This window comes from Coenobita brevimanus, chromosome 16 (assembly GCF_032717465.1).
Source record: "Coenobita brevimanus isolate Jiangsu-jjx chromosome 16, ASM3271746v2, whole genome shotgun sequence".
Taxonomy (NCBI): Eukaryota; Metazoa; Arthropoda; class Malacostraca; order Decapoda; family Coenobitidae; genus Coenobita; species Coenobita brevimanus.
Genome location: NC_136969.1, coordinates 21,061,273 through 21,133,361, shown reverse-complemented (window position 1 = coordinate 21,133,361; position 72,089 = coordinate 21,061,273).

The following is a 72,089-nucleotide window of genomic DNA, read 5'->3' as shown; positions in this document are numbered from 1 at the left end:
ATGATCACTGGGGTGACACAGTCTGGAGCCTCAGCCATGGCTCGTGTTACCGCAGCAGCCGAAGTCTGAGTAGCGTCATCGGAGCAACTATCCTTGACTCCTTGAATATTGCCTACTATTAAGTCAAATAGAGGCTCTGGCATGACAACTGCAAGTGTCGTACCAGTATAAAATGGAGATGCCACCTGGATACATGCCTCAGGGAACAATCTCACTGATCCATCAATAAGCTTTGCATGGATCTGTCGACCTGTATACTGCTCAGGCCGAACTAAACTCTGCTTGACAGAGCAACCTGAGGAACCATTATCTCTCAGGACCTTCACAGGAATGTCTCCCACAAACCCTTGCTGAACAAGGAAGGTACTGTCACCTGTGGGAGGGCCTGTGGAGGAAGCAGCTAGCCACTCATGAGGCTGCTGAATTGATGTGGCAAACATTGTGCCTTGAGAATTATAAGGAGATGGAACATTGGCCACCTGTGGAGGGGGGTTCACTGTCACTGTAGGACTAGTGAACTGTGGGGAAGTACCCACACTGGTAGGGACGTGACCACCAAGCTGCTGCTGAGAAATGAAGGCTGCATTCGCTTCCTGCCTCTTTTGAGCTGGTGGTGAAAAAGTTTGTCCCGAAGGTCGGTTGCGTGGCTGATACTGCTGCTGGTTAGGGTACTTGTTGTACCTCTTCCACTCAGGTTTCTGAGTGTTTTGCCCCTGGTCCTTCCACTGCGGTTTGGACCTTGGCCATTATTCTGAGAATGGCCTTGTTGCTGGGGTTCAATCTGAGACGGTTTCCCAGATTTATCAGGTTCTTTTCTGCTCCAGGTGTTTTGCTTACGAGCTTGATACCCGTATGCAGTAAAGAATGCGTCAGCCTTCTCTGCCATTTGGCTGGCATCTTTCACCTGGCAGATCTTAAGCTGTGCTATGAGCTCAGCAGGCCACGACCTCTCAAGCTGTGTACGCAGCATAAGGTCAATTATCCCCTCACGCGTGGAAGGAGTTTCATCTTTCTCCATCCACTCATTTAAGTAAGCTGTGAGACGATCAAGGAACTGAACAGCTGTCTCCTTGTCTTGGAGACGAGCTCGCATGAACTGAACTTTGGCGTCGTCTACTGTGAGACCATACGCCTTAATGAGTGCAGCTTTCATCATCTCATATGTGAGATTGTCTCCACGAATTCTGTGGAGAATATCGAGGGCAGGGCCCTCAAATAGGCTAAGAAACTGAAGCCGCTTAGCTGCCTCATCCAGTTGATATAAGTCTGCCATGTCCTCAAAACGAGCTATGTACGGCTCGATTCGCTCGCTTTCCTTGTATGAAGGAAGCTTGATGCGTGGGGTCGCCAGGACATGTGCAGGGAGAATGCTCGTGGAGCTTGGACCAACTGCACCAGACGTGTCTGAAGCCAAGGAATCTCGCTTGAGCTTCAGCACTTCAAGTTCATGTTCTCGTTCTTTGTCTCGTTGTTCACGCTCGTATTCGCGCTGTTCTCGCTGTTCTCGCTCGTGTTCGCGCTGTTCTCGCTCTTTTTCTAACTCGAGCTCGCGTTGTTTCTGCTCGTGTTCGCGCTGTTCTCGCTCGTATTCGCGCTGAATCCTACGCTCTTCACGAGCATCTTTCTCACGTTCTTGCTCGTAATTGAACCGTGAGAGAACGTAACTCTGTATTTTCTCTGGGTCTGTGAGACCCATATCTTTGGCTTCCTGTACAAATACAGCGGTAGCCATGGCGCTAATTTATTAAGCAACCCGAAATTGAGCACTGACTGCTTAGTGACGAATACTAATAAACACAAGTAAAGAATACAAACACAAGCTAGTGGTGACCAGTCTTATCCAGTTAACTGGCAAAGAATAAATAAAAAATGTAAATGACTGGGAAGACTCAATAATAAACACAATGGTACGGCGACTTCCCAGGAGCGAATAAAATTGTCTGGCGTTACCAAAAATAAACTAGAGTTAAGTATTCTATTGATTAATAAAGCAAAATTCACTTGCTAAATTAAGGGTAAACACCAGTAAGCTTGTGCCTATAAACTTTAATGATAAATACCTAAATATGAATGAGTGAGCACTATCTAGTGAATAGCTTTAGAGCTAGGAGTTAATATCCTGGAATGAGGTCGCCAATTGTCACGGGGTTTTTATAATATCACGGTAATTTTGGAATATATACGCTTAAATGTTATTTAAATTGATAATAATATTCAAGAATATTGAAGAGCAGAGACAATGATTGTCTTGCTACATCAAGCAACGATTACTTTACGCTGGCTTGTGCACGATTCTCTAAGAACGAGAATTTATAAACTTTCTCAACAGTACACAGCAGAGACTAATTACTCACGAATGCTGAATTAGTACTGTTAGCCTCTGGAGAAAGTTACATCACCCCTGACAATAAATAACTAATACTAATACTAATAACATCAGGTTCTTGCTGATGCATTAACTCCTGGCACAACGGATTTTAAGTTAATACAACAAGACTGGTCTAAGTACCAGCTATGAAAGCAACGTTTATGCAAGCTAGGAGCTATATGGAAAATAAGCTTAATTATGGAGAAATGAAACAAGATTTTACTTTACATTGAGCTCAAGGAAAAGAACTGTTAAATTTATTAATCACAAAAAATAAATTTAACGTTACAATTCAAATCAAATTAAATGAGACGCACTCACTCACTCACACAAAAGCTAAATACTTACGCCTAGGAAAAAACACCTTAACTAAACTCTTATGACTACAAAATACAAAAAGGAAATACTAGTCAATGAATGCTGCATATCACCCAAGCTGAACTAGGATGGAAGTACTGAAGAACTGTGGAGTTTGGGTACTAGCTGACCTCACACTGCTGGCACAGGACCTCTCTCCGTCGCAACAACAATTGGACTGGATTCAAATACATTGTATGGGCAGGACGCAAGGCGTGGCTAACGGTTGAGGGAAGCAGAGGCGAACGATAAAGAAACAATTGTATCGCTCAGTAGCGCACTTAGTGACGTGCATTAAATCGGTCACTTTTGAAAGTGACGAATGTTTTGAAAAGTATACTCCGAAAGGGAGGGAGAAACGGTTAGCTGAGCGATACACAGTGAGTTTTCCACTAATAGTTCGTGGCTTCTCACAAAAGGGAAATGTCGCGAATTGATTCGTGACACACTGGCCGTGTTGTTTCGGTACGGAGCGCCAATGTCGCACGTCTGCTACCTGCTACCTCAGTGTGTGTGTAGTAGTAGGGAAGGATAAAGGCTGTGGAGAAGGCTGAGTGGCTTCAAGAGAATCAGTTGGAGAAGATGTAGAGTATCTGGAGTTAATATATCTGGATTTAGGGTAGGAGTAACAGGAGTAGTAGAAACAGGTAGGGAACTTACAGTTGTTTTGCTAAAAGATCTGCCACTACGAAGATTTACATTATCACCACACACAGCGTTATTTGTGTTACCATCAGATTCAATAGGGGAGAGATCTACCTTTTTAAAAAGGGACATTAACAGAATAGGAAGTAAGCAAATGAAACTAAATGAACAAATGGATGAATGGATGAAAGAATAATTAAATAAATATATATATAATATAATATGTGAAGAAATGATTAATATACAATGAATATGAGTGAAAATGAATGTGTTATTTAGAGCTGAGCATGAGTATAATTGGGAGAAAATGGGATTAAGCAGGAGTGAACGAAAAATTCTGACTGAAAGAAAAAATGAGGGACCAAAATGCAATGAATGGATAAGAGTAGTGAAAATATCACAATCTATAGAGACAGCTTGGCTTCTCTGTAGAAAGGAATTGATTAATGTGATGGAATGAAGAATTGCATGAAAATGCAGATAGAAAATACTTGTAGTGAGATGTGATCCGTGCAAAGGCTGGAGGTTGAGTGAAAGCTCTCGTATCGCAGTGTCTCCTCGTGATTGGGTGGAAGTGTCCGTGACGTCACTGGGTGGCGGCTAAGCACTGGGCGGAACGAGAAGCTGATAGGAGTAAGAGACTGTGACATAGCTCGGCGTGAGTGGCCACGCTCCCTGGGTGACGTCAGTCTGTGTGGTGGGTGGGGAAAACGATGACGTAACGGCGTCGGGAGACGGTTGGGGGCCGCTTCCTGGAGTGGGGTCTGGGATGGAGTTTGTGGGGGCTGAAACTAACCCGTACAACAGGCCACACAGGAACACAGGCAGGCAAGGGCAGGTTGTAGGTTGATAGGAGCAGGAGGCTTACGTGGCTGTAGTGGTGTGGTGGTAAGTGGGGTGTTGGTGTGGAGGAAAATCCCAAAACTACATCAAAACTGCTAGGATGATTCCACACCAAGACTGCAAAAAGGCCTGGAGGCTGGAGCGGAGATAGACTGTGTCGTCGTGGGAAGAACAGCAGCATGGGAAAACAGACACAGCCAAGATTTCCCACAGAAGACGTAAAATCACTCTTATCCCACTCGCTTTCCACCAAATGTTAATGCTTGTTAATGCCCCTTGACGCCAGTCGTAGGTGAAGACAAAGTCTTGGTGAGTTTTCTGATGATATATTAAACACCATCTTAAATCTTATAGAGCAGCACCTGATACCACCTGTGTCCAACCCAGCCCGTCGCTAACTTTTTTTTTTTTTTTATGTGTCCGACTCTGGGCATAGGCTTCACAGCCTGCTCTCAAGGCCCAGTGGTCCTCCTACATACCATACACCTCTCTACATGCCACCACTTCGGCGCTAACACCCACCATCCATATTGAATACATGCTAGGGCTGTCTCATACAGGACTGGTGTATTGGTATTAGCGGGGGTACTTTTATGACATGTCGGCGGGTCTTCTGGTAGATCAGGAAAGTCTGCTTTTATGAAATTCAAATCCTTAAACTGTTCCCTGCTCCAGCCGGGATTCGAACCTGGATCCATCAGGACCACAGGCCGCCTCTCTACCGATTCAGCCACTGCCGGCTCTCCCCTCCTAGAGCGTTGGTGTGACCACAGAAGTCATGATTCATTCAGGCATAGACATAATAAGATAAGTGCTCACAGACATAACATTGGATGGTGACACCCTACTTGGATTCTACTTACAACTACTTACATACTATATTTACACAATACATAATATTTACAAATGGTTACAAACATGTGGAGAACCAGTTTGATAGGTCGTGTGAATGGAAAGACGGGTTGCAAGTTCATGCGTGTTTTGTAGACGAAAGGAGAGAGAGAGAGAGAGAGAAAGAGAGAGAGAGAGAAGGGGAAGAAGAACAGTACGAGGGTTAGGCTCCTTTTTTTTTTTTCGCCCTTCGTTTTCGACCGTGGTGGTATCGGGTAAGAGGTGACAGAAAACGGAGGATAACTTACACTTGTGTCAGGACGCGTGACTCCTGGTGGTGCAGGATTCCACACAGGACACTCACGCTTCTGCAGATGAATATCAAGGGACGCCGGGCTCCTGCCAGCTCGGGATTCCACTCAGGATCTCCTGAATGTGTTCAGAATCCTTTCAGGGCGTCTTTTCTGTCGAGAGTCCACGACGAGAGACACGCTTTCTCCCACCGAAGGCGTCGAAGATCTGTCTTTTGTTCTTCAGGTAGGGGGTTTCCCACCTCCACATCTCCTCGCGAGCATGTGACAGACGTCTGTTCATCACAATGGAAAGGATGAGACTGGTTCCGGGTTCCTGCCTTTTTAGAAGCGACGCGACGTCATCGATAGCTGGTTTTTGCTATTACGGTGAGGTGGGGGGACGCTACCACTTTGACAGCTGTCCCAGAGTGGTCTCCCCACCCTAACCCTACCTTCCTTTACTACATATTCTTTTTATCTGATTTTTGCAATCATTGTGTATACTCGTCAGTATGGACTGTGAACACTATTTTGCTTGTACAAATCTGACTGATTTTGGTTTTCCTGAAACCATACCATGGAGAGAAAAACTTTCTGAGAGAAGAAAGGGAGATCTTCCGAGTATCGTAGGCATGATCCAAGACATTGTACTTTTTCAGAAATTGTGGGAAACTTCGAAGATAACTCTGTGTAAGGAAAAAAAAAAAAAAAAAAAAAGTCTGAAAAAGAAATGATAAAATGGTTTATTCAGAGCATCAGCACTGAAGAAGGTACTGGAACTCAGAATACATCATCATCGTCATCATCATCATCAACATCATCATCCCCATCTAATCCTGTGTTGCCCCGTAAAGAGCGTAGGAGCCCGTGGCTAAGATAGTTGGACCTGTCATTTAAGATGAGAGTGACCAGCCTCACACATCCCTGAGTGGCATTACGTGAGCAATAAACCCCAATCATCCCTTGGGGTGGTTCAGGCTCAATCCGGTTGGAGCGCCATAATTACCCACTAAACCACGAGGTGCCCTAATTAGGTCATATGGTTACCACCCAGCGTAGTACATGGTTTCCTGGTGTACAGGAAACCATATGGTTTGTCACTCAGTGTAGAGTCACCCGTAGACAGAAGAAGGAAAGAATGGAGGAAATAATGACAAAAGCGGAAGAAAGGACAGAAAGATGGAAGTGCTGATCTCGAACAGTCGCCCGAGGGCAGCCTTGCATCGAGTGAGTAAACTCAGAATGCAAATGAGAAAAAGTAAAAGTAATGACAAGGACGATGGCGGATTATGAGAAACCTGTGCTTCAAACTAGTAAGCTGCAAATAATAATAATAATAATAATAATAATGTAAAATAAAATAAAGTGTGACCTTGAGACAAAGAACCTTCTTCTAGCCTAGTTGAGCATGGTGAAAATGACAAGACTCATTCCCTCCTGCACACTTTTCTTTCTCTTCCTCCATCTTTACTGCACTGTCCCTCCATCCACTATTATGTTTGTTAGGAATGTACAACTCCGGTCAGATTTTCGTGATAGAGTCAGCACTGCCAGCGTCAAAGCGTCTGAGGTTCAGAGTTCACGAATTTCGACTCGCGTGTCTCACACACACACACACACACACACACCTAAGGCATGGTAACAGACAGCGACGGAGCATCTCCCAATCTTATTAAAATTATGACCAATATTTCTATGAAATATGTAATCTATATCCATATATATATATGTAAAAGACTAGTGATTTTATTGTTACTTTACTTCCATGTCACATGAATTAATGTGGTTAGGCAACAAAGTATTACATTTACCCAGAATACATCATATACTTGTATAGTCATAGCTAGGAAACGCTGACAGGTAACATTTTACCATATGCCATGCCCTTGCAATTGACATTTTAGTTTCAAACTACATTTGTGTAGTAAACAGATGATGAAAATATAGCACACCTGTGTCTCGAGTGTAAGCTCTGAAACACACGGACGGTCGGATCTCCTTACATTTTGTCTAAGCTATAGGTTAGTCACATAAATGACGGATGCTACCACGAAGTGGATAAGCGTCTTATTTTAAATCATGATTGGTAAAGTAAAATCAATACATAGTTTTCTCTTAATAATATTATAATCGTAATAATAAACACTGAAGGAGATGAAAGACTCAGTTGCTCTGATATTTATTATTACCATACTTAATATCCAGTCCAACCATCATTTATTACAATCACTTTCTGTAGCCTCCGCGTCATTGATGCCACAAGCTTTTGCATCAGTTCGAGAATTTCGACTCGCGCGTCTGACACTGACAGAGAGGGAGAGAGGGAGGGAATCACCAGAGAAATGTTTTGTATCATACGGATTTGGGGGTTACCAGTCCCCGGGAAAATACGGTATGGACAGGAAAGTGCAAAACCTGTCGTTGAGGGGTAGCATCATCGCTCTCCGTGATAGTGGGCTGTCTTTATTTGCTATCGGTCAGCGACTTGATCTGGCACCAAGGACCGTTGCCAAATGGATTACGAGGTGGAACACCAGCGGAAACCTAAACGATCCGCGTACGTTCTTTAAGTTCTGTGCATACTTGGATTTGTTATAGTAAGAATATTCATAAGATATAGTGTTACTGAACAATTATTAATATTTTACCTATGCGGTTATGTTTTGTATATCGAACTTTTCATTATTATAGATAACCATATTCTACATATTGTATTCAGTTACATTTACAACCATCAACAATTGTCTTGTGACCTGCATTACTGGTTGGTGGTGGGGTAGTGCAGGGTATCAGGTGTTTAGTCCTGTCACTAATGGGGTTGGAGTAAAGGAGGGTCTGTGTTGAGCTGTTAAGCGTGCTATAATGGTTAAGTGTTGTTCTTGGTAACCTATGACTTACAGTTGCATTATAGTATAGTAGTAGTTCATGTTTACATGTTATCTGTGTTTAGTGCTTCTGAACCTGGCTGTAGCAAAGACGTGACCAAAACGCATTGCAGCTCTGGCTCCCTCTTTAGTCTTCTGATAATGTTATCATCACCACCCTCCCGTTCTCAGATGACCATGGTATATGATATGCAAAGGAGATAATTAGTTTTTCCACGCAACCTTTAACTACAAATCCATATCATTGTTTCACACATTAAGCATAGCTGGTGATTAAACTATCGATTACATTTAGGATCCATTAACATTACAAAAAGATCCGTATAATGCTGCATAACTGTGTGTTACGTGATTCCTCTGCCACTAATGTTAGCGAAATAGGAGCAAGCATTGATAAAACAGATAAAGAATGAGAAGAAAAGATATGATTGTTTAGAGTAATATAAACATCCCTGTTCACCACGTTCCTTTATCGGTAATATCAATATGGAAATTGTCCCAACTGGTTAACAATGTGTTGTCAAACTTTCATGGATTCTGTGGAGGTGACAGTGTTAGCGCGTGAAGTAGTAACATACTGTAGTTCTTCGTCCAGATTGATACAAGTAAGCGACCTGCATTATGGCAGTATCTCCACAATGAGTGGCTCCGACAAGGTGAGAGAGTGACGTTCGCCCCGTAAAACGATATTGAATATGCAGATCGTTCAGATTTCATGGAGTCGGACGGATGCACTAAAACATTACATACAGTAGTCCTTTGGAAAGACCCATGCAAACTATAATAGAAACGTTTGAGAATACCTCAGTAAATGCATCAAAACCTCGTTGGGTTTACAGTAAATTCCTTTTCTTAGAAAGAACAGAAACCCCAAGGAGAACGACACCATTAGAGGATGGGAACATCATTGCGGCAGCGGAAGCTAACCCCCTTACCAACGCAGCGGCAATAAGGCATGACTTGCAGTTAGAAGTGTCAGCCAGAACTCTGAGGAAAGGTTACATCGTGCTGGAATACACCATCACATGTATATATATATATATATATATATATATATATATATATATATATATATATATATATATATATATATATATACACGCCAGGAAACCACTTACTACTCTGGGTGATAACCATATAACCACATTTTGGCGCCTGGTGGTTTAGTGGGTAATTATTGTGCTCCAATCGGACTGAGCCGATGAAGGTTTATATCCAAGGGGAGGTTGGGGTCTATTGCTCACGTAATGCCACTCATGGATGAGTGAGGCTGGTCACTCTCATCTTAAATGTGAGGACCAAGTGCCTAGCCCCGGGCTCCTACGCTCCTCATGGGGCAACGTAGGATTGGATGATGAATGGATGGATGGATATATATATATATACTGTATATATATACATATATATACTGTATATAGATAGATAGATAGATAGATATAGATAGATAGATAGATAGATATATAGACAGATAGATAGATAGATATAAATATATATAGATATATATATATAGATAGATAGATAGATAGATAGATAGATATAGATAAATAGATAGATAGATGATATATATATATATATATATATATATATATATATATATATATATATATATATATATATATATATATATATATATATATATATATATATTTTGTTACGGAACAGCGAAAGATAATGTACACTTTAAGTGAGAATACTAATAATCACTACTGTCCCGTAAAGTTCCAGGTTCAAAACAAAAGAATTAGGTAAAATTACAAGTTAAAGTTTAATGCTCAAACTAACAACAAAACATTCAGGACTCATAAGGATAATGTAATGGCAAAAAACAGGTTAAATATATGGTTAACTGCAATAGCCTCTATTAACACAAAATTAGCATGAGTAAATTTATCTAAGTCAGCCCTGATAAAATGAAAATACACTGGGTAATGCTCAGTTAATGCAAGATAAATTATTACAGATACAAAATATTATCAAAAATGACTGACAAAAAGAATCTCTACATAAATCACAAAAAAAAACTCACTAGGCCTAAGACTTAACCCTATGCTACACAGCACAAGAAAAAATGCAACAGCAGTTATGCTCAAATTACAAAGCTGCTAGATGGTTGGAGACTTCCTGAGCACTCACAACAATAACTGTACAGGGGAGGACAGAGATGTGAACAAAATGAGGAGCAGATCTAAGTGGCAATAATGAAGAGACTGAGCTCATTATATAGGGGCCAGCAGAGCTTGATACAACTTGTAAGAAGGACGCACAAATGAAGCCATGGGGACAAAGAGCTGAAAATCCTGCTCTGAACAACAGAAAGAACGACTTACTCTACTATAACGGTAGAAGGGGGGGACTGAGGCAGAACACGCTCATGATCAAACATGCAGCATACTGTGCGTGAAAATTACACAAAGGATGATGAAATCATAGGCAATGTAACACCTCCCCACAAAGAAAAAGAAATTTACAAAGGAAATTTCTTATTTCTCTAAAATAATCTGTCTAATGTCTAGATGAGAAATCTGCAATAACATTTTCTTTCCCCTTGACATGTTGTATGTCTAATGAATACTCCTGAAGAAGTAGACTCCATCTTGTCAATCTCTGATTTTTATCTTTAAACTTACTAAGGAATTTCAGTGGGTTATGATCGGTATAAATGACTATGAGGTCAAAACCAGAACACAAATAAAATGAAAAATGCTGTAAACCCAAAATCAAGGCCAAAAGCTCGTTCTCAATAGTTGAGTAGTTCTTTTGAGGTGGAGTGAACTTCTTACTGTAATAAGATACAGGGTGTTCAATACCCTGATCATCCTCTTGCAGCAAAACAGCCCCAGCTCCTGTATCACTTGCATCAACAGCCATCTTAAAAGGTTTAGCAAAATTTGGAGTAGCGAGCACTGGCTGACTTAATAGGAGAGCTTTAAGTTTGTTGAAAGAGGATTCACAGTTATCGGTCCAGACAAATTTAACTCCCTTTTTCAGTAGGTCTGTAAGTGGTGATACAAGAATTGAAAAGTTAAGAACAAATCTCCTGTAATAACCTACCATTCCCAAAAATCTTTGTAGCTTTTTCCTACTTTTAGGTCTGGGAAGATCACTTATAACCTGAACCTTAGCTCCTGGCGGTGCAACATGTCCATCACCAATTACGTACCCAAGGTACTGAACTTTAGCTTGACCAAACTCACACTTTGATAAATTAGCTACAAGATTAGCCTGAACTAAACGCTCAAGAAATTTACTGGCATGGCATAGGTGATCTTTCCAGTTGTCACTGAAGATTAATACATCATCAGTATAAACAACACACCCTGCCAAACCCTCTGTTACAACATTCATGAGCTTCTGAAATGTGGCTGGTGCATTCTTCATACCATATGGCATTACAGAACATGCAAAAGTCTTTCCTAGTGTTACAAAACATGAGATCTCCCTAGCACGTTCAGTCATAGGTACTTGCCAGTATCCCTTTAACAAATCAAACTTACTTATGTACCTAGCCTTTCCGATCTTGTCTATGCAATCTTCCACACGAGGGAGAGGGTAAGTGTCTGTTTTGGTTATCTGATTAACACGTCTGTAGTCAATGCAAAGCCGCTGTGACCCACCTGGCTTAGGGACTAGAGTGACAGGAGAACTCCACTCGCTCTGACAGGGCTCAATCATCTTGTGGTCCAACAGGTAGCCAAGCTCCTTCTGGATGAGAGGAACTTTCACTGGGTTCACACGGTAAGGAGGCAGTTTAATTGGCTTTGCGTCTCCAACATCGACATCATGCATCAACACAGTGGTTCTTCCTGGAGTGGCACGGAACACTTGTGGGTACTCCTGCAGTAATGCCGAAAACTCCTGCCTTTCCTCGGGAGGTAGATGAGAAAGCTTAGTCTGGAGATCATTCATGATATCAGGATTCTTCCCCAAACTATCACTCAGGCTCATGCTGCATGGGAGAACTTCACTTGCAGACTCGGGTGGAACAGCTACATTGCAGACTGGGTTATTTTCGTCCCGCCTGTGATATAACTTTAGCATGTTGATGTGACATAGTTGCTTGCTCTTTCTACGATCTGGTGTGGCGATGACATAGTTGACATCACTGAGTTTTTTCTCCACGAAATAAGGGCCACTAAACTTGGCTTGAAGAGGTTGCCCATGAACCGGTAGCAGAATCAAAACCTGATCTCCTGGCTGAAAGTGGCGTAACCTGTACTTCTTATCATACCAAGTCTTCATCTTCTCCTGAGCAGCTCCTAAATTCTCTCTCGCCAGCTGTAAAGCAGTGGACAGCCGTTCTTTGAACTTCATCACATACTCCAGCAGGTTGACGTCATCTTCCTCCGACAGCCAGCATTCCTTGAGTAGCTTAAGGGGTCCTCTTACTTCATGGCCAAACAGTAGTTCAAAAGGTGAGAAGCCCAGTGATTCATTTGGAGATTCTCTTGCAGCAAACACAACGAATGGAAGACCTTTATCCCAGTCTTTCTGATGTTCCAAACAGTATTTCTTGAGCATCGATTTGAGTGTTTGATGATATCTCTCCAACGCTCCTTGGGTCTGGGGATGGTAAGCTGAAGACGTGATCTGGGTGATGCCCAACTCTTTCAGAGATTGCTTGAAAACGTTTGACATGAAATTACTTCCCCGGTCTGACTGTACCTCCTTGGGCAGACCAAACTTTGTGAAGAACCCTAGCATTTCCTAAACCACGTTCTTTGCTGAGATATTTCTAAGTGGAATGGCTTCAGGATAATGAGTAGCCATATCAATCAGGGTCAACACATAAGAAAATCCTGAAGAAGTCTTAGGAAGAGGGCCCACAATATCCACCAACACACGGGTGAAAGACGCCTCAAAAGGAGGAATGGGAACTAGAGGTGCAACCTTTTCGGTCTGATTACACTTCCCCACAACTTGACAGGTGTGACAAGACCTACTATACCAGGAAACATCCCTGAAGATACCTGGCCAGTAGAAGTGTTTCAAAATGCGTGCCACAGTCTTCCTAACTCCAAGGTGTCCTTGCAAACTGGAATCATGAGCCACTCTAATGATATCCTGCCTACAAACACGAGGGATGACAACTTGATGTACAACCTCCCATTCATAGTCAGCTGATGCTGTTGGGGGTCTCCACTTCCTCATAAGTACTCCTGACTTTACATAATAACAAGTAGAAGCACCGGCTGACTCTTCTTCACTGTAAGCAGAGTTAGCTAGACCTTTCAACTCAGGGTCAGCAACCTGCAACTCAACCAACTCTTGACGAGACAAATTATCAACACTACGGGGTACTGCCTCATCTGGCGAGTGGTCCAAATTAGCAAGAAAAGTGTCAGCTAGGATAACATCATCATCATCATTATCCTCTAAATCACCAGTAACTTTAGACTTAGCCCTAGTGACAGCACATGCAGGGAACACATCAGGGACATCACAATCCCGGGACACAGCCACCGGCTCACTAGACAACTGAGGAGCTGGACACACTTGACTTCCACCAATATCATTTCCAAGTAAGAAAGTTACACCTGACATTGGGAGTGTAACGGAACCATTAACAAAACCAGACTCTAAATTCACTCTGCACAGAGGGACAGAGGAGTAATTATTCCCTACACCTTGTAAGATTACAGTTTCATCAGAGGAATTAACAATAGAGCCTAGAACACTGGTCAGCATAAGGGATTGGCAAGCACCTGTATCACGATATATTTTAACTGATTTCCTGTCATTACTGTCCAGAGGACTGACAAAACCATCAGACAGGAAATTAGCACATGAACTCTTGAGAGTGTCACCCACGTTACTGCTCGAAAGAGGAGCTCCATCCTGAGAATTTAAGTTGCCCCTCAAAGCAGGTTCAGTTAACTCAGTTAAAGAATTCTGGGAACTCTCAAGAGTGGACACTAGACCAATTGACTGAACATTTAAAGACTCCTTTTTGTTCACATCACGCTGTCTCCTGAAACATTTCTCCGTAGTATGGCCAAGCTTACTACAATAAGTACATTTATTTGTCTGAAATCTAGAGGTGAAGCTGGTATTTACTTCCTGAGAAACATCATCTTTATTCTCTTTCCTGTTACCTGTACTCTGAGTAGAGGCAACGTACTTACTCTCAGCTTTCCCTTTTTCTCTAGAATATCTCTTGTGAGTGAGATCATATTCATCAGCTAAAACTGCAACATCAGACAAATTATCTATTCTTTTCTCATCAAGATATAGGCTTACATCTTTATAAATACACCTCTTGAAGTCCTCCAGCAAAATCATCTGCTTAAATTTACCAAAATCAGAATCCACATTCTTAAAATTTAACCACTGCTCTAACAGATCTTCTTTGATTTTTGCATACTCAACATGGGATTGCTTATCTTGCTTATAAGTTGTCCTAAATTTTATCCTATAGGCTTCAGGAACAAGCTCATAGGCCTTAAGAATCAAGCTCTTAACTACATCATAATTATCAGATTGATCCTGAGGCAAAGATGCATAAGTTACTTGAGCTTTACCGGTAAGAACAGTTTGAAGGAGTACTGGCCAATACTTTTTGGGCCAATTAAAACCTGTAGCTACCCTCTCAAACAACTGAAAATACTTTGTTAAATCAGATTCATTAAAAGGAGGGACAAGTTTAACATTTTTAGCCACATCAAAATCATCAGAGCTAGATGATCCAGTTCCACCTTGTTTCATGCGATACTCATGGTCTGCCTGAATCCTAGCAAGTTCAACTTGTGCGTGTATCTGTGCCTCCTGAATACGAGCCTCCACCTCCTTAGCACGAGCCTCCTGCAGGGCTAGCTGTAACTTAGCTAATTCAATCTGCGTTTGCTCATTTGGAGGACTTACATTAAACAAGCTTTCTTTAATCATGTCAACAATTTGATCTTTAGAATGATGAGAGCGAACAGCAATTCCCAATTGTTGAGCAACAAGCTTAAGTTCATTCTTTGTTCTGTTTTCTACATCACACACTGTTTGCACATTTGACAAAAAATCTTTGGCTTCATCAAGTGTAGTAATAGTAGACATCATGAATAAGTAACAGTCACAAAATATCAAGCAATATCCTTATGATAATATCCTGAATATCCTGATATGAGGTGGCCAAATCTATGTTACGGAACAGCGAAAGATAATGTACACTTTAAGTGAGAATACTAATAATCACTACTGTCCCGTAAAGTTCCAGGTTCAAAACAAAAGAATTATGTAAAATTACAAGTTAAAGTTTAATGCTCAAACTAACAACAAAACATTCAGGACTCATTAGGATAATGTAATGGCAAATAAACAGGTTAAATATATGGTTAACTGCAATAGCCTTTATTAACACAAAATTAGCATGAGTAAATTTATCTAAGTCAGCCCTGATAAAATGAAAATACACTGGGTAATGCTCAGTTAATGCAAGATAAATTATTACAGATACAAAATATTATCAAAAATGACTGACAAAAAGAACCTTTACATAAATCACAAAAAAAACTCACTAGGCCTAAGACTTAACCCTATGCTACACAGCACAAGAAAAAAAATGCAACAACAGTTATACTCAAATTACAAAGCTGCTAGATGGTTGGAGACTTCCTGAGCACTCACAACAATAACTGTACAGGGGAGGACAGAGATGTGAACAAAATGAGGAGCAGATCTAAGTGGCAATAATGCAGAGACTGAGCTCATTATATAGGGGCCAGCAGAGCTTGATACAACTTGTAAGAAGGACGCGCAAATGAAGCCATGGGGACAAAGAGCTGAAAATCCTGCTTTGAACAACAGAAAGAACGACTTACTCTACTATAACGGTAGAAGGGGGGGACTGAGGCAGAACACGCTCGTGATCAAACATGCAGCATACTGTGCGTTAAAATTACACAAAGGATGATGAAATCATAGGCTATGTAACAATATATATATATATATATATATATATATATATATATATATATATATATATATATATATATAGATAGATAGATATGGTTAGATAGATAGATAGATAGATATTTAGATATATATTTATATCTATCTATCTATATATATATATAAATATATATAGATATATAGATATATACAGATATATATATATATATATATATATATATATATATATATATATATATATATATATATATATATATATATATATATAGCGGGGAGGGAATCTGTCAGAATCTCCTAAAATTGTGCACTTGGTGACAAGTTTTCTAAATTTGGCATGGTGGTAGATATGACCTAGGAGATTTAAAAAACCATCACATACAAAGTGATACTGCCCCCTTGTGGCCGGTATGCCCAAAATCCAATATGGCCGCCATGAAAAAAGAGAAACGCCATATCACAATCACTACTTATTCTAAATTCATGTGTAATACCTCTTTTTCAATATTTTTGATGATAAAAAATGTTTCTGGTGTTGTTTCTGTTTTAAAGTGCATTTTTAGGGTCTAATCATACTTAATCATAGGTGACAGTCAAACCTAAGCAACAGAATACGCCATCGGACAGGTTCCTATTAGGTGGTGTTTGTTCAGCCTCCTTGACATTTACACAAAGAAGTGCAGCGAAGACCAGCTCTTTTGCACTTGCAGTTTCCGCTACAGGCAACTGTACACCCACAATGCAGCAGCAGAGAACATGCTTGGCTCACAACTGGCAGGTCGGTCCAGTGTGGGACCCACTCTCTGGTTCTGGCATTCCATGTCCAGCCCCAGTCGCCAGGAGATGGAATTTCTGGTGTTCTGAGGAGGGCCTGCTTCCAGATAAATGCAGCACAAAGAAGTGCTCACTTCGCATGCTGGAGGAAGGCATGCTGGGTTGGTGGGATGGAATCTAGGTCCTTTAAACCACTTGTGAACATTTGCCTCCTTGCTTCATCCAGTGAAGCTGTGTCACTGTTTTTGCTGTACATGATTACAACCCAGCACTCCAGGTGTTGCATGTGCTGAGAATCAGGTTTGAGACATGCTGGGTCTTGGAGTATAGCTACAAAGGTCTCAGTGACTTGGGGAAAGCTTTTCCAAGCATTCCATGCAGTCTTCTTGCCAATGCCATACAGAGCTGATACAATGTCACAGCCTATCATAGCATGAAAGACTGGAAGTGCTTTAGTGTGTTGAGGCCCTAGCATCTGTACAATTGAATGGACTGGAATGTCTTTATATGCTTTGCCATGGCCAAACCCAATCCACAGCTCAGATAGGCCCAACTCCTGGAAGAAGTTGATGGCTAGCAACACAACATCGCTTTCCCCAGTCCTGAGATAGGCCTTGGTGTGACCTTGCTGTGCGGCATGATGCAGGTGCAACATCATCCGCGTGTCAGCCTCCTCCTGCTGACATGGAGACAAGCTGCTGAGGTCAACCTGCTTGTTGGTCAAGACAAGTTCTCCCCTTGTGGTTAACAGGTGGAACTGTGGATAAGGTGTTGTGGTGCATTTCTGCAGCTCCCAACTCACAAACTGGAAGAAGTCATTCTTGTTATGGCTGTCTTGTAGGAAATTCTGCCACTGAGCACCCTTGGGCAGAGGAACCGTGGGTGAGACTCTGGTTCTCTGGCCTTGACCCCGCTTGCCACGGGTCTGGGACTTGAGACTTGACTCTTTGTAGGTGTCCCACACTGCATCCACTCTGGTTGTACTGTTTGTCATCTGGCTGTGCAAGTAGGGCAACAACTGCATTTGAGTGTACTCTCCAAAGAGTCTAGCACGTTGAGGTTTCACAAAGTGAACCACTGCTGCCATATCCAGCACTACCACGGTAGCCTCCTTTGCTGCAAGAGAGCGACCAGCATCAGGCATACCTGGAAGGCAACGAAGGATGTCTGATTTAGTCCCTGACCTAAGTGTACCCTGATCTGATAGGGATGGAGGCTCACTGTTGTTCTCATGCCTGAAGAAGACATCTATATCAGCATCAGATCGGGCTTGGAGAGACATGAACAGCTTTGTGACCAGTGCAGAGTTCGCCTTAGCAGACCCGATCTTATCAGCCCCTTTCTTCAAATCTACAGGGGGTCTGTTTGAGAATGTGAACATGTTTGGTCTCTTGATGACATCAGACAAAGGTTTTACGCGTTTCTCAATGCGCTTCACTACAAACTGTGCAAACATGGCTTTGCCAATGTTTGTTGCATCACTCAATGATTTGGCTACTTCAGGGTCCATTACCTCACCAGTGTCTAAGGTGATTAACTCTGGACCAGTCTCTGTGAAGGGGTCAATGATCACACCCTCACTGACAAGTTTTAGCAGGGACTTCAGATGGTTCAGAAACTGCTTCTGGTCGGTAGCAGCTGACTCGGGGTGTTCAATACTCAGCTTATTATCTTCAGTGAAAGAGCAACTGGTTTCAGACTCCTCAGTAGCCCTGAGAACTTCGGGCTTTGACACCTCTATCACTTCCTTCTCCTCCTGCTGCCCATACAGGCCCTTTGCTCCTTCGTCCTCTTTCAAGAACTTTATTGAGTGCTCCTGGCTTTGGTCTAAAGCCATCAGAGAGAACCTCCTCTCACTCCACTGGACGACAAACTTGCCCTCCATAAAGGCCTGGTGGACTGAGGGGTGGATCGTTGGAAGTTGGGCCATGTCTCGCAGGAAGACAGACATCCACCGAGCATAGTTTGTGTGTCCAAATACGAAGAACCATGGACACAGCCCACTGCAGGATTCCAACGTGAGAGGCCAGTTACCTGTCCGCTGTCCACGGACAAACTGGCTGTTGACAAGCAGGTAGTCTCTCACCATTGTCCAGTAAGAGACTGTTGGGCTAGAGTGTGCAAGTTGCTGCTCCCACATCTCCAAGCTCAGGTGAGGACCAGAGGTCTGATTGCAGTACTCCTCATATGCCTGCTTATCCAGGACTAGGAGCCAGGCCAGTGTCAGCTGCCACGCATACCTTGTCCTCTTTACGTGTTTCCCTGCAAAGAGGGAGGCAGCAACACCTGGTGTGAAGATGTTAGCCTGATGAAACATGCGCTCCCAACCGGAGTCGGCCATCAGCTTGCCCCCACACTCTTGGGACGCCATCACAACATGGAGGAAGCCCATGAAGCAAATCATCTTTGTCTCCCTGACCTCCTCGGGGAACAACCACTGACACTTTTTTTGCCATGTGTACAGAGGGCAGTCCCCCTCAATGACTGGAACCTGGCCTGGATTTGCAAACTGCGTGGCATTCTTCACCACAAGCATGGAATGTTTCTGCATGGCCATAGATGAGGCCTTCTCATAGAAGACTGGAAAAACTCCCACGACAGCCCTTGGCCTGACATTGTCAGACTGACTGTGAGAAAAGAAGCCAGAATATGTCACAGGCAGCTCTTGTAACTCTCCCTGATTTTGAGTGAGAACTCTTTGGACATGGTCAAGCCATCCCTTTTCAGGGACACTTGTACGAGGGTTTGCAGTACACACGGACAGAACTGTACCGTCTTGCATTGGTGGTGGAGTTATTTCCCCAGCATAATCATCAACGTAAGGCACAACAGAGAATTCTTCTGGAAGTTTGATTGAGGCATCTTCCAAGTCAGCGAGTGACAGAGGAGGTGGGTTTACTCCCAGGTTATTGGCAGTGAGGTGGTTTGTGAGAGAGATTGCAGTGCCATGTAGATCTACGCGACCTGATTCGTCTATGTTATCAACCCCACCTATAATGAACACACCTTTCTTGATGTTCTAGGGTACCACTATGCCATCCTCAGAGAAGCGCTTTGACACTGCAAGGGCTATCCTCTTCCTGACCTCCATGACCCGTTCATAAGAAACAGACACCCCAAGGGAATGAAACGTGTTAATCATACCTTTCTGTCTGTTACTTGCATGGAGTTTCAGTCCCACATATAAAGGAAATGGAGTCTCTCTTTCCTTCCTCTGATACAGTGTGAGGGCGCCACTTGCTCTCCTCGCAGCATTGCTGCATAACAGCTGTGAAATGGTAGAGCCACTTTAACTCTACCACTGACACTAGCCTGATCTTCAATTTTCTCCTCAATGGAACCCGACCCTTCAAGTAAGACATTCATTAAGGTCAGAAGAGGTTTTGCCACTGGTTCACTTAGACAATATGAGGAAAATGAACCATCAAAGGGCATATGCTGCAGCAAGACATACTTGCGAAGTATAAGATATATACTCCAAGCCAGTCAGAACCAAGTTGGTCCAGCTGCTTGTCGTAGAGCTTTCTGAGATCAGCCAACTTGAAGACAGCCTGGCTGACCTTCATGTGAGTCACAATCTGAGCAATTATGAGAGGATCATAGGTTTGGTTTGGAGAACTGTTGTCATTTGCTTCCTTTGCCATGGCTGCTCTGGCTTCATTTTTCAGCTTCGTGTAACAGGATACATGGTAGTGGATGTCTGCAGCCTCTGCAACATCAGAATTGATGGCAGTGCTCAGGCGGGCAACAACGACCCAGTTCTTTGATTCTGTGGCCCATTTATGTAAATTCTTTCCACAATTAACACTTCTGGCCCTGAACAATCTCTCCTCTTCCTCCTCCTCAAACCCTTCACAGCAGACACACTGTTTTTTATCTCTGTCAAGTGAGGCACTGAAAGTTGACCTTGTCTTTTTAGGACTAACCAAGTCCTCTTCATCAGATTTATCATCCCGTGCCCTCTTTTCCAACTCTCTCTGTACCACATGGGAGCGAAATCCACTTCTGCACCCATTGTGATATTTGGCCTCATTTTTCAACAACGTGCTTGCAACTCCAGAACCATCATCAAGACAGTTCAAGGTAACACCAAGTTGCAGCGGGATATCATTCTCAATAAAATTGAGGAGATCCTTCTGAAGAGACTTGTACGCCTCATGATGACATTCTTTCTTGAATGGACAGCGCAAATCCTTTTTAGATTTGCTTTGGCACAGGCAACACAATACCCAGTCTGTAGTCCTTCTTCCTACACTGGGTTCATCTTCACTCATGTTGATACAGATGCAGTTACATCAGGTTCACAGGAACAACTTGCACCTTTAAACTCTGAAAAAGAAACAATATTAAAAAGTTACAAAACAACACCAGAAACACATTTTCGATCATCAAAAATGTTGAAAAAGAGGTATTACACATGAATTTAGAACAAATAGTGACTGTGATATGACGTTTTTCTTTTTTCATGGTGGCCATATTGGATTTTGCACATACCGCCCACCAGGGGGCAGTATCACTTTGTACGCGATGGTTTTTGAAATCTCCTAGGTCATATCTACCATCATGCCAAATTTCAAAAACTTGTCACCAAGTGCTCAATTTTGACAAATTCCCTCCCCGCTAATATATATATATATATATATATATATATATATATATATATATATATATATATATATATATATATATATATATATTTATATATATATATATCCGACGAATAATCTTTCAGAGTAGAATAGTGTGGCATTTGACCACAACAGAAACCTTTACTTACTTTCGCTTTATGCATGTTGTGTTACTCCAGTAATGAAAACTATGTGCAACATGTCTCTTTGATAATAATTTATTTGACTCTTTTGCACCAATCCATTTAAAGGTAACTGTATATTTATTTAAACGAACGCCCATATTGCCACTAAGAAAATACTGTATATTACAAATGACTAATACGAGGGGACAATATCACGCTTATTTTCTCCTGCAGCTACGACCGACACAACATTCCGGAGGAGGCCCGCTCTGGTCACGTCACGTGCATTGTCTGGGGCTGTGTGTGTTAACACGGCATGGGTGGCGTGTTTCAAATAAAAGGTCGATTCACAGCGGACAAATACATATAAATTCTAGAGGAGTGATTCCTGCCTTCCCTCCAAGAAAGAGATTACCCTTTTCCTCCTGGGCCCGTTCTCTTCATTCAAGATAAATGCCCAATCCACACTGCCCACGCTGTACAGTGGTGGTTTCAGACGCAGGGAAACCTTAAGCTCCTTGGCTGACCCAGCAAAGGAGCTGACATGAATGTCACTGAGCACGTGTGGACCCAGATTGTCAACGCCTGGGAATCGGAAATTGAGGGAAACACCAACACCCTGATGGCCCACGTTCAACGGCAGTGGGAGTATCACAGGCGGAGGCCAGAACTGATGCAAACGCTTCTGGCATTAATGACGCGGAAGCTACAGAAAATGATTGAGAAAAATGGTGAGTGAATTGGATATTTAGTATGGGATTAATAAATATCAGAGCAATTCTTTCATCTCCTTCAGTGTTTATTATTACGATTATAATATTATTAAGAGAAAACTATATACTGATTTTACTTTACCAATCATGATTTAAAATAAGACACTTATTCACGTCATGGTAGCATCCGTCATTTATGTGACTAACCTATAGCTTAAACAAAGTGTAAGGAGACCCGACCGTCCGTGTGTTTCAGAGCTTACACACGAGACCCAGGTGTTCTATACTCTCATCATCTGTTTACTACACAAACGTAGTTTGAATTTAAAAGGTCAATTGCAAGGACAAGGCATATGGTAAAATGTTACCTGACAGCGTTTCCTAGCTATGACTATACAAGTATAGGATGTATTCTGGGTAAATGTAATACTTTGTTGCCTAACCACATTAATTCATGTGACATGGAAGTAAAGTAATAATAAAATCACTAGTCTTTTACATATATATAAGGATATAGATTACATATTTCATAGAAATATTGGTCATAATTTTAATAAGATAGGGAGATGCTCGGTCGATGTCTATTACCATGCCTTAGGTGTATACTGTGTGTGTGTGTGTGTGCGTGTGTGTGTGTGTGTGTGTGTGTGTGTGTGTGTGTGTGTGTGTGTGTGTGTGTGTGTGTGTGTGTGTGTGTCAGACACGCGAGTCGAATTTCTCGAACTCAAAACCACAGACGCTTTGGCGTTAGCAGTGCTGACTATATCACGAAAATCTGACCGGAGCTGTACATACACTGTATTTGGGTACTTTGTTTGTAAATCGCTAAAAGGATTAATTAAAACAATGATTATTTTTCAGTCTTTATGGCTTTATAATACTGTGTCGGTGGTCGATAGCCAAATATCGCCCTCAAAAGAAAAAAAAAAAAATCTTATGGAACTCCTCCCCTCCCTCTACGCTTAAACTATCCCACCCTCGCACCCTCCCTATCTCTACCTGCTCCCCCTCCACCCTTATTCTATCATTCCTCCCTTTCACTGTCCCTCTCATTCTCCCCACTCGTTTCTCAGGCCCTCCCTCCCTCCCTTCTCGTTTTACCGGCCTTTCCTCCCACGCTTCCTCCCTCTCTCACTCCCTCTATCCTTGCACTGTCTCTCTGTTCTTCTCGCACTTCCATCTTTTTTTTGCCCCTCGCCTTTAAGCGCTACTTTATTCCTCCATTTAATCTTAGCTATAACTGTAACTTCAGCCTTAATTATATTGCTTCTCGAAATCCTACTCTCAGTTTCCATCAACTTCATCTTCACCCTTAAGTTATCCATCACCCTCATCTCCCTCTTCCACTCTTTGCTCATTTTCATGCGCCTTTTGTTTCTCTTCAACCCTCACCCATCTCCTTATTTATTCATTCTTGACTCTTGCTATCTCCTCAGCACTTTCTTCTCAACCCTTTCACCTCACTCTTAACCCAATCCCTTCAATCTGATGACACATTTTTACTTTTTTTTTTCTTCTCCTCATTGTCTAAATTATTTTATTTGCTTTTGCAGAGACTTTTTGAAATAAAGGGTTTCATGCTGGGACTGAAGTGGCTAAACATCGGCAGGCCAGTTATCTTCTTTGCTTGGATAACGTCAAACGATTTTACAACACGTTTTTAGATGTCTATACAATTAGCTAAAGGACCCCTGGTTAGCATTTCAGCCTGTCCCGCACAGTAGTTCTTATTATTAGAAGCGCCGCCGCAAGCCTGATCATAAAAAAACCTGAGTGATTGATGACCCTACGGTAGCACCTCTCTCCACTAAAAGTAACCACATACTTCCTCATAAAGGCATACAAAATCCAGTCCTACTTCACACGGTAACAGGGACTATTTTCCACGTGTTCACCTGCGAGTGTTTAAGTCCTTATCCCTGTGGTGTTAATCAGGTAGAGACAGCTCCTAAACCCTGTCTCGTACCGTAGGTCTTCCTGGTCAGGATCATGGTTCCTTCTCTCATATATCCGTTCGTTCTTTTCCATCCACAGAAAGCCAGTCCAGTTAGTCATCTAATTTACCATTGTTCCTTCTTCTGCTCTCTTGGCAGTCCTTCCCTTCTTGACAAATATATACGATTGTGTCATGATTTGCACGAGACAACAACGAACCATATAATTTTCTTCTTATGGTTGATGATTTGAACCTCTTCGATATGTTTTTATTTTCTTTCTAGTTCATGCTTCTCTTCATCATCTTTCTTTACACTTCGAATGTATTGCGAGATTTCCACACCATAATGAGGAGAGCAACGATTTTACGTATCTCAACGAAACCTTACCGTGGACTGAGTGTTAAGATTACTCTCTTCTGACCGGGGACGGATTCTGTTATTGTTTTTTACCTCTTGTTGGTGAAGAAAAACAATAAAGATTTATCTAAGCTTTCGAGCTAAAAATCTACCCATACTGAATAAAGCTCTAGAGATGACAAGAGTATAATTTAGAATACATCGTTGAGTTGCCAGATCCCTATTGAAATCACCTGGTCCTTTCCAGCCTCACCTTTTCTCATCACACTTACCCTCTTCCACCCGTACCCATACGCTTCATTTTCTTTACCTTTACCTTATATCATCACACTTGCTATTCTCTTCATCCCACACAACAGCCTGCACTCTTCTCCACCCTCTCCTTCATGGTTACTTCAGCACCACTTTCCCTTCACCTACACCTCCTTTGATTAGTATTCTTGTGGACTTTGCTGGCTCCCGTACGTCTCTTCCCTACCATCATGTTCCTGCAAATGTCATGTTATTGTTCTCTGGAAGGTTTATCATGAAGAGTTTTTCAATATAAGGAATGTATGAACAACGTACACAAGAATATTAACCCTTTGGTGCTTTAGTTTTCTGCATAATGAGGTTTTGCGACATAGAGCTTATCGTACCGTCCTTCGTGTGCCGGCACATAATCACGAAACTCATTGCTTCCTCCCTCATAAACTTTGAAAATAATTTCACTCCTTCTATATTAGCCCTGGTAAGAGGTAAAAACATGTTCAGAGAATATGGAGTCGTAATATGCAATAAATTGCTATGAAGGAGATGTTAGGAACCTCGTTGACCAACAAGGAGACCGCTCCTTTTAATTACCCTTAATTACCTATTCCTTTACTAAATTTTCACTTCCTTGCACCTACCTCTCCACTCTCCTCTTTGTTTCCTTCATTCATACCTTCTCGACTTTGTCACCGCTATTGCTTTGCACATCTTATTCCCTCTTTCTTTCTCTTTTTTAATTTATATTCTTTGCACTCTTTCCCACTTCCAATATGCTTTTCTTATATCCTCATATTCCGATCATCCACGTTTTTTTTTTTCTTTTATACTTTCCTAACCAGTTTAAGCCGAATTTCTATCAGGTTCTTTCATTCGTTTGTCTTGTCCTATTTTCTATGCTTCTTTTCTTTCCTTCCCTTTTCGTAGTCTTGGTTAATTTTTCAGTCATATTGTGTGTCTCCTCTTCCCACCTCTGTTTCTCATTTTTTTTTAATTGCACAGCTTCTCTTTGTTTTTTTTTTGTTTTTTTTTTTAAATGCCTATAGCCTCTCCTTTTTATTTATTGATACACGTTTATTACATTTCTCCTGGTTTCCCCTTCCTCTTGTCCCTCTTCCTTACACGCCATTTATAAACTACACTCTCTCTTATCTTGCCTGCTAATGTACACCTCTAATCTTTTCCCTTAATCTCTTCTCTTTCCTTCTCCCTCATTTTTCTTCTTTATACGAACTCCCAAACCCCATTTTACCGTTCGCCTTCAGTCTCTTGCCCATACCCACTCTCTCTCTCTCTCTCTCTCTCTCTCTCTCTCTCTTACTGCTACTACTACTACTAGAGTCTCATTAATGTTGTGTATGTTAGAATACTTAGGCTATTTGCAATATACACATAAAATGTTTACAACCTTCTTTTGAACACATTTTTACCCACTGTATTTTTCTCCCACACCTTATTACATTTCTTTTGACCCAGTTTTCCTATAGCAAACTCTCTCTAGTACATTTTCCTTTTTTTCTCTTCCATTAGTTTATTTTACTTCTTCTTGTCTAAATTTTCACACAACCATCACAGGACACTTTCCAAACCATATCCTTTTTTCTTTTTTTTTTTTCAAAACATGTTTTCATCCTACCTTTCCCAATTTTTCCAGTATACATTACGACAGGGTGATTCGCCTTCTCTAGAAGTAGGGCTGAATTATGAAACTCAGATTAACAAAAGCCCCATACATTATTTTACCTCTTTTTTTTTTTTTTTTTCCCCTGTACCTAAACACCTGTACACAGAAAGAAACGAGAAATTCACTTATTATTTGCTTTTACATTATCCTTTAAATACATAAAAAAAAAAAAAAACTGATGCTAGTTTATATGTTTATTTCGTATCTTCTGAGTTGGTCAAACGACCAAACAAAAAAGACTCAAGGGCCGGATTAGGTCCTCGGGCTGCCACTTGTATAGCCCTGCATTACTAAGTCTTTTCAAAATATTTCTCTCTTTTTTTCTCATTGCTGTTTTTCTTCATCTCATGCCTAGTATTCACCTATGCATCGCCAAACTTTATTCGAAATAGCTTTTTTTTTTTTTTTTTTTTTTTTTTTTTTTACCCCTACACTTTTTTTATTTTCCCTTATCCAATTTTCCTTTTGATATTTCCAAACCTCATCCAATATTCATTCATTTTTTTACACGAACTTTTGGCAAAAAATTTCTCCAGTTTTGCTCCTATTATCTCTCCTAATTCTTTTCATTTTCATTTTATTTTCTTATTATTTCTTCTATTCCTTAAACATTTTTATAACAACAACAGCAAAAACTGATGTGCGTGTTTCAGTACTGAACCTGATGATGTAAAGTATTTTATAATATTGCAACCCCCAGACAATTTTACTATCTAAAAAAGTGATTTCGATTAACAAGAGCCAGATGTAAGATTTATTGAACCTTCACTAAAACAAGTTCCTAAATGGTAATCAAAATGGTTTGAAGGTAGCAAGGATAAACCAGTAAAATGCGTTATCTTATTCATGAGGTTAATGTATCATTTAGTGTTTTGGTCTCTTCAAGTCGAAATGACTCAGTAATGTATAAAATCGTGTGTTAGCAGCAATAATAAAACGTATATACGACACCGAACTGTAGGGAGTTATAAGATACAGCAGTTGTCCTCCCAATTAGTTGAGGGAGAGAACGCAGATGCGGGTGGTATCCATATTAATGAGGTGCGGCAACCGATAATCTCGCAGCAGTTGGGCTGAAATGTAACATCTGCACATACGTACAATAGGGTATAAAACGTTTGCAAGTACGTGCAAGTTCAGTTACTGGGCAAACATCGCTTACTATCCACTGAAGTCCTCCATGGGCGACTGGCTGACGTGCAATTCAGACGCTCGAAGACATGCCTGCTAGTTAATTCTGTGGGATGTGAACCCTACGGTATTGCTAGGGAGCTTCACAATGTCTACCATCACGAAAATGCTTACATGGAAGGAAGAGACTAAACAATCTAGCTAGAGCTGTGAGGGAGGACAGGGACGAGTCTGGGACCATCATCGTGCAGAAGCCACCAGAAGAGGAAAATTTACCTTATCGCTCTCGTTGCGCAGTTTGGATGGGGTGCTCCCTTTGAAACAAATGAACTGGCTGCGGAAATAGTGAAAACGTCCAAAGATATGCACTGCGTGGAAGGTTTGAAGAATGACAGCAGTGAAGATAGACTAGAATATTTTAAGACATGCAGTAAGAAACTTGCTGTTTTTGCCATGGGATGCAACGACATTAAAAAAATTATTATTCCTGCGGGCATAAGGCGTGGTGGGAGGGTGGATAATGTGGCAGGCTTCAACTCGCTGGCACTGAGGTAGTAATTGCACGTTCAAGTAACTAATGTATGTGTTTTATCTCCTATGTACTTATGATATATATATATATATATATATATATATATATATAATCCTCACTAAGTGTATAAATTAAATCTTGCAATGATATGAGTCTTAGTTTTTGTCGGAAGCAATAGTCGAAGAAGCGCATTATACCTATCTATGGCAAGTGTGATGAAAAAAAAACAAAAGGGTAACCGGTAAAAGAAAGATGAGTGTGGGTAGGGTTGGGAGAAGGTAAGGAGTGAAGGAAGGAAGGGGAAGGAAGGAGGGAGGGAGGGAGGGAAGGATGTAGGGAGGCCAGAGAAAGTGTACTCGTATACCTGGTATAAATTATATCCCGTAATGATATGAGTCTTAGTTTTTCAGAAGCGATGGACGAAGAAGTACATTATACCTATCTAACGAATTTAGGCAGTAACGACGTGTATGAAACTAATTCACCAACCAACTTTGAGAACAGACTTAATCCACCCACACAGCTTAATGCCGAAAATGAATATGAAATTGACTTAGTGAATTGTCTTTACCCTAAGGCATATTAGGAGACAAGCATCCTTAATCAGCTCGAGCAGGGGGAAGCAAGCTACCCTACAAGAGAAGAAGAGGAAGAGAAGAGGAATGACAATGTTTGGATGAAGGAGAAAGTTAGTCCTATTCTGATGGAAAGAGAAGCAGGCGAGTCTAAACTGGTAACATGCGTGGGGGCAGGTGTGGCTGAGATGATAGAGGAGAGAGGGGCGGTGGCACATGTACGATTGTCTAAGCGATAAGTTAGTCATGAAAACATTTTCTTTTAATGCTTCAGCAGTATTTCATTGACGATGGGTCTCCCTTAACCCATCCAATATAAAGAATTTTTTTTATAATGTTCTTGTCCCCTGCGGCGAAGTTGGCAGGTCTACAAGTGGTGTACCTGGGGATCTTTTTTTAAACATGGGCAGGCCAGTTATCTTCTTTGCTTGGATAACGTCAAATGATTTTACAACACGTTTTTAGATGTCTATACAATTAGCTAAAGGACCCCTGGTTAGCATTTCAGCCTGTCCCGCACAGTAGTTCTTATTATTAGAAGCGCCGCCGCAAGCCTGATCATAAAAAACCTGAGTGATTGATGACCCTATGGTAGCACCTCTCTCCACTAAACGTCACCACATACTTCCTCATAAAGGCATACAAAATCCAGTCCTACTTCACACGGTAACAAGGACTATTTTCCACGTGTTCACCTGCGAGTGTTTAAGTCCTTATCGCTGTGGTGTTAATCAGGTAGAGACAGCTCCTAATCCCTGTCTCGTACCATATGTCGTCCTGGTCAGGATCTTGGTTCCTTCTCTCATATATCCGTTCGTTCTTTTCCATCCACGGAAAGCCAGTCTAGTTAGTCATCTAATTTACCAATGTTCCTTCTTCTGCTCTCTTGGCAGTCCTTCCCTTCTTGACAAATATATACGATTGTGTCGTGATTTGCACGAGACAACAACGAACCAGATAATTTTCTTCTTATGGTTGATGATTTGAACCTCTTCGATATGTTTTTATTTTCTTTCTAGTTCATGCTTCTCTTCATCATCTTTCTTTACACTTCGAATGTATTGCGAGATTTCCACACCATAATGAGGAGAGCAACGATTTTACGTATCTCAACGAAACCATACCGTGGACTGAGTGTTAAGATTACTCTCTTCTGACCGGGGACGGATTTTGTTATTGTTTTTTACCTCTTGTTGGAGAAGAGGAAACATAAAGATTTATCTAAGCTTTCGAGCTAAAAATCTACCCATACTGAATAAAGCTCTAGAGATGACAAGAGTATAATTTAGAATACATCGTTGAGTTGCCAGATCCCTATTAAAATCACCTGGTCCTTTCCAGCCTCACCTTTTCTCATCACACTTACCCTCTTCCACCCGTACCCACACGCTTCATTTTCTTTACCTTTACCTTATATCATCCCACTTTCCATTCTCCTCATCCCACACAACAGCCTGCACCCTTCTCCACCCTCTCCTTCATAGTTACTTCAGCACCACTTTCCCTCCACCTACACCTCCTTTGGTTCGTATTCTTGTGGACTTTGCTGGCTCCAGGACATCTCTTCCCTACCATCATGTTCCTGCAAATGTCATGTTATTGTTCTCTTGAAGGTTTATCATGAAGAGTAATTCGATATGAGGAATGTATGAACAACGTACACAAGAACATTAACCCTTTGGTGCTTTAGTTTTCTGCATAATGAAGTTTTGCGGCATAGAGCTTATCGTACCGTCCTTCGTGTGCCGGCACATAATCACGAAACTCATTGCTTCTTCCCTTATTAAACTTTGAAAATAATTTCACTCCTTCTATATTAGCCCTGGTAAGAGGTAAAAACATGTTCAGAGAATATGGAGTCGTAATATGCAATAAATTGCTATGAAGGAGGTGTTAGGAACCTCGTTGACCAACAAGGAGACCGCTCCTTTTAATTACCCTTAATTACCTATTCCTTTACTAAATTTTCACTTCCTTGCACCTACCTCTTCACTCTCCCCTTTGTTTCCTTCATTCGTACCTTCTCGACTTTGTCACCGCTATTGCTTTGCACATCTTATTCCCTCTTTCTTTCTCTTTTTAATTTATATTCTTTGCACTCTTTCCCACTTCCAATATGCTTTTCTTATTTCCTCATATTCCGATCATCCACGTTTTTTTTTTCTTTTATACTTTCCTAACCAGTTTAAGCCGAATTTCTGTCAGGTTCTTTCATTCGTTTGTCTTGTCCTATTTTCTATGCTTCTTTTCTTTCCTTCCCTTTTCGTAGTCTTGGTTAATTTTTCAGTCATATTGTGTGTCTCCTCTTCCCACCTCTGTTTCTCATTTTTTTTTAATTGCACAGCTTCTCTTTGTTTTTTTTTTTGTTTTTTTTTAATGCCTATAGCCTCTCCTTTTTATTTATTGATACACGTTTATTACATTTCTCCTGGTTTCCCCTTCCTCTTGTCCCTCTTCCTTAAACGCCATTTATAAACTACACTCTCTCTTATCTTGCCTGCTAATGTACACCTCTAATCTTTTCCCTTAATCTCTTCTCTTTCCTTCTCCCTCATTTTTCTTCTTTATACGAACTCCCAAACCCCATTTTACCGTTCGCCTTCAGTCTCTTGCCCATACCCACTCTCTCTTTCTCTCTCTCTCTCTCTCTCTCTTACTGCTACTACTACTACTAGAGTCTCATTAATGTTGTGTATGTTAGAATACTTAGGCTATTTGCAATATACACATAAAATGTTTACAACCTTCTTTTGAACACATTTTTACCCACTGTATTTTTCTCCCACACCTTATTACATTTCTTTTGACCCAGTTTTCCTATAGCAAACTCTCTCTAGTACATTTTCCTTTTTTTCTCTTCCATTAGTTTATTTTACTTCTTCTTGTCTAAATTTTCACACATCCATCAGAGGACAGTTTCCAAACCATATCCTTTTTTTTTTTTTTTTTTTTTTTTCAAAACATGTTTTCAACGTACCTTTCCCAATTTTTCCAGTATACATTACGACAGGGTGATTCGCCTTCTCTAGAAGTAGGGCTGAATTATGAAACTCAGATTAACAAAAGCCCCATACATTATTTTACCTCTTTTTTTTTTTTTTTTTCCCTGTACCTAAACACCTGTACACAGAAAGAAACGAGAAATTCACTTATTATTTGCTTTTACATTATCCTTTAAATACATAAAAAAAAAAAAAATGTTTGATGCTAGTTTATATGTTTATTTCGTATCTTCTGAGTCGGTCAAACGACCAAACAAAAAAGACTCAAGGGCCGGATTAGGTCCTCAGGCTGTCTTTTCAAAATATTTCTCTTTTTTTTCTCATTGCTGTTTTTCTTCATCTCATGCCTAGTATTCACCTATGCATCGCCAAACTTTATTCGAAATAGCTTTTTTTTTTTTTTTTTACCCCTACACTTTTTTTATTTTCCCTTATCCAATTTTCCTTTTGATATTTCCAAACCTCATCCAATATTCATCCATTATTTTCCCCGAGATGTATTTCCTTTCACTTTTTTACACGAACTTTTGGCAAAAAATTTCTCCAGTTTTGCTCCTATTATCTCTCCTAATTCTTTTCATTTTCATTTTATTTTCTTATTATTTCTTCTATTCCTAAAACATTTTATAACAACAACAGCAAAAACTGATGTGCGTGTTTCAGTACTGAACCTGATGATGTAAAGTATTTTATAATATTGCAACCCCCAGACAATTTTACTATCTTAAAAAGTGATTTCGATTAACAAGAGCCAGATGTAAGATTTATTGAACCTTCACTAAAACAAGTTCCTAAATGGTAATCAAAATGGTTTGAAGGTAGCAAGGATAAACCAGGAAAATACGTTATCTTATTCATGAAGTTAATGTATCATTTTAATGTTTTGGTCTCTTCTAGTCGAAATGACTCAGTAATGTATAAAATCGTGTGTTAGCAGCAATAATAAAACGTATATACGACACCGAACTGTAGGGAGTTATAAGATACAGCAGTTGTCCTCCCAATTAGTTGAGGGAGAGAACGCAGATGCGGGTGGTATCCATATTAATGAGGTGCGGCAACCGATAATCTCGCAGCAGTTGGGCTGAAATGTAACATCTGCACATACGTACAATAGGGTATAAAACGTTTGCAAGTACGTGCAAGTTCAGTTACTCGGCAAACATGGCTGAAGTCCTCCATGGGCGACTGGCTGACGTGCAATTCAGACGCTCGAAGACATGCCTGCTAGTTAATTCTGTGGGATGTGAACCCTACGGTATTGCTAGGGAGCTTCACAATGTCTACCATCACGAAAATGCTTACATGGAAGGAAGAGACTAAACAATCTAGCTAGAGCTGTGAGGGAGGACAGGGACGAGTCTGGGACCATCATCGTGCAGAAGCCACCAGAAGAGGAAAATTTACCTTATCGCTCTCGTTGCGCAGTTTGGATGGGGCGCTCCCTTTGAAACAAATGAACTGGCTGCGGAAATAGTGAAAACGTCCAAAGATATGCATTGCGTGGAAGGTTTGAAGAATGACAGCAGTGAAGATAGACTAGAATATTTTAAGACATGCAGTAAGAAACTTGCTGTTTTCGCCATGGGATGCAACGACATTAAAAAAATTATTATTCCTGCGGGCATAAGGCGTGGTGGGAGGGTGGATAATGTGGCAGGCTTCAACTTGCTGGCACTGAGGTAGTAATTGCACGTTCAAGTAACTAATGTATGTGTTTTATCTCCTATGTATTTATGATATATATATATATATATATATATATATATATATATATATATATATATATATATATATATATATATATATATATATATAATCCTCACTAAGTGTATAAATTAAATCTTGCAATGATATGAGTATTAGTTTTTGTCGGAAGCAATAGTCGAAGAAGCGCATTATACCTATCTATTGCAAGTGTGATGAAAAAAAAACAAAAGGGTATCCGGTAAAAGAAAGATGAGTGTGGGTAGGGTTGGGAGAAGGTAAGGAGTGAAGGAAGGACGGGGAAGGAAGGAGGGAGGGAGGGAGGGAAGGATGTAGGGAGGCCAGAGAAAGTGTATACCTGGTATAAATTACATCCCGTAATGATATGAGTCTTAGTTTTTCAGAAGCGATGGACGAAGAAGTATATTATACCTATCTAACGAATTTAGGCAGTAACGACGTATATGAAACTAATTCACCAACCAACTTTGAGAACAGACAATCCACCCACACAGCTTAATGCCGAAAATGAATATGAAATTGACTTAGTGAATTGTCTTTACCCTAAGGCATATGAGGAGATAAGCATCCTTACTCAGCTCGAGCAGGGGGAAGCAAGCTACCCTGCAAGAGAAGAAGAGGAAGAGAAGAGGAATGACAATGTTTGGGTGAAGGAGAAAGTTAGTCCTATTCTGATGGAGAGAGAAGCAGGCGAGTCTAAACTGGTAACATGCGTGGGGGCAGGTGTGGCTGAGATGATAGAGGAGAGAGGGGCGGTGGCACATGTACGATTGTCTAAGCGATAAGTTAGTCATGAAAACATTTTCTTATAATGCTTCAGCATTATTTCATTGACGATAAGTCTCCCTTAACTCATCCAATATATAGAATTTTTTTTTATAATGTTCTTGTCCCCTGCGGCGAAGTTGGCAGGTCTACAAGTGGTGTACCTGGGGATCTTTTTTTTTTTTTTCTTTCTTTCTTTTTTTTATCCTTGAAGGAAGGTTCGAATATCTGCACTTGCTGAGCTCTGAGCGATTATCTTATGATATACTGTACAAAGTAACAAAGAATTAAATGAAACGTTAGGGAGAAAGAACTAGGAAAAGGGTTAGTGAATCTTGGGTACGAAGGGATACAATACAAGTTCAGAAACCATAAGAAATATTATACATTAGACAAAATCTGGTGAAAACTGGGTAAGAGGGAGAGGAAAACACATTGTTGGGGGAAAGTGGATAAGAAAGAGAAATACTGGTGATAACACGATTGGATTCAGTGCATAGAATATGAAATTATTTAGGGTTAGACGAAATAATGAGAAAATTAAATGAAAATGAGAAGAGCTAGAAGAGATAATAGGAGCAAAGCTGGAGAAATTTTTTACCAAAAGTTCGTGTAAAAAAGTGAAAGGAAATACATCACGGGAAAATAATGGATGAATATTGGATGAGGTTTGGAAATATCAAAGTGGAAATTGGATAAGGGAAATTAAAATAGTGTAGGGGTAAAAAACAAAACAAAAAAAGCTATTTCGAATAAAGTCTGGTGAAGCATAGGACCTAATCCGGCCCTTGAGTCGTTTTTGTTTGGTCCTTTGACCGACTCAGAAGAAAGAAAATAAACATATAAACAAGCATCAAACATTTTTTTTAATTTATGTATTTAAAGGATAATGTAAAACAAATAATAAGTGAATTTTTCGTTTCTTTCTGTATATTGGTGTTTAGGTACAGGAAAAAATGAAGAGGTAAAATAATGTATGGGCTTTTTGTTAATCTGAGTTTCATAATTCAGCCCTACTTCTAGAGAAGGTGAATCATCCTGCCGCAATGTATACTGGAGAAATTGGGAAAGGTAGGATGAAAACATGTTTGAAAAAAAAAAAAAGGATATAATTTGGAAAGTGTCCTGTGATGGTTGTGTGAAAATTTAGACAAGAAGAAGGAGAGTAAACCAACGGGAAAAAAAAAATGGAAAACGTACTGGGACAAAAGAAATGTAATACGGTGTGGGAGAAAAAATAGGTAAATATGTGTTCAAAAGAAGGTTGTAAACACTTTATGTGTATATTGCAAATAGCCTTAGTATTCTCACGTACACAACATTAATGAGACTCTAGTAGTAATAGTAGTAGTGAGAGAGAGAGAGAGAGAGAGAGAGAGAGAGAGAGAGAGAGAGAGAGAGAGAGAGTGGGTATGGGGAAGACAGTGAAGGCGAACGGTAAAGTGAGGTTTGGGAGTGGGTATAAAGAAGAAAAATGAGGGAAAAGGAAGGGGAAGAGATTAAGGGAAAAGATTAGAGGTGTACATTAGCAAGCAAGATAAGAGAGAGTGTAGCTTATAAATGGCGTGTAAGGAAGAGGGACAAGAGGAAGGGGAAACCAGGAGAAATGTAATAAAGGTGTATAAATAAATAAAAAGGAGAGGCTACAAGCATTTAAAAGAGAGAGAGAGAGAGAGAGAGAGAGAGAGAGAGAGAGAGAGAGAGAGAGAGAGAGAAGCTGTGCAATTTAAAAAACTGAGAAACAGAGGTGGGAAGAGGAGACACACAATATGACTGAAAAATTAACCAAGACTATGAAAAGGGAAGGAAAGAAAAGAAGTATAGAAAATAGGACAAGACAAACGAATGAAAGAACCTGACAGAAATTCGGCTTAAACTGGTTAGGAAAGTATAAAAGAAAAAAAAAACGTGGATGATCGGAATATGAGGAAATAAGAAAAGCATATTGGAAGTGGGAAAGAGTGCAAAGAATATAAATTAAAAAGAGAAAGAAAGAGGGAATAAGATGTGCAAAGCAATAGCGGTGACAAAATCGAGAAGGTACGAATGAAGGAAACAAAGGGGAGAGTGGAGAGGTAGGTGCAAGGAAGTGAAAATTTAGTAAAGGAATAGGTAATTAAGGGTAATTAAAAGGAGCGGTCTCCTTGTTGGTCAACGAGGTTCTTAACACCTCCTTCATAGCAATTTATTGCATATTACGACTCCATATTCTCTGAACATGTTTTTACCTCTTACCAGGGCTAATATAGAAGGAGTGAAATTATTTTCAAAATTTAATAAGGGAAGAAGCAATGAGTTTCGTGATTATGTGCCGGCACACGAAGGACGGTACGATAAGCTCTATGCCGCAAAACTTCATTATGCAGAAAACTAAAGCACTAAAGGGTTAATGTTCTTGTGTACGTTGTTCATACATTCCTCATATCGAAATACTCTTCATGATAAACCTTCAAGAGAACAATAACATGACATTTGCAGGAACATGATGGTAGGGAAGAGATGTCCTGGAGCCAGCAAAGTCCACAAGAATACTAATCAAAGGAGGTGTAGGTGGAGGGAAAGTGGTGCTGAAGTAACTATGAAGGAGAGGGTGGAGAAGAGTGCAGGCTGTTGTGTGGGATGAAGAGAATAGCAAGTGTGATGATATAAGGTAAAGGTAAAGAAAATGAAGTATATGGGTACGGGTGGAAGAGGGTAAGTGTGATGAGAAAAGGTGAGGCTGGAAAGGAACTTGTGATTTCAATAGGGATCTGGCAACTCAACGATGTATTCTATATTATACTCTTGTCATCTCTAGAGCTTTATTCTTTATGGGGAGGTTTTTAGCTCGAAAGCTTAGATAAATCTTTATGTTTCCTCTTCACCAACAAGAGGTAAAAAATAATAATAAAATCCGTCGCCGGTCAGAAGAGAGTAATCTTAACACTCAGTCCACAGTAAGGTTTCTTTGAGATACTTAAAATCGTTGCTCTCTTCACTATGGTGTGGAAATCTCTCAATACATAAGAAGTGTAAAGAAAGATGATGAACAGAAGGATGAACTAAAAAGAAAATAAAAACATATCGAAGAGGTTCATATCATCAACCATAAGAAAATTATCTGGTTCGTTGTTGTCTCGTGCAAATCATGACCCACAATCGTATATATTTGTCAAGAAGGGAAGGACTGCCAAGAGAGCAGAAGAAGGAACATTGGTAAATTAGGTGACTAACTGGACTGGCTTTCCGTGGATGGAAAAGAACGAACGAATATATGAGAGAAGGAACCAAGATCCTGACCAGGACGACATACAGTATGAGACAGGGTTTAGGAGCTGTCTCTACCTGATTAACACCACAGCAATAAGGATTTAAACACTCGCAGGTTAACACGTGGAAAATAGTCCCTGTTACCGTGTGAAGAAGGACTGGATTTTGTATACCTTTATGAGGAAGTATGTGGTGACGTTTAGTGGAGAGAGGTGCTACCGTAGGGTCATCAATCACTCAGGTTTTTTATGATCAGGCTGAAATGCTAACCAGGGGTCCTTTAGCTAATTGTATAGACATCTAAAAACGTGTTGTAAAATCGTTTGACGTTATCCAACAAAGAAGATAACTGGCCTGCCGATGTTTAGCCACTTCAGTCCCAGCATGAAACCCTTTATTTCAAAAAGTCTCTGCTAAAGCAAATAAAATCATTTAAACGGTGAGGAGAAAAAAACCTAAAAATGTGTCATCAGATTGAAGGGATTGTGGGTTAAGAGTTAGGTGAAAGGGTTGAGAAGAAAGAGCTGAGGAGATGGCAAGAGTAAAGAATGAATAAATAAGGAGACGGGTGAGGGTTGAAGAGAAACAAAAGGCACATGAAAATGAGCAGAGTGGAAGGGGGAGATGAGGGTAATGGATAACTTAGGGTGAAGATGAAGTTGATGGAAACTGAGAGTAGGATTTCGAGAAGCAATATAATTAAGGCTGAAGTTATAGTTATAGCTAAGATTAAATGTAGGAATAGTGTAGTGCTTAACACCTTAACCGCGGGATGTCACTTTCGTGATGCTCGGGTGCAATGGATCATACCGCGGGGTGTCACTTTTGTGATTCTGTGTTATTTTGAATTCTCCTGGGCTTACAAGTGGTGGCTTGTATCATCTATCAGTACTGCTAATGTCCAGCAATAGTCAGCACTCCTAATCTCATCTGTACTCCCATCCATTGTTGACAATTTAGCCATTTTTCCTCGTTCTTGACTCCACCCCCTACCTCCCCTCCATTACCCTCATCTCTCACCTGCCCGGCCACGCTGCGCTAAGCAAATCTTCCCCGGAATTTTCCACTGATTTCATCCATTCAAATAAGCCCTATGCCCTATTCTTATACAAAATATTATATAAAAAAAATAAGGTAAGTGATAGTGCTATACACCTGGAATTGGCTAATTATCATCTGACAACACCTCATGTGCACTCGTTCGCTAATTTTCCCCGGTTATTTCCCCTTGAAATATGCCGTATAATCTATTCTCATAATAAAAATGTATATAAGAAAGGGAGAAGCCTGAGTGATATTTACATTCACCTGGATCTACCTATTTTTTTATGTATTGTCAAGATTTCCTACCAATCATTTTATTGCATGTAAATTATTAGCTGTCACTCTATTGACATTTGTCAAGCCTTGCCTGCCCATATACGCCGCTTCATACAGTTCCTTGTCGTCCTCTGTGATGAAACCATGTCGCACTCGTGCCCCACCATTTCTGCCGCTTCTGCACCCATTGCAAAGGGACCTGTGACCTTTACCCCTAGAAAAACTCATGTGGGAAGCAGTAAAGGACTTAGTGACTCAGCAGTGGAACGTGAACTGGCAAAATTATCAATGATAATGATGGATAGTAACTCTGATCCTTCAGGTGAATCGTGTGATGAGCCTGGGGAGGAAATTGTGACAGAAACTCCTAGTACGAGTGTTTCAGTGTCCCAAGTTATCCCTAGCTCCAAGGGAAAGGAGCCCTTAGTGCACCAAGGGAAGGATTTGGGAAGGGAGTGAAAAGGCAGCGGGTTAGCCCCAGAACAATGGCCCCACATGACCCAGTCCACCAGGAGTCCCAAGGTGAATTACCTCCCTGCTCCCCCAGCCCCACTTTATTAATTTCTTCCTCATCTTCAGTGGAATTTTCTCCTGAGTCTTCGTCGTCGGAGTCTCCACCAGCACCTACAGTGAAGGTAGGCCGTAGAGGAAGAGATAAATCCCTGACTCATCATAAAAGTAGAGTGGCAAGTAGAGTAAGGGCTGCTAGTGCTACACGGCAACTTAGGGCCAGTGAGAGTGACCTTGAAACAGCCCAGTCTGCCTCACAGCCACCCTCCACCCTCACCCACCCTACACCGCCACGACAGGGAATCCTGGACGCCTTCATGCGGACAGAAGGTTCCGATTTCGTCCCTGAACATCTTCATTTCGACGAGAGTTCCTCAGGGATACAGCCTGCCTTCACTCTTGAAGAGGATGCTGAGTTTGTGAACTTCCTTTTGGCCTTCCTCGATGACGAAGTCATGCAGCACATATGTGATGAGACTAACAGGCACGAATCACAACGTGCTGCAAGTGGTGCAGGTGCAACGAAGATGCAACAGCGGACCGTGCTGGGAGTGCAGGAGCTGTATGTGTTCTTCGCCCTCATGCTTCTCATGCCACACTCAAAGAAGCATGAGTTGGAAGAATACTGGTCCATCGACCCCTTACTACCCTCACCCACCTTTAATAAGTACATGGCCAGAGATAGCTTCCGGAACATCATGGGAAACCTGCACTTCACCAACAACGATGTACCTTCCCAGACTGACCCATTCTGGAAGATCCGGGATATTCTGAGCAGAATGAAGGATAAGTTTGTCATTCTTCCACCTCTTTCAGAAAGTTGTCATAGACGAATCCTTGGTTTTGTTCAGAGGACGTCTTAGGTTTGTACAGTACATCCAAGCAAACAACATCGCTTTGGAATCAAGTTCTTTGTACTGTGCGACTGTAAGACGGGGTACATCCTTGACTTCGTCATCTATTCAGCCAGCACTGTCGATCTGGACAAAACACACCCCCTTGGCTTCTCAGGCTGTGTAGTGAAAGTGCTCCTTGAAAGGTATTTTGGTGGGAATCATGTGCTGTATACTGACATCTATTATACAGCACCAAAACTTGCTAAATAGCTTTCAGAGCATGGCATCGGCTCTTGCGGCACTGTGAAGAGCAATCGTGCCCACTTCCCCAAATTCCCAGAGGCAGGAAACTCGCAGCGAGGAGACGTCCACCTACGCAAGTCTGAGAAGATGCTGGCAATACGGTGGCATGAGAAGAGGGTCGTGCACATGCTCACCACCGTACACAAGGGGGAACTGAAAGACAGTGGGAAGGTCGACCGTAGGACAGGCGAACCTGTGAGGAAACCTGATGCTGTCATAGACTATAATATCAACTTGTGGCTGATGGACATGTCCGACATGATGATTGAAAAGATTGACTGCCTGAGGAAGAATTCTAGGTGGTACAGGAAAGTTTTTTTTGCATCTCATTGACATGACGATGCTGAACACCTTCATCCTGTACAAGATGAAGGTAAAGCCACCCAAGTCCTTCTCCCTGAGGTTGTTCGCCAGGACTTGTGTTCAGCAGCTGCTTTAGAGATATGATACGGTGATAGCAGCAGCTCCAAGGCACCATGCTTTAAGGCTTCCTGACAGACTTGAGCAGAGGGCGTACATGGATCGGCACAGACTGGTGCAAATGCCTGCCACAACCAAGAGGAAGGCTGCAATCTGCAGGTGCCAGATGTGTGCACATACCACCCGATGCACACCTGAGCACAAAAGCACCTCTTGGCAGTGCGCTGAGTGCCAGGTTCCTCTCTGCATTACTTGCTTTTTTGATTACCACAGCCTGGAGCAGTTCTAAAAGTGCAAGTGGAAAATGTAAATAATGTGTAAATAGCAAAGTGAAAGCAATGGATGTAAATATGATGGAACAGTGTAATATAGTTTTATAAGTTACTGCAAGTGACAGTGCATAACACAGTGTAAGTAAAATAGAAGTGTAAATATTGAAAATACAATAGAAAATGTAAATACAAATGTAAATAATTAGTAATATAAGAATATGAGTACAAATACTTGAAGTTATGACACTGAAAGTGAAACCTTGGCTCTCTACGTATTTTACTGAAAGAGAAATTGAATGCCTACAGTGACAATAAATTGAATGCCTACAGTGACAATTACTGAAGGAAACTTATGCATAAATACTGCAGATATATATAAGTGTTATATAGTAATAGCAATATAAAGTGTGAGTGTTTTTACGAATAATAAATTACAGAATACCAGCGGGGAACGAGCACAAGTGGGAAGCTCGTTCGCGCTCGTAATTTTCATTGCTTTCAGTGTTTTTTTTTTTTTCTTTTTTTTTTTGAGTATGGATTCCAAACTATTTGAAAAAGTGATTGTGTCCCCTCCTGTGACAGGGGGGACACAATCTGGCCGCACTATGGGGTGCTGCTACGACTCTGCGGCCAGGTTGTGTTAGGAAGAATACTGCCACCGTATTCCCTGCGTGTCATAAAAAGCGACTAAAAGGGGCAGGGAGAGGGGACTAGGGACCCCCTACTCTGTTTTTTACATCCTAAAAAGAGACAGGCCAGAGAAAGGGATGGGGGATGGAGTTATCCCCGTGGCCAGAAGATTGGGTCTATGAATGTGCGTGGATGTAGTACGATTGAGGCTAAAAGGGAGGAGATTGGGAGAATGTTTGTGAGAAGAAAGTTGGATGTGTTAGCTTTGAGTGAAACGAAGATAAAAGGGAAGGGTGAGTCTATGTTTGGAAATGTGAATGGAAGAGTGTCAGGTGCTGATAGAGGAAGGGCAAGAGAAGGTGTGGCCTTGTTAGTGAGTCCAGAAGTACAGCAGTGTGTGACTGAATGGAAGGTGTCATCGAGACTGATGTGGGTGAAAGAGAAATTTGAAAGTGAGTTGTGGGTGTTTGTGAGTGCATATGGGCCTGGTAGTGAAAGGGATGAAGAAGAGAGGGAGTCTTTCTGGAATGATGTTGATGAGTGTCTGCAGAGTTTTGGAGCGAATGTAATTGTGGTAATGATGGGAGATCTGAATGCTAGAGTGGGAAATGTAGCAGTTGAAGGTGTGGTTGGTATGCATGGTGTGCCTGGAAGAAATGAAAATGGGGAACGAACGATAGGGAAGTGCGTTGAGCGAGAGATGGTGATTGGAAATACGCTGTTTTAGAAGAAAGATAATTATAAGTATACATGGGTGAGACAGGAGGGTGGAAGGGTTGTTGATAGAGCTTTGATGGACTATGTGGTTGTCTAGGAATGTAATAGGAAGATTGTTGGATGTGAGAGCTCTGAGAGGGGAGGGTGAAGGTATGTCTGACCACTACCTGGTGGATGGAAAGTTAAGAGTGGGTAAAAGATAGGTGAGAGCTAGGAGGGTTAGATGTGGCAGGGAGGTTTTGAAAGTGAGTGAGTTGGATAAAAGAGAGAAAAAGACAGAGTATCAGGAGAAATTGAAAGATGAATGGAACGCAGTGAAAGATCAGGAAAATGGCAGTGTGGAGGAGGAATGGCAGTTGTTTAAGAGTGCTGTGGTGGGGCATGCAGAAGAGGTGTGTGGTGTGAGACGTGTGGGTGGTGGTGTAAGAAAAGGAAGTGAATGGTGGTGCGAGGAAGTAAGCATGGCTGTGGCTGAGAAGAGACGTGCATATGAAGTGTGGCTGCAGAGGAAGGATGAGATGTCATATGAAAGATATAAGGAAAAGAGGAATAGGGCGAGACGGGCTGTGCGTGATGCTAAAGTGGCGGCAGATGAGAGGTGGGGTAGGTGGCTGACAGAGAATTTTCAACAGAAAAAGAAAATGTTTTGGAAGGAGGTGAAGAGGGTGCGAAAGGGAGAGTCTGGGAAGGAAGAACGAGTAAAAGCAGAGGATGGAAGGATGTTCATTGAGATGGATGCGGTAAGGAAGAGATGGGCAGAGTATTTTGAAAGATTGTTAAATGTAGAGGAAGAAAGGGTGGCTGAAATTGTGGCGGATGGAAGGGTGCAAGGAATAAATGTGTTGGGAGAGTTGAATGATTCTTTGATCACGAAGGAGGAAGTGGAGAAGGCAGTAAAGGAGATGAAAACAGGGAAAGCCGCAGGTATGGTGAGTGTGCTGTGGAATGTCTGAAGGGTGGTGGAGTGACTATTGTTGACTGGTTAGTAAGATTGTTGAATGTGTGCTTTGTGAAAGGTATGGTGCCAATTGACTGGGCAAGTGCTTGTGTGGTCCCGTTGTATAAAGGCAAGGATGATAAGTATGAATGTACTAGCTTTAGGGGTATAAGTCTGTTGAGTGTTGTAGGTAAGGTTTCTGGTAGAGTGTTAATTATGAGAGTTAGAGAGGGTACAGAGGGAGTGATTGGTGATGAGCAGTGTGGCTTTAGGAGAGGGAGGGGATGCGTGGATCAGGTGTTTGCAGTGAGACAAGTGTGTGAAAAGTATTTAGCAAAAGGCAAGGATGTGTTTTGGGCATTTATGGATTTAGAGAAAGCATATGATAGAATTGATAGGGAGGCTTTGTGGACTGTTTTAAGATTGTATGGACTTGATGGTAGATTACTAAAAGGGGTGAAAAGTTTTTATTTAAATAGTAGAACGTGAGTAAGAGTGGGAAATGCTGTGAGTGATTGGTTTCCCGTGAGAGTGGGGCTGCGACAGGGATGTGTGATGTCGCCTTGGTTGTTTAATATTTACATGGATGGTGTTGTAAGGGAGGTGAATGCAAGAGTTTTAGGTGGAGGTCTGAGTCTGGTGAATGTTGATGGTGGAGAGTGGAATCTGAGGCAGCTGCTGTTTGCAGATGATACTGCACTGGTGGCTGATTCAGAGGAGAGATTGAGACAGTTGCTGGAGGAGATTGGAAGGGTGTGTGAAAGGAGGAAATTGAAAATAAATGAGAATAGTAGTAAAGTGATGAAGTGTACGAAGTTGGTAGATGGTAGGGGGATGAATATAGTTTTGAATGACGAGTTCCTTGAGGAGGTAGAATGTTGCTGTGGGTGGAAGAATAGATGCAGAAGTGAAGTTTAGAATAAATGAAGTAGGAAAGGTGCTGGGAGAAATGAAAAAAGTGTTTAGATGTCGTTCGCTTAATATGGATGTAAAGAGAAGGCTGTATGAGGGTGTTGTAGTACCGACTGCATTATATGGGGCTGAAACATGGAATATGGGTGTAGCAGAGAGGAAAAGTTTGAATGTAATGGAGATGAGATGTCTGAGGAGTATGTGTGGAGTGACACGTATGGAACGAGTGCAAAATGATGAAGTGCGAAGGAGAACTGGAGTTGTTCAGGAGATGGCTGGTAGAGTTGAGCAGATGGTGTTGCGATGGTTTGGGCATATGGAGAGAATGGATAATGAGCGATTGGTGAAAAAGATAACTAGATCTGATGTGAGAGGTGTAAGGCTGAGAGGAAGACCATGAATAGGATGGATGGACAGTGTGAAGAGAGCATTGGATGCAAGAGGGATGTCTGTTGAGCAAGGAAGAGTGGCTGTGCGTGACAGAAATAAATGGAGAGAAATTGTGAATGAATAAGTGATGACGCAGCCCTGAAGGGATATTCTCTCACATTTGGTCTGATCAGCTAGCCAGGTCAGGTGCGGGTAAGGGGATGGGTCTGTTATGATGTGGCAGGGGTAAACCAGCTCTGCTGTTGGGCCCTGCTGCGGATGTCACTGATGGCATTGCGCAGTTGACCCTTGTGCGGTGTGATGCGGTGAGGATCTGTCCGTTCTCCCCTTTGGGGCTAAGATGCGAATGAATGTGTTTGAATGGATGAGTAAATGGGGAGTGTGTCGTCCTGTCTCGGCTACCTCCCTTTCCTTGGGGGAAGCAGCCTAAGTATATAGATAGAGATAGATAGTAATCATATTACGGGGTGTCGGGAAGTGTAAAGTGAAGACTTCGTTACCCAACTTCAGAAGTCTCCACAAATCCTATGGTACTCGACAAAGACTCAACAAACATCCCAGGAGAAACCTGAAGGTATGTGCCATATGCATATATAATTATAATAATCTAGGACTAATAACTGATTTTTGGCAAATATTTTTACAAAGTCTGTTGGAGAGCGAATATCCTAGCGGGACACGCAAGGAGCGCCGGAACAACCCCGCGGTTTAGGGGCTAAAGGCGAGGGACACAAAAAAGATGGAAGTACGAGAAGAAAGGAGAGAGTGCAAGGATAAGGGACTGAGAGTGGGAGGGAGCGTGGGAGGAAAGGCCGGTAAAACGGGAAGGGAGGGAGGGAGGGCCTGAGAAAGGAGGGAGGAGAATGAGAGGGGCAATGAAAGGGAGGAATGATAGAATACGGGTGGAGGAAGAGCAGGTAAAGGTAAGAAGGGAGGGAGGGAGGGATAGTTTTATGTGTGGAGAGAGGGGAGGAGTTCATAAGATTTTTTTTTTTTTTTTTTCTGAAGTCGATATTTGGCTATCGACCACCGACATTGTATTTTAAAGCCATGAAGACAGAAAAAAAAAAATCATTGTTTTAATAAATCCTTTTAGTGATTTACAAACAAAGTACCCAAGTACAGTGTATGTACAGTCGTCAGCACAAATTCGCTGCAAGCCTGCTCGTGTGATGTGGTTGTCTTGTCTGGCAACAGTGTATAGGAACTAGTTGCCACACAGACTTTTATACGCTTTAATAAAGACGTGTTTGTAAGAATTAGTGCTATAAATCGCCCAGAATGCAATAGTCTTTGTATCTGATTAGCATAAAAGTGAGCAAAAGACGACAGAAGAATGTTGTAGAGTGATAAAACTTCTGCTCTCTCCCTCGTACCCACCCCATGTCCCTCCCCACCCTACCTCTCACCCCCCCCCCATGCTCCTTCATTTCCACTCCCCTCTCTCCGCACCCTGTCTACCTTAACCACGGTGCAGATCTACGTAATGAACTGCACTCTTCTCCATTTCCTGTCTATTCCTGTAACCTTTTAGCTCCTTACATTCGAGAGTATCTTGCCATGCCTCAGTCATTTTCACCCACTCTTTACTCCAAACGTGATGCAGTAGTTCGAAACATGATGGGTTCTGATCCTGCTTCATGAATCAGTGAACAGTATGAGGAGGATGGGAACATTTTCCTTGGAACGAGAGAGAGAGAGAGAGAGAGAGAGAGAGAGAGAGAGAGAGAGAGAGAGAGAGAGAGAGACAGAGACAGAGACAGAGAGACAGAGACAGACAGACAGACAGGCAGAGGCTGAGAGAGAGAGAGAGAGAGAGAGAGAGAGACAGAGACAGAGACAGACAGACAGACAGACAGACAGACAGACAGAGGTTGAGAGAGAGAGAGAGAGAGAGAGAGAGAGAGAGACACACACACACACACACACACACACACACACACAGAGGCTGAGACAGAGAGAGAGAGAGAGAGAGACAGACAGAGGCTGAGAGAGAGAGAGAGAGAGAGAGAGAGAGAGAGAGGAAGTAGGAGGAATGGGCACAAATGTTTGTTTAATTTCGCCCACTGAAATAATAGCCACCAACTGCCAGGCTCACTAAACAGACACACACACACACACACACACACACACACACACACACACACACAGTAAGGAATAATACATCACAAGAACGAGATCTCAAACGTTTCTGTATCTAGCGGCTGTTGGTAGTGACAAGCGGTGGAGAAAAGAATGACAACTGGAATAAAAAGAGTGGGAATCAGACGGGCAGGGTGAGAATGGGATTAGGACAGGAAGGAATATTGGTAATTAGCCTTGCAATTGAGAACAGGACAGTATTGGTTTAGTAAACAGTCAAGAGAGAATTGTGCTGCACCAGTCGGGTTAGTGCCGTGGATAAATGAATGAAGGTAGAGAGAGTCGGGAGAGGAGAAAGTGGAGAGGCATGAACGTGAGTGGGGAGTAGGAGGGGGAAGGAGGGGTGGGGGGACATCAGGAGGAGAAAGGGGGAGAGAGGGGAAGGGAGTTTAGACACGGGTATGAGGAATGTCAGAGTATTACGCTCGTACGTCGTTTCATAACATTCTTTCAGCTCTTGCACTTTTTTTTATACTAATTAAATACGGTATACATAATATTGTACTCTAGCCAGCCTCTAGTACCATTTTTAAAAACACGTCGTTAAAGTGTATAAAAGGCTACGTGGCAACTAGTCCCCTTACACTGTTGCCAGACAAAAGGACTCACATCACACGAGTAGACTTGCAGCGAATTTATGCTGACGACTGTACATTCCTAACAAACATAATGGTGGGTGGAGGGACAGTGCAGTAAAGGTGGAGGAAGAGACAGAAAAGTGTGAGGGAGGGAAAGAGTCTTGTCTTTTTCAAGATGCTCAACTATCATAGGTTAGAAGAAGGTTCTTTGTCTCAAGATCACACTTTATATTATTTTATTAATTATTATTATTTTTTTTTGCAGCTTACTAGTATGAAGCACAGTTATCGCATAATCCACCACCGTCCTTGTTATTACCTTTTTTTTTTTCTTTTTTTTTTTGTCTCGTTTGCATTCTGAGTTCACTCACTGGATGCAATGCTGCTCTCGGGCGACTGTTCGAGATCAGCACTTCTCTCTGTCCTTTCATCTGCTTCTGTCTTTCTTTCCTCCATTCTTTCCTCTTCCTTCTGTCTACGGGTGACTCTACACTGAGTGACAAACCAAATGATTTCCTGTACACCAGGAAACCATTTACTACGCTGGGTGGTAACCATATGACCTAATTATGGCACCTCGTGGTTTAGTGGGTAATTATGGCGCTCCAACCGGATTGAGCCTGAACCACACCAAGGGGTGATTGGGGTTTATTGCTCACGTAATGCCACTCAGGGATGTGTGAGGCTGGTCACTCTCATCTTAAATGACAGGACCAAGTTGCTTAGCCGCGGGCTCCTACACTCTTCATGGGGCAACACAGGATTAGATGGAGATGATGATGACGATGATGATGATGATTATGATGATGATGATAATGATGTATTCTGAGTTCCAGTACCTTCTTCATTGTTGATGCTCTGAATAAACCATTTTATCATTTCATTTTCAGCCTTTTTTTTTATTCTTTCCTTACACTGTGTTATCTTCGAAGTTTCCCACAATTTCTGAAAAAGTACAATGTCTTGGATCATGCCTACGATACTCGGAAGATCTCCCTTTCTTCTCTCAGGGAGTTTTTCTCTCCATGGTATGGTTTCAGGAAAACCAAAATCAGTCAGATTTGTACAAGCGAAATAGTGTTCACAGTCCATACTGACGAGTATATGCAATGATTGTAAAAATCAGATAAAAAGAATATGTAGTAAAGAAAGATAGGATTAGGGTGGGGAGACCACTCTGGGACAGCTGTCAAAGTGGTAGCGTCCCCCCATGTCACCGTTATAGCAAACACCTGCTATCGATGGCGTCGCGTCGCTTCTAAAAAGGCTGGAACCCGGAACCAGTCTCACCCTTTCCATTGTGATGAACAGACGTATGTCACGTGCTCGCGAGGAGATGGGGGGGTGGGAAACCCCCTACCTGAAGAACAAAAGGCAGATCTTCGACGTCTTCGGCGGGAGAAAGCGTGTCCCTCATCGTGGACTCTCGACAGAAAAGACGCCCTGAAAGGATTCTCAACACCCTCAAATCCTGAGTGGAATCCCGAGTTGGCAGGAGCCCGGCGCATCTTGATATTCATCTGCAGAAGCGTGAGCGTCCTGTGTGGGATCCCGCACCGTCAGGAGTCATGCGTCCTAACGCAAGTGTAAGTTATCCTCCGTTTTCTATCATCTCTTACCCTATGCCACCACGGTCGAAAACGATCTGTGCGAAAAAAAAAAAAAAAAAAAGCCTAACCCTCGTCCCGTTCTTCTTCCCCTCCTCTCTCTCTCTCTCTCTCTCTCTCTCTCTCTCCTTTCGTCTACAAAACACGCATGAACTTGCAACCCGTCCTTCCATTCACACGACCTTTCAAACTAGTTCTTCACACACACACACACACACATCCTCTACTTCCGTAAACAAACACACACACTGACCCCTGTACCTGTTCACTTCTACTCAGTTATGCCACCACGGCCGAAAACGATCTGTATAAGCTAGATTCACTCGTGCACCTTTTCTTACCTCGAACATTCACCCTCTCTCCTTCCGTAAACAAACATTGACCCTCGCAGCTGTTTTTCGTCCTCCGTTTTCCTCACCTCATAGCCTATGCCAGCACTACCGCAAACGCTCCAGCACCTCTTCTTTACCTCGGACATTCACCCTTCCTCCTTCTGTAAACAAACATTGACCCTTGCACCTGTCCAGTTCTACTCTTAGTCTATGCCACCACGGCCGAAAACGCTCTTGCATCTGTTCTTCCTTCTGAACCTCCTCTCCTTCCTCCTTCCGTAAACAATCATTGACTCCTGCACCTATTCTTCGCCCTTCCACTTCCGCCCAAACCAGTTCCGACCCGTCCTTCCTCTCTACCCAACTCGTCCTTGCACCTGTTCTTCCTCCGGTCATTCACTCTGCACCTGTACTTCCGCTCAAACCAGTCCACTTCTGTTCAAAATATTACCCCGCTCCCCCTTTCTCGGCTCCCTACGCCCCTTTCGCACTCATTAAAAGTTTGAACGTGGTGGTATCATTGCACCTACTCGCTTACCCTCACCACACACCCACACCACATACGCCATTCTCCCTCACCACTCACCCACACCATTTACCTACACCACTCGCCCTCACCACGCACCCTCACCACCTACCTAAACTAGCCCTCATCACTTTCCCTCACCACTGACTTACACTTCCCATTCTTACCACTATCCCTCACCACTCACCCTAACCATTCACCTGCACCTCTCGCCCTCACAGTTTATCTCCACCACTCACCAACATTACTTACTCTCACCACCACCCACTTCACACGCCCTCACCACTCAGCTTCATCACTTACACCACTTAACCTCATCACTGCCCCTCATCACTAACTCTCACCGACAGTGTTCATTTCCCCAATCATTTACGGTGCTTACCACTCGCTCCCTACCCTCACCCTCTCCACTCATTAATCTCTACTCACCCTCACCACTCATCAACGCACCTCACCATCACCACTCATCTACACTACTCACTCTCACCATTCACCTACACTCATCAGCTCATCACTCATCCTTCCCACTCACTCAGCACCCACTTACATTGGTCATCCCCATTTCCCATCGCCACTCACGATCACCACTCCCTATTGACACTCACCCTCGCAATTCACTCTCATAACTCACCCGAACCACCAGTCCCAACCATTCATCCTCACCACTCATCCTCACCACTTACCCTTACCACTTACCACTATCAATCTCCCTCACCACTCACCCACACTACTCTCCCTCACTACTCACCCTCACCAATCTCCCTTACCACACTCCCTCACCATATACCCTCACAACTCTCACTCATCACCCTCCCTCTCCACTCACCCTCATTACTCACTCTCACTTCTCTGCCTCACCATTCTCACTCACCACTCACCCTCACCATTCTCACTAACCACACACCCTCACCACTCTCCCTCATTACTCTCCCTCACCACTTTCACTCACCACTCTTCCTCACCACTTACCCTCAACTTTCTCACTCACCACTCACCCTCACCATTCTTACTACCACTCACCCTCAGCACTCTCACTCACTACTCACTCACCACTCTCCTCCACCACTCACCCTCACTACTCTCCCTAACAACTCACCCTCACCACTCTCAACCACCACTCTCCCCCACAACACACCCTCACCACTCATCCTCACCACTCACCCTCACCACTCACCCTCACCACTTTCCCTAACCACTCACCCTCACTACTCTCCCTAACCACTCACCCTCACCACTCTCGGTTACCACTAACCCACAGCACTCACCCTCACCACTCTCACTCACCACTCTCCCTCACCTATCGACTGGTGGCTACGGTTGTTGTGAACATTTCTCAGGCAACTCAGGTTTGTTACTACTCCTTTCACACAACGGGCATAATAAAGGCCTATTTTTTCCTCTCACTCTCTTAACTGCTGGCCATAAATATTGTCGTCTAGTGCTGGCAAAAAAAAAAAAAAAAAAAAAGACTACTCACAATAAGAAATAATTATTTTTTTTCTATTACTTCCTTCACCATCTGGGCTTCGTACTTTTGTCGAGTATTAATAATGATAAATGCCAGGAACGCCAACTACACACACACACACACACAGTGTACAGTAGCTCCCAAAAGTATCTTTAAAAAAAAAATACTAAACATTCTGACACGATGGACGATGTATCTGACACGTGTTGCGTGAAGCGACAACAAAATTGGTAGACCTGTATGCTGGGGAGTGCTTGCCATACACCTGCATATGCCCTGGGATTGTATATACCGTTTTCTAACTGACGTAATACTAATCACTTTGTCATATGTAGATATATTTGATGTTATTATGGTGACAACTAGTTCGTTTTAACATAGGCACGGTTACTCTTTCTGTGGTTCATCTGTAATGCTTTCACGAGTGCCAGCACAAGGTTATCAGCACTCTAGATAAATAGTATACAAGCTTTCCCAGAACTGATATATTTTGAGAAAGTGTTTATATAATATCTGTGATTATGACTGGAAGACATTTTTTATTTTTTATGCGAGGAAGAAGGAACCAAAGGCCATGAGCCCGCAGTAACAGTTCCCTCCAAGAGAAAAACAAAATACAATAGAGAGCCAAATTCAAGATCCGATCATTTTCAGATGCCTGGACACACTGCATTTGAAAGACTGGAGATCATAGGCAGCAGGAAATACAGACAGAGGGAGACAGTTCCAGAGTTGACCTGTTGCATAAATGAAGGACTGGGAGTAACGGTTAACTCTTGCATTAGAGAGTTGGACAGAAAAGGGATGAGAGTTTGCTGCCAGACGGGTGCTAGGCGCCCGTCGTAGAGGTGGAGGAATGCAAGCAGACAGTTCAGAGGAGCAGTGACCATTAAAGTAGCGATAGAGAAGAGATAAAGATGCAACAGTGCGGCGAAGGGACAGAGGTTGAAGGGAGTCAGTAAGAGGAGGAGAGTTAATGAGACGAATAGCCTTTGACTCCACCCTATTGAGAAGAGCTGTATGTGGGGAGCCTCCCCACACATGAGAGTTGTACTCCACACAGGGGCGGATAAAACCCCTGTATAGAGTCAACAATTGTGCAGGGGTAAAGAAAGAGCAGAGTCGGCTAAGCACACCCAATCTCTTGGAAGCAGATTTTACAAGAGATGTAATATGATCTTTCCAAGATAAGTCCCAAGTAAATGAAACCCCAAGCATGTTCAAGGATGATGCAAGATTAAGTTGAATATTAATAATCATTAGTGGGTATACCTGTGGAAGATTTTGTCGGGTTGAAGGTGTAAGAACCGAGTCTTAGATGCATTAAAAACAACCATATTATTTTTACCCCAGTCAGAGATACGAGCCAAGTCAGATATTATGTGTGCCATAGCCTCATTCCTTGTTTGTTGAAGTTACTGTTGAGATGAGCGTTGCGGGAACCGAAGGGAAAGGTGAAGGGTGGTGTCATCAGCGTATGAGTGGATAGGGTTAGATGTACAGCTTAGAAGATCATTGATGAATAAAAGGAAGAGAGTTGGTGATACGACAGAGCCCTGAGGAACACCACTGTTGATAGATCTAGGAGAAGAACGATGGCCGTCTACAACAATGGCTATAGAACGACCAGAAAGGAAGATAGCGATGAAGGCACAGATAGAAGGATAGAAACCGTAGGAGGGCAGTTTGGAAATTAAAGATTTATGCCAGACTCGATCGAAAGCCTTTGAGATGTCAAGTGCAATGGCAAAGCTTTCGCCAAAGTCTCGAAAGGAGGATGACCAGGTGTCTGAAAGGTAGGTGAGAAGATCGCCAATGGAGCGTCCCTGACAGAACCCGTACTGACGATCGGAAAGAAGGTTGTGATAGGAAAGATGCCTCAAAATTTTTCTATTGAGAATTGACTCGAAAACTTTTGAAATACAGGACGTTAAAGCAATTGGACGATAGTTGGAGGGTTGGGAGTGGTCACCCTTCTTTGGGACTGGCTGAATGAGACCAAACTTCCAGCAAGAAGGAAAGGTACAAGTTGACAGACAAAGGCGAAAGAGTTTACCTAGGCAGGGTGTAAGCACAGAAGCACAGTTCATTAGAACAACAGGAGGACCCCATCAGGCCCATATGCCTTGTTAGTACTGAGGCCAGTGATGGCAGAAAGTACATCAGCTGAAGAAATTTTAATGTCAGCCATGAGGAAGTCAGAGGGGGGAAGTGATGGAGGAACAGCACCGGAATCGTCTAAGGTGGAATTGGAGGAGAAAGTCTGAGCGAAGAGATCTGCTTTATCAGTAGAAGAAATAGCTACAGAACCATCAGAGTAGAAACGTTGTTAGAAAGGTTTTTGGCAAGGTGCCAGAAGGAGCGGGAAGAATTCGAGTTGGAGAGTTGGGAGCATTTAGTACTGATGAAATTATTTTTAGCAGAGCGAAGAACAGACTTAGCACGATTCCGGCCAGAAACGTAAAGATGATGTGACTCAGGGGTGGGTTGGCTCCGGTACCTTTTGTAGGCCCTCTCCTTGTTGGCGACAGCATTAGAACAAGCGTGATTAAACCAAGGCTTTCTTGCGTTAGTCAAAGGATATGAGAAAGGAATGTATTCTTCCATGCCCGAGAGAATAACCTACGTAATGCGCAAGGCACACTCAGATGGCTCACGGCCATGGAAGCAATAATCATTCCAGGGAAAATCAGAGAAGTACTGCCTGAAGGCCTTCCAGTCCGCAGCTCCAAAATGCCATAGACGACGTTTCCCTGGAGAGTCCACAGGCCTTACGGGAGTGATAGGACAGGTTAAGGTGATAAGGTTGTGATCGGAGGAGCCCAACGGAGAGAAAAGTTTAACAGAATAAGCAGAAGGATTAGTTGTGAGGAAGAGGTCAAGTATGTTGGAGCTCTCTCCAAGGCGGTCAGGGATACGGGTAGGGTGCTGTACAACCTGCTCTAAGTCATTAAGGATAGAAAAGATGTAGGCTTGTTCACCAGGTGGTTCAGTGAAAGGAGAGGAGAGCCAAAGGTGGTGGTGAACATTGAAATCTCCAAGAATGGAGATTTCTGAGAAAGGAGAAATGGATAGAATGTGTTCCATCGTAGAAGTAAGATAGTCGAAGAATTTTGACACCTAGTGTAATGTGAACGGCACAAAAATACTAGAGAGACAAGTAGAGGTAAATCAAATGTAAAGACAGTAAATTAACTTATCTGAAACTAATCCCCAGAGCAGCGTATAAACTCATTTGTCACTGATACACCAGCCGTATTGTGGAGGTGACATGAGAGATTCATTCTTATATTGGACATTATATGTAAAGTAAATACAAGGTAAGGTTAAACACACTTTGGGGGGCTCCTTTTATTTGTTTAATAACCACTGTATCCACCGCCTGCATCCAGACCTCTGTTCAATCGACACGACACCTACTATGAAGCTGTGCCATTCACGTAACGAAACACCACACCTCAATACCTTCCGACACCGAGATATTGCCACATTCGGGTAGTATGTATAAATAATGATGTGTGGTTAAAATTGTCCGACATGCAGACCCTATAGGTTACTATTAACCTCTGCATTGTTAATCTATTTGTAGTTGTGATAACGAAAGAATTGTGATGGGTATTTTTCTCATGCTGTTTAATAATCTCAGGGGGGCTGGGTGACTCAATGGTGGCGTGCGTAGCTCAAGACCGTGAGGTAGTGAGTTCGTGCCCCACTCAAGTAGCTACTCAGCTGAAAGTTAGCGCTCTCATCACCTTATCAGGGCTATATGTCTAATACAGGCCTAGCTCGGAGAATTCATTCCTTCACTTATATTCGAACATGATAACTCAGCCCATCGCAGTCAGTTTTCGAACATGGCAACTCTGCCCGTTGCAGTTACTATGTTTCTCAAGATACATTTATCACAGTATAATGTGTGTAATGGGTTATATTCTTTAACTCAGAGGTATAAATATCGCTGAACTGTTACTATTTACAAGTCGATGGATGTTTGCAATCACATAGTGGCGTTGATGTGTTTATTAGCAGCACCACCCACGATACCTAACTATGCGTACCAACCGCACCGAGACGACAAGTGGCCGGGAATAATATTTCATTCTGTTCATTCTGCCATTCTTCGCACCACACTTTAAAGATACTTTTGGGAGCTACTGTACCTCCTCACCCCTTCACTATCGCAACTGCATAATATCGCCTCGAGGAAGTAAAAATAAACAACTACAGACATCAAGGCAATGAGTCTTAATGGAGGATGTGTCAAACGCCTTTACTGCAAGAGCTTCTGCTAAGCTGGACAAATTGGCCTGTCGGTGGCACAAATAAAATGTGGAAAATATCTAGCTTTTAACAGGCTCATTCAAAAGCCGAACAAAAGATCCATGAGTTATAAATAAATAAATCTATCTATCTATCTATCTATTGCCAGACGCCTCAATCCCGTTTGGGGTGGCCACAAACAAATCGCCTCCAAGTCGCCCTGTCCCCCGCCATTTCACTGCCCTGCTCCCAACTCACACCCCCCTCTCTCATATACCTCTCCACCCCATCCCTCCATCTCATCCTCGGTCTCCCCCTCCCTCTTCCACCCTCCACCTCACTCACATACACTCTCTTCGTCAATCTTTCACCCTCCATCCTCTCCACGTGGCCAAACCACCTCAGTGTGTTCCTCACAACGCTTCCTATCACATCCACATCCACACCACAACGCTCCTTTATATCCTCATTCGTCAGCCTGTCTCTCCACGTGACTCCACAGGCTCCTCTTAAATAACTCATTTCCACTGCTCTCACTCTTGACTTGTGTCCTTCCAACAATGTCCAAGCTTCACTTCCGTACGTTAGAGTTGGTATCACAATACTGTCATGTAGTAACTTTTTTACTTCCATGCTCACTTCCCTGTTTCTTATCACTGCTTTTAAGGAACCAGCAACCTTTCTTCCCTGCTGTACCCTTTCAAGCACTTCACCCTCCAAACCTCCATCCTTACTCATCACACTACCCAAATACTTAAACGTACTCACATTTTCCAATTCCTCACCATCCAACCTCGCTGTACATTCACTGACTTCACCTCTCTCAAAGACCATCACTTTACTCTTCCCTACATTCACCTTTAGGTTCCGTTTCTTACACACTCTCTCAAACTCATCCACCAAGCCTTGCAGCTCCCCTTCGTCTTCACTCAACAACACAGTATCATCTGCAAACAACAGTACAGGGAGTTTCCAAACACTATCCTCTCTCACCAGGGCCACTCCAACATCCACTACCCTACCTTGTACCTCTTTTATTACCCCATCCATGTACAGATTGAACAACCATGGAGACATGACACATCCCTGTTTCAAACCAACTTTCACAGAGAAAAAATTCACTTAGTTCACCATCCACACGCACTGCAGCCTTCGCACCATCGTACATACTCTTCACAGCATTCAACAACTTCCCATCTACTTCATATATTCTTAACACTTTCCACAATCCTTGTCTATCCACCCTGTCATATGCTTTCTCCAAATCCATGAAAGCTGCATACAACTTCTTTCCCTTCTCTAGAAACTTTTCCACTAAAGATCTAAGAATGAATATCTGATCTACACAACCTCTTCCCTTCCTAAAGCCTCCCTGTTCTTCTCCAACTAATTTCTCTGTTCTTTCTCTAACTCTGTCTATAAGTAACCTACCATACACTTTTCCTATTATACTAAGAAGACAAATGCCCCTATGATTACCACACACTTCTTTTTCCCTTTACCTTTGTACAAGGGAATAATTATACCTGACTTCCAATCCTCCGGGACTCTACCTTCCTCCCAGGCCAATCTGCACATCTTCCACATCCATTCTACTACTATCTCTCCCCCATGCTTCAGCATTTCACCACACACTCCATCAATTCCTGGGGCTTTCCCCCGATTTAACTTTCTTCATTGCTTCCACAACTTCCATCCTACTGATTTCTTCCTGTCTTCTCACCTCCCTCCTTCTCCCAGCCATTCCCCAGCCACTTATACTCGCATTACTTCCATCCTCCACGTTCAACAATTCCTTAAAGTGTTCTCTCCATCTGCTCACTTTTTCTCCCTTCTCCACTAGTAATCTACCATTTTTATCTTTCACTCCCCTGCTAACTTCACTTCCACCCTGTCTTACTCTTTTCACTTCTCTCCAGAACATTTTCTTACAGTCCCTCCACTTTACACTCAAATTCCTTCCAAATTCCTCATCCACTCTCTTCTTACTCTCTCTTACTAATCTTTTCACCTCTCTCTTCCTTTCCACATATAACTCTCTCTTCCGCCTCTCAACTTCTTCCACGCCCCTATTTCTCATCCATTCATTGTATGCTTTCTTCTTTTGTGCCACAGCCTGTTTCACCTCTTCAGTCCACCACGCTGTTCCTTGCACCCCCTCCGTCTTCTCTCTTCCTTCCACACACCACATCACATGCTGCACATATTTCTTCTGTAAATATCTTACACACACCTTCCACGTCTCCCATCTGCTCCAATTCATATTTGCCCAATCGTTCCTCCACTTCTCTTATACTCTGCCTTTTTCTCATCCTCTTGTAACCTTTCCACTCTCCTTGCAACTACTCCTTCCTCTCGTCTTTCCCTTCTTCTATTCCTCCATCTTACTTGCAACCTAATTCTGGCCACCACCAAGTAGTGGTCAGAAAGTCCACTCCCCCAACCTCTATACACTCTTGCATCCTTTACACATCTTCGCATCCTTTCATCCACACACACATAATCAATCATTGCCTTCCTTTCATTCAGTTCACCACCCACCCTTCTCATCACTCGCCATGTATACCTGTGGATCATTTTATGCCTGAAGAGGGTATTGGCTATTACCCCCCCTCCCAGCACACAAATGTCCACTAGCGCACTCCCATTCTCATCTATCTCAGCAGGCACACCCCACTCACCAACTATTCCATCCACCTTCACATTACCAACTTTACCATTCATATCACCAATCAAAAACACTCTCTCACTCCTTCCAAACTTTTCCATGCACACTTCCACATTTGTCCAGAACTCTTCTCTCACTCTTCTAGCACGATCTTGCGTTGGCGCATACACACACACAATCGCCCACATTTGTATTCCAACTTTCAACTTACCCACACAATCCTTGACACAACTGATCCATACTGTCTTATGCTCTTCTTCCATCTTTTACTCACAACTATACACACTCCTTCCTTTGCCCTCTCATTCTCATCTACTCCTGCACATATACCCCATCCATACTCCCATTCTCTCACACTTTCTCCTCTCCATTTTCAGTTATTCCACATACACCCACTTTCGCATCCTCAAGCACCTGGACAGTCTCTCACGTCATCATTCGCTCCTCTTACATTCCATGTACACATTACCAAGTCCTTTGTCCGGTCCTGGGTCGTCAACGTTTGGTCATTCCTTGTCCGAGGCTTCTTGTTTGTTTTTTTTAGTTAGTTGTTTTCCGGGGAGGGGCACTAACCCTCCGCCAACCCTTTTAGTCGCCTTTTACGACAAGCAGGGATACTGGGGGAGTATTCTTGAAAACCCCCCTACCCCCAGGGGGATTACGTAACGTTGGGTGAAAGCGTCTGGAGATGGCAACAATGAACAACAGTTAAGTGAAGTGGTTTCCCTGAACTGAAGGGATGAGACGGGAGAGTTGGAAAAGGCATAAGAAAGAAGGAAAGAAAAGTAGACCTTTGGTTCAAAAGAAGCCTATCGGAACTTAATAAAATTGCCTGGTGGTAGGAAGAGTAAAAATACTTCTTAGAATGAGAGAGAGAGAGAGAGAGAGAGAGAGAGAATTAGATACTACTTGTGCATTGTTTCTTATCATGTATACAGTATGTTGCCACTTCGGAATTACATGACAGACGAGATGGACAGATGATGTACAACCGTGCTCAGTAGTTCCTTTAAACGGTGTCAGAAGTGTGTCTTAAGGTAATAAGCACTCCCAAAACTCAGATCAGATATTCTACATGTTGGCTGCACGCTGCTTGTTCACTTGAAGCCGGGTGACGTACTTTTCTGGTTAATTTTTCGATTTTTATATTTATTATTTATTCAACGTGGAAAAAGCTTGAATATGGAAGGGTATTTATTTAGGCATTGTTTAATTTACTTGTCTTGATAAACGTATCTTATGCTGGTAAAATCGTTAGGAAATGACAAGAAGAAAAGAAACAATCATTCACAAGCTCAGTGGGTTAATGCACACAACAAGTTATAGTCTGCCCTTCGAATCGAAGAAACGATTTTTTTTTTTTTTTTTTTTTTTTCAGGCAGATTAGCGTAACAGGTGGCTGCGCAAGAATTAACAGCCTAAGGTTGTCTGAGTAACGCAGCAGTATTTTCTGACAATTGCACTGCCTGACTTGCTCGCTTGCCCACTCGGACACGTTCCACACCAGTGTGGACGTCTATTACATGTTTATATAACAGGAATGAATCTCCTTGGTTACAAGTTAAATTATCCCTGAAATCTGCCATTAACCTAGGTGAAAGGGGTTAGGGACCTTTGCCAAACTTGAAACGAAGTACAGTAGGTTGTCATCCAGGTTCCTCATCTATACTCCTGGTTGAACATAGACAAGGAGATGCAAACTATGCAAAACAGTTTGACCGGCCAGAGAATCGAACTCGAAGCTACACTATGCACGACTGATTTCTCCCAGTAAGATCTCGCTTAGGTAACAAAATCCTTTTAATTATACCTTGGCCAAAATTTGACATTTATTCATGCCTGCTGACTTACACCGGTGATTAATTCGACAATATGATGCTAGTCATAGTAAAGTGTTTTGGAAAGGATACTGAACCGCAATGCTGTCTTCTTTCTGCCTTTTAGTTACGTGAATTAAACAGCAATTGGATTAAAATCTGGGTTAAGTTAAGGTAAAAGAATTATGACAGTAATGGAATGAGGGTTGGTGTGTCGATTTATCAGTTCAGATTACCTAATGAAGAAGAAGGCTAAGACTATTTCTTTCCAACTGCATGGGGATCATTAACTGGTAAACTGTGGCAGAGGGTGTGCAAATGAAAGTTTGTGATGCGGTAATAGGACAAATTAAACGGCCCTCAAGAAATTCAATGAAATACGCATCAGCAACTTGGAAAAATGCGAGGGACATCTATCCATTATTTCTTTTACAACAATAAGGAAAAGTAGTGGTAGGCAGTGAGAATATTAAACACATCTATAGTGAGCATTATAACCAGCTGCGGAATGAGTAGTCTGAATGGAACAGGCAAGATTTGAAGTCAGTGGATCCAGTGTTTGGCATTTGGCCTTTGACGCTGTCCTGTGAGCAGGTCAATAGACAGGATGCAGCTGGGGAAGGGAGCAGGTGTGTTTGGGATGACTGCGGAAATGCTGAAGGCCTCAGGAGATATAGGAGTGAGTTTAAATACTGATTCGATATATATGATTAAATAGGACTGTGATGTCCCAGATGACTGGCTGAAGAGTGTGAGTGTAAATGTGTACAAGGGGAAGGCTGACGCCCTGGAAAGAGGAAATTTTAGAGCCCTAATATTTTTGGACCAGGTAGTGAAAGCAATGGAGAGAATCTTAGAAGGAGTGATTGGGGAAAGAGAGAATATTGATGAGAAGAAGTTCAGGTTCATGCCAGACAAAAGAACCATTGATGCCATAATCACTGTCCAACAGCATAAAATATATATATGAAACAAAAGGGAGCTGTGCTTTTTTGTTTTTGTTTTTGAGAAGGTTTTGACAGAGTCCCTAGGGAGGTGGCTGGTAGTGTGGTAGTGGCTATGGCTATGTATGTGGATGCTCGCATTAAAGTGAGAGTGAACGGAGATTTGGTGATGAGTTTCCCGCGAATTTTGGCGTGCATCAGGAGTCAGTTTTGAGTCTTAGTGTTTGTCATGTGCTTAAAGCTCTCTCACGTGACTTTAAAACTGAACTCCCATGGGACAGGTTGTATGTTGATGACTTGGTGTTGAATGCAGAGAATGAAATGGAGGTCGGGGAAAGTTTCAACAAATGGAGAGGCGGAATGAGGCACAGAGGTTTGAGAGAAAATGCGGATACAACAAATATGTAGATATCTATGGCTGATGGCCGTACTGTCAAAGCAGAGGGAGTGTAGCCATGTGCAGTTTGCCACAAGGTATGAGATGTAAATCCATTTTGTTCAGTATTTGTGATAGTGGGTAAAGAAGAGGTGTAATGGTATTAGAGATATGCAGAGAGATAATGCTGATTGTGTGTGCGGTGTATCGGGGAGAGCTTGTATAGACTGTCAGGCTTGAAAGGGCTGATCTTGCTGGTGATTCTCTTGAGTGTGTGGAAGAGCTTTGTTATCTGGGGGATATGTTATGTGCTGGAGCTGGGGCTGGAGCTAGCTCGGTGGCTAGGGTAAGGAGTGGTTGGAAGAAGTTCAGAGAGCTGTTGCCTCCCCTGACATATTAAAGGCATTCCCTTCGTGCTAAGGGAGTTTGGTATGTGGCATATATTAGGAGTGTAATGCTGTATAGTAGTGAGACCTGGACAGTAAAGGAAGAGTATTCGTAGGCTCAAACATGCAGAAATGACAATGACTAGATGGATGTGTATTGCGTCCTTGAATGCGACACCTGGGGGGTTTTAGGTTTACAAATGAAGAATTGAAAGGAAAGATGGGCTTGGAGTGTATTGGCATTGTGATGGTTTGGGCATGTGGAAAGGAGGGAGGATGACATTTGGCGCGGAAAGTGAGAAATGTTAACGTCAGGAGTAGGGTTGCGAGAGGTAGACCGAAAAAGCCTAGAGACGAGACGAGGGCATAGAATGCGACCTCAGTGATGTGGGACTGAACAGCGAAGCTGCCAGAGATCAATCAGCATGGAAAGCTGCTATTGGGTGACCAAGGCCGACGCATGTAAGCCAGTTGGAGCCTTTATAAACAATACGATATGATACGAACTCCCCATACTTTCGGAGATATTGCGGTCGGAAATTCAAATTATGGCAGGAAACCGACAACCTGTCTTTCACGATGGAGTGAAGTTTTGGAATGGGGCATTAATGTGGAGGACATCAACACATATGTTCTTTTATCATAGATTTTTTTTTTTCACCTAATACAACACATATATCAGATGAAACCATAATGAAGGCAGCATTCTTTTTTTTTTTTTTTTTAGTGTGGTATAATTTTTTTGTACCTATAGGTACAAATAAAAGTATAATTAGGTCCGGATTTTTTAGTGATGTGCCGGTTGAGGGCATGGTCCTATTCCCCAGTGACAAGGTGTTTGTGTGCGATTTTAATACTTTATTTTTTATATACCGGTTCTTTGTGAGCATTATGCAACTCTTATTTATCTAGCTGCTGTAATAAAAGCACCGTCAGCATGTATGGTGAGATATGGACTGGGTTCTCCAGCCTCGACATAAATTGTTAGAACTTTTTCATCTAGTTACATATTTGTTTATGTTTGGGAGAGCATATGATTTACTAATCTACATAAACAAAAGTACTACTTGCCGTGGTAAAGAGGCCAAATACCCGCCCTACAATGAGTACTGGGCTAAGCCCTAAGGTTCGTGCACAATTATAATTACACTGCGTAACAAACTTACACCAATTATTTGTTTATGTTGATTTTTACACTAATTCTGATCAGTGTCAAGGCATAGATTCCGAATATGCCACTTGTTGTAGTGTAAATCTAGAGTTACAGGAATAATGCAACAACATATATTCTGTGTAGTACAAGGATAGGAACTGTAACTTGTTAACATTTCGAGAATGTTGAGAATGTCAAAGAATTCATATTCCGGGTGTATAAAATGAATATAACTAGAAAATGCGCAAACAGTAACATCACAAGAAATGCAGGGCACACAGTATCAGGAAATGCACTTTTGATTTTGAATTTCTTGTGTAGCTGTGATGACAATCACGCAACAATCCCCAAACGCAATCACCCATAATCGCCTTGTTCCACCTGCCCCGATATCTGGTTTCCATCAGCAGAATGTCCTGGTGGAACCGTTCGCCATGCTCCACGATGACTGCACCCAAGTTGTTTTTGAAGAAATCAAGGAGGGAATGCAGAAAGTGCAATTTGATTGACTTTCTGCATCCAAGCCAGTGGAATGCCCCGATCAGGTCATCAACGAGCTGTCCGGAATCTGGTCTCCTCTGGTTGCCAAGAAAACCTTCCACAACCCCTCTGAAAGCATTCTAAGCGCTCTGTTCATCATCGGTCATTCTACTCTGGAGTTCACAATTTGCAAGCATTCTTCGAACTTGCGACTTGGTGAATATGCCAGCCATCACCTTTGCCATGCCCAGCTTGAGAAATATTGATCAGATATGCAGAAACGCATCGCATTCCTTGTCGATGGCTTTCATGAATTCTTTAAAAAGACCAAGTTTTATGTGTAGTGGCGGTAGTAATATCTTCTCTCAGAAGATCAGCGCAGCTCTCAGAACAATGCAAGAGCCTGGTGTAAGACTCTCTCTGAGAGGCCAATCTTTCCTCACAAAATGTTCTGCATCACTCCAGCTGTCCCACAAGCATGAAAGAAATGAGTACTTCATATGACCACCTCGCATCCCAAGTAGGAGTAAAATCATTTTGAAATCCCCACAAACCTCCCAGTTGTGAGCTGAGTACTTGATCTTTGTCAGACAAATATTCACATTCTCATAGCCTTCTTTCATTTCCACAGAATGTGCAACTGGAATTGATGGGTGTTTGTTGGTGTTATGCAAAAGTACAGCTTTTAGGCTCTTCAAGGAACTGTCTATGAAGAGTCGCCATTCTAACGTTTTGTAATCCACTCCGATGGCTTGGAATAAATCCTAAACATCACATCAATAACACAACGAGGCTTCTTCACAAAATTTGAAGAAGGATGACACTTGCCATAGTGATTCCTATAACTCAGCTTGTAACTGAGATCCAATAAGTTCCATTCGCTTATACATGATGCCAGCCGCTCAGCATTGGACTTGGTGAGTCCTAAATCTCGGACCAAGTCATCCAGTTCTTGCTGATTGCGAAAGTGTGGAGCGTCTCCAGAACATTCTCCAACATACGATTCATCGTCGCTTTCCGCTCTGTCATATTTGCTGTTCTCATTTTCATAGACAATTTCCGTGTCTGCAGGAGGGACAGGAATCGCCAGCTCATCATTGTGAGGCACCGGAGAGATCGAAGAAGGCAAATTTGGATGTACAATGCTCTTTTTGCCCTTAATGCTTTTCCTACCACTTATACCAACTGTGCAAAAATAACAATCGCCGTGGTGATTCGAAGGCTCTCGCCGCACTATTGGAACTGTGAAAGGCATGTTCTTTCTCGCTTCTTGTAGAAATGCTTCAAGCGCAGAGCAACAGCTGTCACAAGTGTAGTGTGGAACCCAATCCTTATCTTGATCGCCCATTGCCAAACCAAAATATGCTTTGTATGCACGAGCAAATTTGATATTATGGTGGATTTTGTTTGATCTTCTTTGGTTCAATATATTCTCCACATACATAACAAAATGTATCTGCTGACAGCATGCAAGAACGTCTGCTGGTCATTCTTATCAATAGAGACACCTTTAGGAACAGCTCAAACACACGTCGACCAGCCAAACTAACAACGTGAGACTAGCTCATCAAATGAACTGACTCGATCCACATTGCATGACGCAATAATGGTCATATCATCGACATCTGCATGCGGATGTGTGTGTGTGTGTGTGTGTGTGTGTGTGTGTGTGTGTGTGTGTGTGTGACGCGGTAAGCAATACGTCAGCCATTACATTAGCAAACGATAACAAGACTGGAAGTACACAATTGCCAGTTGTTGACAAAAACCTAGAGACAGACAAACAAAACATACACCATTGGAATCAGCGCAGAAGACTGAGTCTAACAAGAACCCCAAAATTTAATAAACAAGTTCTTAGTTACACATTGTAATAATTATCCATATGACATCACCGTCCTCTGCCTCGCACCTCTCGTCTCACCACAACTAACCTGCACCCGCCACCTTGCACGTTTGCCGTACTCGTCGCACAGACCTCCCACCAACTGGCACTCTCTGTTCCCACTTCACTATTTCCTCTACCGCCCACCGCTCGTCAAGACACACCATATACGAACATGTTGGAAAAGAAGGGAGGAGGAAGGACGAGAAAGAGTGAAGGAAAGGAGAAGGAAGAAAAAAGTGGGTCATGGATGGAGTGTGAATGCGGATGGGGACTTACACAATTTTTTCGTTCTTTACTAATTTATCATTACCATTTACCTTAGTTTGCTAACCATTTTACGTGTATTCACCAATCTACCTCTGATACCTATTACCCCTAAGATTCGCCTTAGTGATAATTATCCATTTGACAACACTACTACCCTCTCTGCACAACACTTGTCGAGGCCACGACACACAGCATCACTACACCAGCACCCTCACTTGCTACCTCAGACCTCCTCACCTCGCCTATACTCTACCCCAAGCTGACAACTCCTGCCAACCCCACATCATCCACCGCCTCCCATATTCCCCACACTCCTCATCCGCATGTAACAGTCAAGCCACATTACTTAAGATAGGATGATACAGGAGGAAATATGAAGAGGAAAGAGGGAAGAGTGAAGGAAAGAATGAGGAAAGAAGATATTGGTTGATGGGGTGTGTGGGTAGGAAGGGAACTACGACCTCCTCTAATTTTTGTATTTTCCTGGTTACTAACCATAAGTTATGAATACCACCTGGTGCAAGTGTCTGCTGTATTTTTATTTTTTCATGGTATCCTAATCACATTATTTACCAGCCTACCCCAAAAATGTATGTATATATCTATCCATCTATAGAGGCGCCATAATTCCATAAGGTGTGGCCGTTTGACTTTGAGCTGTTTCACTGGAAGGGGCGCTAAACCTCCGCCAACTCGCTTAATGACACGTAGGGAACTCGTATGTGTTGGTTATATGGTTGCCACCCAGCGTTGTAAGTGGTTTTCTGCCCTGAAATATGCCTACACCTATTTCACTTCGTGATGAAAGGGGGCAAGTAGGAGTCTGGTAATGCCACTTCAGTTGTATGATATGTGTGTGTGTGTAATTCACCGGGTCGGTCAGGATCACCTGATGGTCGTGATCGACAGCTTATACCCTCCCGGAAGGGAGCTGGGAGCTCATATAGTCCGATCTAAGGGCAAGGCTGTGACCTTCACACACGCACACACCCGTCCCCTTGCTCAAGGGGGACAGTAACCACCCACTTTGTCAGTGAAACTTTTCGCAACCTGAGCGAGGCGCGAACTCCCGTCCACCAGTTGGCAAGCGGGAACGTTAACACTGCACCAGCGAGCGGTTACCACTGCACCAGCGAGTGTGTGTGTGTGTGTGTGTGTGTGTGTGTGTGTGTGTTCCTAACTAGTAACCCTTTTATTACTCACTGTTACTTACTACTACTTCTTACTTTGTATGGTAAACATGTCATTTACTTACCTACCTACTTAAAGTAATTCTCATACAGTGTTCTCAAGCGTGAGTAGGAAACAAAAGTTAGTGATGTCGACAGTGATTGTGACATTTTTTTTTCTACCTACTATACCTAACCTATTTGTACTTATTGTCGAGTCATATTACTTTAGCATTACTACACGTTGGTACTTCATTTCTTCCAGTGTGGTCTTTACCAAAAAAATAAAATAAATAATAATAATAAAAAAAATCACCTGGACATTCAGTTACCTAAATGAATCATTCTTGCTGGTTTATTACAAATATTATTTATTAACTTACTACAACTATTAAGCAGCCAAATTTTATTTCCTAGCTGCGTAAGGTTAGTAGCCTAGTTTATCTATGTATATACAACACACACACACACACACACACACACACACACACATATATATATATATATATATATATATATATATATATATATGTATATATATATATGTATATATATATATATATATATATATATATATATATATATATATATGTATATATATATATGCGAGTAGGAAGGAACCAAAGGCTAGAAGCCAGCAAATAATTCCTTCCAAGAAAAAAACAAAAACAATACAAAAGAGAGCCAAATTCAAGATCCATTCACTTCGAGATGCCTGGACACACTGTGTTTCAAAGACGGGAGATCATAGGAAGTAGGAAATACAGACAGAAGGAGACAGTTCCAGAGATGACCCGTTACATAAATGAAGGACTGAGAGTAACGGTTAACTCTTGCATTAGAGAGTTGGACAGAAAAGAGATGAGAGTTTGTTGCTAGACGGGTGCTACGCGCCGGTCATAGAGGTGGAGGGATGCAAGCAGACAGTTCAGAGGAGGAGTGATCATGGAAGTAGCGATAGAGAAGAGATAAAGAGGCAACAATGCGGCGAAGAGACAGAGGTTGAAAGGAGCCAATAAGAGGAGGAGAGTTAATAAGAAGAGAAGCCTTTGACTCCACCATATTGAGAAGAGCTGTATATGGGGAGCCTCCTCACACATGAGAGTTGTACTCTACACAGGGGCGAATAAAACCCGTGTATAAAGTCCGGGTATAAAGTCCGGGGTAAAGATGGTACGGAGTTCGGCTTAGCACACCTAATCTCTTGGATGCTGATTTTACAAGTGATGTTACATGATCTTTCCAAGATAAGTCCCGAGTGAACGAAACCCAAAGCATGCTCAAGGATGATGCAGGCTTGAGCTGGATATTATTAAACATTAGTGGGTACTCCTGTAGAAGATTCTGTTGGGCTGATAGGTGTAAAAATTGAGTCATTGATGCAATAAAAACAACAAGATTATTTTTACCCCAGTTAGAGATACGAAGCAAGTCAGACATTAGGTGTCCCATAGCCTCATCCCTTGTTCGTCGAAGTAACTGCTGGGATAGACGTTGCAGGAACCAAATGGAAAGGTGCAGGGTGGAATCATCAGCGTACGAGTGGATAGGGTTAGATGTACAGCTTAGATTATCATTGATGAATAAAAGGAAGAGACTTGGTGATAGGACAGAGCCCTGAGGAACACCATTCTTGATAGATCTAGAAGAACGATGGCCGTCTACAACAGAGGCTATAGAACGACCAGAAAGGAAGCTATAGATGAAGGCGCACATAGAAGGATAGAAACCGTAAGAGGGTAGTTTGGAAATTAGAGATTTATGCCAGTCTCGATCGAAGGCATTTGAGATGTCAAGTGTGACGACAAAGCTTTCGCCAAAATCCCGAAAGGAGGATGACCAGGAGTCTGAAAGGTAGGTGAGAAGATCACCAGTGGAGCATCCCTGACGGAACCCATGCTGATGATCAGAAAGAAGGTTGTGATAGGAAAGATGCTTTATTTATTTATTTTTTTTTGTTAAGAATAAACTCAAAAACTTTTGAGACACAGGATTATAAAGCATTTGGACGATAGTTAGAAGGTTAGGAGTAGTCACCCTTCTTTGGGACTGGCTCAATGAGAGCAAACTTCCAGCAAGAAGGAAAGGTATATGTTGAAAGACAAAAACGAGTTTACCTAGGCAGGCTGGAAGCACAGAAGCACAGTTCTTCAGGACAACAGGAGGGACCCCATCAGGCCCATATGCCTTGTTAGTACTGAGGCCAGCGATAGGAGAAAACACATCATCTGAAGAAATTTTAATGTCAGCCATGAGGAAGTCAGAGGGAGGAAGTGATGGAGGAACAGCACCGGAATCATCTAAGGTAGAATTGGAAGAGAAAGTCTGAGCAAAGAGATCTGCTTTATCGGTAGAAGAAATAGCTACACAGCCATCAGAGTAGAAAATAGGAGGGAAGGATGATGAGGTAAAGATGTTAGAAAGGTTTTTGGCAAGGTATCAGATGGAGCGGGAAGAATTCGAGTTGGAGAGTTGAGAGCATTGAGTATGGAGGAAATTATTTTTAGTAGAGCAAAGAACAGACTTAGCATGATTCTGGGCAAAAATATAAACAAGATGTGATTCAGGGGTGGGTTGGCTCTCGTACCTTTTACAGGCCCTCTCCTTGTTGTGGACAGCATTAAAACAAAGCGTGATTAAAGCAAGGCTTTCTTGGATTAATCAAAGGATATGAGAAAGGAATGTATGCTTCCATGCCCGAGAGAATAACCTTTGTAATCCGCAAGGCACACTCAGATGGCTTCCGGCCATGGAAGCAATAATTATTCCAGGGAAAATCAAAGAAGTACTGCCTGAGGGCCTCCCAATCTGCAGCTCCAAAGTGCCACAGATGACGTGTCTTTGGAGAGTCTGCAGGCCATACTGGAGTGATAGGACAGGTTAAGGTGATAAGGTTGCAATCAGAGGAGCCCAAAGGAGAGGAATGATTAACAGCGTAAGCAGAAGGATTAGTTGTAAGAGGAGGTCAAGTATTTTGGAGCTCTCTCCAAGATGGTCAGGGATATGGGTAGGGTGCTGTACAAGCTGCTGTAGGTCATTAAAGATGGAAAAGGTGTAGGCTTGTTCACCAGGTGGATCACTGAAAGGAGAAGAGAGCCAAAGTTTGTGGTGAACATTGAAATCTCCAAGAATGGAGATTTCAGAGAAAGGAGAAATGGATAGAATGTATTCCATTGTAGATGTAAGATAGTCAAACAATTTTTGATAGTCAGTAGAATTAGCGGATAAGTAAACAGAGCAGATATATTTAGTCAGAGAATGACAGGAGAGCCAAAGCCAGAGAGTAGGGAATTCAGAAGATTCAAATTCAGGAACACAAGAGCAAGATAAGACGTTGCGTACATATATACAAAAGCCACCTTTAGCTTTGAAATGAGTATAGAGAAAGTAGGAGGATACAGAAAAGGGTTGCTGTCAGCTGCCTCGGACAGCTGAGTCTCAGTAAGGAAGAGAAGGTGAGGTTTAGGGGAGAAGAGTTGATGTTCAACAGAGAGAAAGTTAGAGGAAAGGCCACGGATGTTGCAGAAATGAAGAAGTGAGTCAGACAGTGGTTCGATGCAGCTCTTACAGTCGTCACCAGGAGATGGGCGGATGGTGAGGGCATTTATGGTCCCTCCCCCCAGGGACTCCAAGGCATCAGTAACATGCGCCATTTTAAATTTTTCGGTTTTGAAAAGGAAGTGTAGTGTATACCGTGCATGCAGTTTGGTGTTGACAGTTTGAGAAACATGTATTAGAGAGCATCGGGGAGGCGGTGGCTCAATCGGTAGAGAGGTGGCTTGTAGTCCTAATGGACCCAGGCTCAAATCCCGCTGGGGCAGGGAACAATTTAAGGATTTGAATTTCATAAAAATCAGACTTTACTGATCTACCAAACGACTCGCCAACATGTCGTAAAAATACCCCCGCTAATACCAGTACACCAGTCCTGTATGAGGTAGCCCAAGCATGTATTCAGTATGGACGGTGGGTGTTAGCACCGAAGTGGTGACATGTAGAGGTGTGTGGTACATAGGAGGGCTACTGGGCCTTGAAAGCAGGCTGTGAAGCCTATGCCCAGAGTCGGACACATAAAAATATATATATATATACATATATTGGCCTATATCTGTGTTACTGAAACACCGAAAAAGTTCAGCAAAAGGGGATGGTCAGGAACTAGTAACGAGGGCTGATGAAACGGGAGCTCCAGCTCTCCCTGTCATCGGCTTTCCACCCACCATGGGAGTAGTGCCCTGCTCGACTGGTGCTACATTATATATATCTATCTCTATCTATATACCTAGGCTGCTTCCCCCAAGGAAAGGGAGGTAGCCGAGACAGGACGACACACTCCCTATTTACTCATCCATTCAAACACATTCATTCGCATCTTAGCCCCAACGGGGAGAACGGACAGATCCTCACCACACCACACCGCACAAGGGTCAATTGCGCAATGCAATCAGTGACATCCGCAGCAGGGCCCGACAGCAGAGCTGGTTTACCCCTGCCACATCATAACAGACTCATCCCCTTACCCGCACCTGACCTGAAATAGCTGATCAGACCAAATGCGGGAGAATATCCCCTCAGGGCTGCGTCATCACTTATTCATTCACAATTTCTCTCCATTTATTTCTGTCACGCACAGCCACTCTTCCTTGCTCAACAGACATCCCTCTCACATCCAGCGCTCTCTTCACACTGTCCATCCATCCTATTCGTGGTCTTCCTCTCAGCCTTACACCTCTCACATCAGATCTAGTTATCTTTTTCACCAATCGCTCATTATCCATTCTCTCCATATGCCCAAACCATCGCAACACCCTCTGCTCAACTCTACCAGCCATCTCCCGAACAACTCCAGTTCTCCTTCGCACTTCATCATTCCGCACTTGATCCATACGCGTCACTCCACACATACTCCTCAGACATCTCATCTCCATTATTCAAACTTTTCCTCTCTGCTACACCCATATTCCATGTTTCAGCCCCAAACCACAACACCCTCATACAGCCTTCTCTTTACTGTACATCAATTTTAAGAGAACGACATCTAAACACTTTTTTCATTCTTCCCAGCACCTTTCCTACTTCATTTATTCTAAACTTCACTTCTGCATCTATTCTTCCATCCACAGGAACATGTGACCCTAGATATTTGAAACACTCTAACTCCTCAAGAAACTCGCCATTCAAAACTATATTCATCCCCCTATTATCTACCAACCTCGT